Source organism: Platalea leucorodia (genome assembly GCF_965183815.1).
Source record: "Platalea leucorodia genome assembly, chromosome: 6".
In the NCBI taxonomy this organism is placed as follows: Eukaryota; Metazoa; Chordata; class Aves; order Pelecaniformes; family Threskiornithidae; genus Platalea; species Platalea leucorodia.
In genome coordinates this window covers 58932784-59004669 of record NC_138828.1, presented here as the reverse complement: position 1 = coordinate 59004669, position 71886 = coordinate 58932784, and the positions used below count along the sequence as shown (strand labels likewise).

Sequence of the window (71886 nt, the reverse complement as noted above, 5' to 3'; positions counted from 1 at the left end):
ACATGAACATCTCTGAAGCCCTGATCAGAAGCAGTTTTATTTCAACATCTTTTTCACAGGGTGGGCTGCCTGTGGACTTAAACGCTTGGAGGTATGAGAGGTAAAGATCTAGCAGTTATCTACATCAAATAGAGTGATCTTGCTGTTTTTAAGGCAGTAGGAGTATCTTTTAAGCAGTGAAAAATCCACTTGCCTTCCAGTATGCAAAAGCAGGATGAATATGCTCTTTTTATGTTATGCTGAAATAATCACAAACAAATTCTTCGATTTTTTTTTAATGTAGCACAAGTATTTTGTAAACTACAAAATCAGCCACTAGCATTAGGATGGTTCAATCATCATAAAGAATGATATTGTTCATGTAGTTAAATGATCAACTGATTGAAGCCAAAAGCAGGTTTCTCAATTTGTTTCCCACTGAAACAAGCTATTTAGCCTCTTCAAACTATTAAATTTATTACTAGATAGGCAAAAAGGATTATTATCAGTATTTATTAATGACAGATGTTCCAATATGTATGCAGGATAAACACAGAATGGAAAAAAATATTTGGAAATCTGACTGCAAAACCTATTGTTATGCTGTCATCTAGCGGTAGTAAAGTATATGCTATACATGCCACAAGGCTGAATGAATCCAAGGTGAATTCAAATAAGAAAATGTAGATTTGGGGGCCAGGGGCTGTTGGCTGAAGCTCGCACAGCCAGGCTTGGCAGCTCTGCTGCAGTTTCTCTAGTGACTGCCACTTGCCGGCAAAGAAAAGTATAGGCAACCCCAGGAACTATGCACATCGTCCATGGTTTTATTTTTACCTTCTAGCAAAGGAGGTTCCTCGCCAAATCCATCAGCGTAACTAAGATGAGAGAGAGTGTCGGGACTGTACGTTGGCTGCAAAATCTGACCTGTGTAACTCTGAGAGGACAGAAACATTTCCGACGGGACAAAAGCACTGGCTGGAGTTTGCTCTCCTGTCTGGCTCCTGGGACAAGAAGCAAATCACAGCAAAACAAGTAACTGCAATGAGCAACTTCACAACAGCTTAGAGCTGCTCACCATATACCATGGTTTAAATTTTCACCTATTTTCAATTTGGGGAACCTGGAAATTTTCTGGGCATAGTAGCTGCCATGCACAGTGAAGGCCGAGCTGCTGACCATGGCATTGCTTCCCTTCACTCCAACCCTCTCTGAAACCAGGCAGGGCCCCTTGCCAGCCTGCCAGCACATTGCAGCCCATCGCACTCACTTCTGCGCCCATCCAGCTCGCAATGGCACAACGCGGGCCCTCACACGGGGAGTGAGGGGAAAGGGAATTTAGGAGCTGTGAGGGTGCCCACAAGCAGCCTGGTGACATTCCTTAAATATGTCCATACTGCTAATAACATGAAGCTCAATTGCTCCAATTAGGTAAACAGCCTGTAACATCTGTACGTATAAAAGTAGCATGAAACCCAATCCTTTGTAAAGAAAGGTTCAATTATAAGTAATTCTGCCTTGGGGAAAGTCTAAATGATCTCTGGAAGCTCTTTCCTGCTCCTGCAAGCCCCAAAGCCAGCCGGATCCACCAGCTGCTGAACAGGGAACCTGCAGCAACACCCAGCCTCCTACCACAGTCATATCGAAATCTCCTTATGGGGAAACTCTCAGAACTTCTTTCCCTCAGTGTCTCTCTTCCATGGGCAGAAGTTACCAATAGGTTTAAAAAAAAAAAAAAAAAAAAAAAAAAAAGAAATAATAAGTTTCTTCCTGTCTTTCTATGGCTATGGCTTGTATTTCTCCACTAAACTTCCACTGTATTGATTATGCAATCCTTTTTTTGGCAATTGCATGCTCGTTTTTGTCATTAATTTCATTTGGGCTTCAAGATATATCGTCATTTTACTTCTTTTTTTTTTTTTTTTTTTTTGTAGCATACTTACTTTCTGCTTCCACAGAGGTTTTCCTTAGACCCATAACTGTTGTAAGCTTCTTCCTGGTCATCTATGGTATAATTGGACTGGTAAAAGTCGAACTGAAACTGCTCAAAATTTGACATTCTGGTTGAAAAAATGATTGCAAATATCAATGAAATAGCCTTTGGAACAAGCCAATATCTATGCATTTAACTGTTCTAAACTGAAATGAAAATGGTAAACCTCAAAAGCCACACACTCAAGAGAATCTTTCTGTAGAAACTCATGATAATTTGGAAGTGACAAGAATGGACTCTTTACTTTCTTCTGTTATAACAAGAGAAACTAATCTTCTGCTACAATTAATTACTGTATATTAATTTACAAGCCGTATACAAGACTTCCTGTCATTTTAGTGTTACCAAAAATGTAAGTAATTTTGCAAGAAGATAAAGATCAAGTAAACTATTGTTTTAAACAATTCATTTTCCTACTTTGGAAAAAAATTGTGGCCATGAGTGAATGTTTACAAGTTAATGGTTTTAAGAAGTATTTTGGGTTTCAAAAACAATTACTATTTTCAGCTATTTGTTTTGCAATGTTATATATGACTATCATAAAACAATAGAAAAATGCAAGTATATTCACAGAATTTGTGATATATGTTTAAGAACACTGCAGCTGGCATATTAGGAATACCAGATAAAGATTCTCACTGGTTAGCTACAGGACTTTGAAGAGGACAGCATACTGAATGACTGGAGAGTAACAAAAACACGTTAAAACACGTCTTTCATTCCTGCTGACTGATAGTTCAGCTCTGGAGCTGCGGACTGATTAGACTAAGAAAGGAACAACTTGTCTGTTTTCCCTTCCACATCGTGACTAGCTTAGGATGGGGTCGTTTCTGTTTCTGTAACTATTTGTATTTTGCACACACTGGGCCCATTTCACTTATCCTGTGTGTAGGCAGGACTGGTTGTCTGGGTCATATATAAGCAGCATAAGAAACGAAGCACATCTGTTCTGTAAAACATCATGTGCCTTTTGGCATTATAGAGTGTTTGAAATTGCAAAGATATTTTATTAATTCTTGGATTTGGTCTAGGTGCTTCTTATGTTATTAACACAGCTAATTATAAATCCACAGAACAGCTTCAAAATTGCCGGGTCTACCAAGACAAGTAATTCCATGCCTTGAGTAAGAGTATCCACAAGATTAAGGACCAACCCTGTTTCACCTCAGTGTTACCTTTATGCTAAGCCACAGCTGGCAAAGACGTTACACCTGCTCGGATCAGTGCATTGGTTCAGGGAGTCCCCAGACAACCAAACTGGAGGCTGGAGGGTGCCTCTGGGGACTGTCGGGTCCAACCCCCTGCCCAAAGCAGGGTCACTCACAGCAGGCTGCTCAGGGCCGTGTCCAACTGGGTTTTGAAAAGTCTGGCTCTGTCATCTTTACTCCTTCCCATCAGGTGGTTATAGTCATTGAGGAGATACCCCTGAGCTCCCTCTCCTGCCAGCTAAAGTTCTTCAGTAATTTAGGCAAAGGTTTGAGCAGGATTTGCCTGTAAATGCATAGATGTATGCATGTGTTTCACCACTTGGCTAGCATTTATGTAGTTAAACTCTTAAAATGCACAGAGAAGTTATATAACCTGACTGATAACCATAGCCATAGCCAATTTACTTAGATTTTCATGTAAGATATTAATCTCTCCTAATATTTCCCATTTTCTTCACTTTTGCCCTCTTTTCCAACTTTCCAAATGCCATTGGCAAAAATATGCTTTTCCTCTCACAGTTACTCTCACAGTTATCTCTATAATTATCAAGCACACACTGCTTATGGAAAAGATCTTTGCAAATCTTTTTGTAAGGTAAAAGTTATAAAGATCAGTATTTCATCAGGGACCTTGAAATGCTGCATATTAAAGTTTCTAAATTGTATTCCATAACCAGACTAATCTGTGGGGACCCAATTCCTTCATTTACCTAGAGCATTCAAAGTAGAAGTTATTCTTATATTATTTTCTTAACTGCTGACCAGTCGTGCAGGCTTTCCAAATCTAGAAGATAAATATTTTTTACATTGTAAATATGAATTAATACAAATTAATTGTACTAAGCTATTTACTGTGGTTTTATTTGGAATTGCACACCAGTTATGCATTTGTTCAACAAAGATTTTACATGGAATATGTTTTAAAAAACTTTAGTTGGTACCTCTACCCCAATAGTTCAATTCCAGTAAGTATTTAATGTTCTTTGCTGTCACTAGAAGGAATGAAATAATTACTTAACCAGGTATGCTCCAGTCTGTATAACAGAGTTCAGAAAAGATAAATTTGTTTTCCAAAAGAATTTGGAGTTAAGGTTACTTACTTTTTAAGATATTTGATGAGAACTCCAGTCTGTTGAATTCACATGTTGGAGAACACCTAAAATATCCTCTTGCTTCAACCGGGATGAGCTTAGTGCTATTTATAAGATTCTAAATTTGATCTTTGAACAGATGCATATGAAGGAAAAAACCCCCACAACCTGTCAATATGACAGCCAGCATTTAACAAGAGCTAACAACAATAAGCAGAAGAGGATAGGAATCTTCAAGGAAAGCAGAACAAAATGAACAAATGCTGTTCTATATATTTCAACCCAATAATCTAGATTGTAGTTTAGAACTTCTTTCTTAAGTAGGTATTTATAAAGGTCCTGGTGGAGCTCTCTTGAGCTGAGCTGTTAGATATTAAAAAGTTTTAACAACATGTAATAATACCTGTTAAATGAGTAGGGTAAATACATTTACTTGGGAGTACATTTCTAGCAGATATTTCTGCAGCATGGACTACAGGCCACATGCAGCCTTAGAGCCGTTCCTTGTGGCTGGGAGAGGGAGCTTTCAGTCGTGTGCCTCTTGGGGAGAACGTGATGCTCCCTGGGACCGCAACAGCACAGGGAGAGAAGGCGAAGGCACTGTGGGGCCAGGTCCATCCGCTGGTCCAAGGCCAGGGCCCCGTTCTCCAGGCACATCCCCCTGCCCCATCACTTCTCCAGGAGCTCTTGTCCAGCTGCAAAGTAGTCTCTTGCAGTGCAGCACCCACCAAACGAGGATCAGGGCAAGTCTCTACTTAAAAGACAGGGAACCCTGCTCTGTGCTTTGAGGGCCTTTATTGAATGTGCAGACATCAGATTCACAGTTAATTTTTTTCACGCAATGCTCAGAGTGATAGCCCTTTTGTTACCTGACCTGTTATAAATAAATCAGGAACCTCTGCTCCACAGTCCTGGCTGCTAGAAAACTTGTAGCACAGTATGGATTTTGAAATAGTGTTTAAACTTCAAAACCAGCTTTTCTATTTACAAATGCTTTGGTATCTGGTACTTAACCAGTCATAATAGGTGCTGCCTTTTTCACTTATTTATTGGATAGATTCCCAATGAGCGCTTGGGCTGGTTAATTTAAGGAACGGGACATTAAATGGGATGTATTACCAGGCCATTAATCTATGCCCCAGGTGCATATTAAATTCTGTGAGGTTGAAGGTCAAATGACTTCCATTTCATTAGGAGAATAATCATGACCTGATAGTACATGACCTACAATGCTATGAAAGAATTATAATATAGGTGCACTTTTAAATAAGAAAAAAAGAAGTATACCAAGTTTTCATTCAGTATATATGTCCGAAAAAGAGCGCAGAACTGAAGGATGGTGAGAAGTAGAAAAATATAACATCTGGTTTCGCTACTTAAGGGTAATCTAACTATGGTTTTTATTACAGTTATTGTTAAACCTTCCTCATGCTGTTAAAATTCTCTCCTGCCATTTCCAGAATAACAATTCATGTTGCTACAGCCACCAAGGTGAATTTCCGTTTCAGTTCTTAGCAAACTGCTAAATTCTATAATGTCTAATAATCTCAGTTTAGATAATATGGTTTGATCTTTTTTATACCAAATCAGTGGGGGGAATGATATAGGCTTAACTTCCGTCCTTCAGGAAGGTAGCTAAAAAAATTTTTTTAGGCATAGAGAAATCCTAATTTGGTAGGTTTATGCCAGTTTATTTTAGTTACAAAATTGGCTTGGTTACTTTTGCTATTTTCAATTAGAAAAAGCTGTATACATATATATATAAAATGCATACAAATATATATACATATATGCATACTGGCTGCCAGATAAGAACTGGGAATAATTATCAGACAAGGCACTTCAGAGAAGGAATTTAAATAGAAAAAAATACAATCACTAGTGATGGGGAATGGGTGAAGAATATTTTAATAGCTGATAAATGTATCACAGTTAGAAAAGAAAGCCACCTGAAAATTAAAAATAAAAAATAAGGAATGAAATAATTAAAATTGAAACAGATCTATATTTCTCTCCATATATAAAATTAAAATATAATATACTTTATTATACATATTGCACATGAATTATACATATATACTATGTTAATATCCCTGTGTATATAGGCATATAAATGGACATCTAAAATATAAAAATGGAAAATAATATTAGTTAGAAATGATGATGCAGACAATTGATTAAAAAATAAAAAGAAGATAAGATTAAGTAGTTGATAGCAAAGTGACCAACAGAAACAAGGACTGTCCAAGCGTATTAGAAGCAGACAGAATCACACCACTACTGACATTCTCCTCAGATGAAAAAGTAAAGAGATCAATAAAACAAAAAGACAGAAACATTTAATTAGAAATGTTCAAATCAACATTTTAAAATTCTGCATCTAAAAGTTTTAGAAGAACTGGTCAAAAGCTTTCTACACTGTTGAGTCGCAAAACAACAGGAAAGTTTGGGAAGATTAAAACTAAGTACATACGCCATTTTGTAAAAGGCTAAATGAGATGCTCTGAGTAATTATTGGCCCATTACCATGAGATTAATCCTAGCACATTATGGGCTCAAATAATAAATAACTGAATCAATGAATCCAATCAACATGGGCTTTTGGAAACTAGCTCATTTCAAACTAATTTATTTTCTAACAAGATTTGTAGTTGGGAAAGGTAACCACTGATGACCTACATTTATACAAGGCATTTTACCTGATTTTGCTTCAATATATATAGAACCATCACTGCTTAATTGGACAACCATTATACTGATTAAATAAGTGCTATCTGATGTGTCTCAAATGTAATTGTAAAACAGGGGAGGATTTCTAATGGTGCCTTACAGGACAGAAGCTTTATAAACCTTATCTAGCAGACACTTTGAAGCAAAATCTACCAACTGGAGCCAGTCACAGGATAATTTGACCAGAATCTGTTAGCACAAAACAGACAGCAAATAATAAAAAGATCCTTGAAGCTCTTAGTCAACAGCAAAATAAATCTCAGACAAGAAGATCTTGAAAATTTTCACAGTGACAGCAGCAGTTGACCACAAGAACAGTTTCCCAACACTGCTAGCAAGTTTCCTGTAATAGGACATCTGATGATCAGATGAGATATTATATTTTAGTTCAGGTAGGGAATTAATTCAGTAATGCTCCATAACCCTTGTTTATCCAAGACTACAAACTAGATAGCATAGGTTCTTTCTAGTCTTAAAGTCTACAAATAATAAATTACTTTACTCAGGGGCAGGCTTGAAAACTAAACAAACCACTCTGAGGTGAAAAAAATTATAGGGCTGAAAAGGATCAGAGAGGGGCTAGGAAAAACGGATGTGTCCCTGATCACAATAGCTATAGCAAATATTAATTGTTGAAGTTTGGTGTGGAAGGAGCACACAGTCAATATTTACTGGTACAAGTCAGTAGACTGAGCAAAGGCATGCCTGAGCTGAGCATTTCTTCAGGTACCTGATGTTCAGTCCATCATTGACACACCACATTAGAGAAGGCTGTTCACCCATGCATTAAAATAAGGAAAAAATAAATTGTTGCACCTCAAGGCTTTAGAACAGAGTGTAACCTCACTTTCTTTGACTGACAGGTACACAGGATGTTAATAATCTACGGAAAAAATCATTTGAATGAGGTCTAATCCCAAAAAATGAAAATGAGACTTGAAGCTGATGAGTATAAAAAAGATGAACAGAGTTGATGAAAAATGTGAGAATCTCTATAAGCAATTAAAAACTTTTTTCTAAACTAAACTGTTAGGGTTCCTTTTACCAACTTTTTCCATATTTCCTGAAAATGAAAATAGACAAAGCAGGAAAAAAAAGAAATATCATCAGTTTTTATAAGCTTACATTTTCATTTTCAGCTTTTTTGACAAAATGTGGTCATTAAAATATTTGTAATAAACCTTTTTAAAAAAAAAAAGATACCACAAGATTAAATAAGATAAAAAAGACTATAGAATTCTGTCTATAGAATAAGCTATATAACCCTATATTTATTACTGAAAGTTAACTGATGAGTGCGACAAATCCATTATAGCAATTCGTCAATTATTCTAAATTTTTTTTCAAATGTAAAAATTAATCACATTAAGGATTAATTCAGTAAGCCTTAAGCTTAATTACTTACATTTACAGGCCCCATTAATAATTTTATAAGTGGGACATTATTAAAATATGTTACTAAAGAAGAGAAGAAAATTTAATTGTAAAGAAATATACCATTTACTACTGCTATGAAATAATTTTTTACCAAATTAATTATTTACATTATATAAAGTGTCTACTAAATGAATTTTATGCATACAAGCCTCAGACACATCTACTGTAACACCCTAATTCTTTCCCATGCCGGGTCTTCATAGGTTGGGTAAGAGGCCAAAAAAAAAGTGAAATCCAAAGCTATCAGTGTTTTCCTTTTTTAGGCTGAACAAGTTTGTTAGACATGAACAAACAAGGGAGAAGTTATGGGTTTCTGCATGAATAGTTTTACTTATCAATACCCACTAGCAGTCAAAAACATGATTCCGCTGTTAGAAATTATCAGGAAAGGAGAAGACAATAAAACAGACATCATCATTATACCACTGTATAAATCTGTGATTCACTGACAGCTTGAATACTCTGAGCAGTTCTAGCTCCCCTACCTCAGAAAGTGTTTAGCAGAATGGTGATGTGCTGAGAGAAGGGCAGGGGACGTGTGTATGTAGTGGGCTCCAAGTGAAGAACAACCAGGTCAGCAAGGAGTCCTTGGTCTGGGAGAGCAACAATTAGTAGTGGTTTAGAAAATCATGAGTGGCAGGGACTGGTGGGTAGGGATAAACTGTTGATTCTTTCTTTTGAAAGAAGAAGAAAACCCACAAAGTGTTGGTATTAGGTTCAAAGCAAAGAGACAAAAGGTTCATGGGTGACAGACCTGTGGAACTCCTCACCAAAGGAAGTTATGTGTGTTGAATATTTATATGGATCTGAAACGAGTCCATGAAAGATAAATCCACCAAGAATTCTAAATGCATAGGAATGGTACACAGCTCAAGAAGTCCATAAACTAGTAATAGTAGAAGACTAGGAAAATATTCTGGGGAGGCATTCATATTCTTCCCCGTGCATTCAATCCCTGTCATTGCTGAAGAGACGACTTTCTGTTTTGACTTATATGGCCATTTATATTCTTTATGTTTGTGAAGGAGGAAAATAACCCAAAATAATATAGAGTCAAATCTAAGAAAAGGGCAGAAACACACTGTATGAGACCATAACATCCTTAATTCTATGTGGGAGGGGTTTGTTGACTTCCAACAGTTACCAAAACTACTGCTTTGTATGGCTTCAACTATACCTCTCCTTCCACACAGCTTTTTACTTCAGATTGGAGTCCTCGTTGTCATGTCTCTGTTCTAAGTTAGCTACCTTTCAGCTTCTGACTCATAATACATATCTTCTCCATGCAGCTTTTTTTTCTGCTGGAAGCAGCGGAAAAAAAATCTAGAATTGGGTTAACTGACCTGCTCAGATTAATGACTTCCAAAAAAGTGAAAGGAACTTTCCTTGATTTTTCCAGTTTCTCAACTTAAACTATCTCTTTCCTGTATAGCACTTCTGTACTAGGATTGCTGGGAAAAACCCCAAAGCTTCTGTGCTTCTTTGCCTTATGTACAAAATATCTTGAAGAGTTCAGTTTCTGTTCCTTGGAGACACTGCCTGGATATGGATATGCCAAAGAAGCATTACAAGTCTGCTTATGCTGTTGATGTTTCTTATGAGAGGAAAGATAATTTTGAGAGAAACCTTAGTTCTAGGGTACCAGAACTAACAGAGCCTGATTGACAATAGATTAATATCTTGTGGTTGAATTCTTTAATATCTAATACTGACCTAGTCAGAAACTGCAGTTAAAGCTTTTTTTTAATGGCTGAATCACACATAATAGCTTGTTCTCAGGTTGATCCTTTGGTGTCCAACAAGCCTGAGATATGTTTTACTCTGTTTCTCAGTGGAGGTATTAACAAGATTTCTTACCTCTTAGTAGTTGCCTATTCTCATCAAATGTGTAGAAACTTAATTAGCATTAAGAGCTCTGCCTTTCTGTTCAACATATTCAAAATTAGCCAACAGATTCAAAAGTTGTGGAGAATGCCAAAACAGGTAGACAAGCAGCATGGTGCAGCAGTCTTTTATCTATAGGAAATAAAGAATTTTATGTAATAGAAAGACAGTAACATCTTACTTTTATTTTTATTTTTTGCTGTATCCTTTCTGTTGTGTCAGTCTAGTGCAGTTTCTTTCAAATCGTCTTCTTGTGGAGAGATCAAAATATAGAGGCATGTAAAGTACAATATGTATTTACACTCCAGGAGGGCTTAATGTGAAATAAAAATAAATCATGATAAAGAAAACTTGTTTCTTGAGGTATACTTCTTTGAAGTGTAGTTACGTAATTATATTGGCTTATCCTTGCATTAAATTAATATCACATAATCTCCAGGAATACTGAAACAATCGTTAACATATAGAAGATACAATCATTTTTTACTGTTTTGTAGGGTGTTTTCTCAATAGATTGTGAAGTGTTTTATGCAGAAAGTCAGTATTGTTGCTGTTATACAATTGAAGAGAGAGTTTAGGCAACCTTTTTAAACTCATTCTGCCAGCAATATAGCCGGGAATGGAATTTTACACTTCTGAGACATAGGACAGAATTTTTTCTACTGTTCATAGAAATGCTGGTTCTGTGGCAAGCCTTATATAAGACTACGGACAAGCTTTAAAATAAAATATAACATTATTTAAACAAACACAATGAAGATATTCAACATTTGAGAAGTGTGTTGCATAATACCTACTTTTCACAGAGCTCTTAGATGAAGAACAAAACTGCAACACTGCATCCCGTGTAATCATGATTATTCTGAAATTGGACGGGGAACAGGAGAGGTGGTAACATTTCAGCAAAAAAGTTTCTTCTGTGTGGAGGTCACAAAGCTCCTAAGGACAAACTGTAATTATTTCTTTAGAATAAGTGCACACAGGCTCTGTAATCTATAAAGGTTTCAAAAGAGCAGCTACAGCATTTTGTGTCAATAATCTATGGATCACAAGTTGCCTAAAGGGAATGTTAACTCCAGAAAGTGAGTTTTACATTTTGGAAAAACACATAGATGAATTTGGCATCCTTAAAGGGCTTCTCAGGCAAAATTTCAGCTTCCTTTCTGTGTCCAGAGTAATTACGTACAGAGGAGCATAGCCAGGCTTGGAGCCAGATAAGAGCAGAGAAAAGGTGTTGGTGATTTGTAAAACATGCAATAGACCTCTGGAGATATATGCTGCTTTGCTCGTATTATTTTACATATACAGGCGTCGCATAGGACAGAAAATGTTAAACTAAGAGAAAAACATATGGTAAAAGTCTTTGTTGGTTGTCATTATTTTGCTCCCACAGGAGGAGAGGAAAGGGAAGAGGAAATAAATCCAAATCTTGGAAATAAACCTAAATCACCAGAGAAAGCCTTTACTAACAATTAATCTGGGCCTCCTAATGAATTTCTATTTAGCTGAGTACATCCTGACCTCGCCAAAAGTCAGACAGATGCCACATGCATCCTGCAAGTTACTATCAGGAAGAAAGAGGGTAGCGGCACAGGGTCTATTCCCTTCTGCAGCAAAATCTGCCATCGCAAACGAGCCCTTCCTGGGCCCAGCCCAATTTGAAATGGAAAAAGATATACGAGCCACATTTGTCCAGAAGCAAATTCCACACACTGACACAACACTGGATGCCAAAATGGAGTGACAGGGATCTGTGAATTCAGGATTCATCCCAGCCGAGGTCATCCAGGGTACAAGCTTGTCGTGACACACAGCATACACTCAGTCATAATCCAAGCAACGGATTAGTGCCATAGCCCACACTGTAATTAAAGACCTTATATAAAGACCTTGTTGCTTATAAATTTGTAAAATCTTAAGTATTTGGGCTTAGACTCTCCATGCCTTTTATTTTCAAGGTGAAGAAAATTCAGTGAAAAAAATGCTTGCTGTTTTCTGGGAATCACTTTAGAGAAAAAAAGATACAGTTTATGAAAGAAAAAGTATTTGATCAATTATGAAAACGAATGAGCAGAATTAATTCAAATCATATTTGTAAAGAGAATCTCACTCCCAATGCTTTCAAACTTTTCAGACTTCATAGTTAACATTTGCTTAGCCCAGGTTTTGTGTGTTGTTACTCTATATCACAGTAGCCATTATAAGAGTTGGATATAGAAACAAGATAAAATTTATTTGCTAAAAGCCAACAGCAGACATTCGTCAAATATGAAGCCAAGGTATTTTTTTCATCTGAACATAGAAAAGATCCATGGCAGAATAAATAAATAACAAATAAACACTACAACTATAGGTGTACAAATAACAGAGCCAAAATTCTAACAGGTGAATTGCTTTTGGAAGCACTAAAATCCTCACTGTTCACTATTACCTTTATTTTAGCATTAAGCTATGGAGAAAAAAAAAATTAAAACAGTTTTGCTAGGATAACTAAGAAAGGAAAAAATGTAAAAGTTTTATGGCAAGGTTTACTAGAGTGCTCACTGTATATCAGTTTATTCCTTTTAAAAAACCTTTCTGAAAGACAAAAAAGAAAAGCCTGTCATGAATTGTATTATTAAGCAGTTCTTATTTATTGCTACAGATTGAAGAAGTACCCAGAAATATATCATGGAATTTTCAGAGGCATTCATTTATCTGGCTGGACAAGTCTTACAACATAGATATTGCTAGCTCATGGGAAACATATACAGACCAAAAAATTAAGCACAATGGTACAGAAGGGATGTATCCTTCTGTTGTCATTGAAAAGAAAAAGTAGGGATACAACTGTCATTGACAAGATACTGTGTTTTAAAAATCAAATCCTCAAAGCTGTCCTTTTGGAACACCTTTAATACTTATGGCTAATATGAGCAATCCTTTCTCTTCTGCTCAGAAACATTTTCTTTATTTGCAACTCTTCTTAGGCAATAACCATCAAAAAGATTTTAATTGTCCCTTCTCCACAGCTGGATGGGTCTAGCTTTCTAATACAGACACCTTAATGAGATCAAAAAGCAATTAAAATTGGGATTAAAGGCCTTGGTCTGATCTACGTCTGGAGGGAATTGAATAGAAATAGCAAGGAACATGGATTTTGTTTCTCCAGATATGGTTCATATGCCCTGCTGAATTACTGTTGTCATCCTCAGGACTGTCCCATATATTGGGACCTCATGTTTAAACAACTATAAAGTGCTAAATCATCTTTTTTGCTTCCAGAAAATAAGAAGTTAAGAAGAGATGGTGAGACATTAGAGTTAAAGGATGCAACAAATGGCAAGAAAAATGATGAAAGGAATGGGGGCTAGGATTATTCTCGCTGGAGAGAAGGCAAAGGGGGACATGACCAAGGGGAATGCACTCGAGGCTTTGTCCAAGCCTGCATGCTCCCAATAAATAGTACCTCCTGCTACTGCTGCTGAAGGAAAGATACCGGGCTGGGCAAACCATTCATCTCACCCAATAAGGTGTTTCTTATGTTCTTACTGCCTTCAGCTACTGTGGTAAGTTACCTTAAAGTATACATTTAATCAATGGAAAGATAGGGGTGAGTTAGGCCTATCGAGTTATGTAAGGTTTTGTTCTATTAGATGTATGTGGAAATTAAAGTGAGGCCATTTTTTGTGGATAATGAAATTAGCTATATAAATCCATATATATGTCCTCTTTGATTTTCTTGACTTTAAGAAACGCTAGAGTTCCCATCAGTCTCCAGCTTCCTGCTACCACTGCATGCTGTATTTACAAAGTATGCATTAGGCTGCAAGATTTGACAGATGCTTTTTTGAGAGAAAAAGCTAGCAGCTCCCTGTTCACTAAAGTGTTGAGAGGTTGTGAGGGCGGCCGAGCTGGCGGGAAGGCAATGATAAAACTTAAGATTTGCACTACAGAAACCCATCAGATGTGTTCTGCATGGGCAACTGTATTGCCAAGTGCACAGACCATGCAATCACAGGCTGGCTAGCTTTTCCTTTTCTAGAAGAATCTAAACTCATTCTTTTACCATTTTGGCAAAGTCATTTTCTAAACTTCTTAGTATTATTGTTCCTGTCCTCTGGAGTTCCTACATTTGGTCAGAAACCTTTTGAAGCTGTGCTGCTCCAAACTGAACATTACTTTGAAAAAATGTTATTTCTTTGCTAGGCCTGTCATGGGAAAGTAATGAGTCCTTGAGACATCCATATTGAGGGAAGCAGAACAACTGCAGTATTGCATTTCTACAATATTCCCCGTTAACGCAATTGTGACTCTGACTGTTATTTTATAACTACCAAATACGGAGGAAGGATTCATCTCAGATAGCAGTTGGGCAGCAGAATGGAATGGATCCAACCATAGAAGACAAAAGACCTTGGGGTGGGGAGAAACGGGGAGGTGACAATATGCCACAGCATGCCACACTACACGTGGCATGCAGAGATTTTGTTCCTACAGCACACAGTCAAGGAATCCCTGAAATGGGGACAGATAGTAGACGTGCATCTTGGAAGGAAGCCTAATGATAGAGCAGCTGCAGCAGACAGTGACTGACTTATTTACAGCAACACGAAAGGAAATACCTATTTCCCTGGGGAGCTTAGTAACACAGGATTTGCTCAGACTTCAGATGCGAATCAGGCCAAAGGGCCAATGCCTTAGAGAAACTGAAAAGACACCAAACGCTTGATAGGCTGAAGTAGCTCACAAATCGTCTTTTGAAGGTGGAGATGGACCAGGAGCGCTTCACAGGATGGCTGTCAATATTAACTATAAATATACAGGCTCATGGAAACCGGGGAAGCAAGTTCCCCACCTGCCTTCAAACCTGAACTTGGGAATTGCTGATTTTGACAATGTAGCTGTAGCTTCCTGTAAGAAGCTGGGATTGTCAAAAACCCTGCTGAAATTGAAAGTGAGTTGCATCCTTTGATTTCCCCTCCGTATTCAACAGGCCAAGCAGCCTGTGAAAAGATAGCTGACTTGATAGAATTTTCTCCATGAATTCATCCCATCTGTTTTTTAAATTTTTTTATGGACATTACAAATTGAATAACACTAATGCTTTTCTGGGTACCATAGTGAGTGATTATCAGGTTGTCCTCTGCTTCCATTTAGGTCTGTCCTTCTCTAATGAGACCTGTCTGTCTTCCACGACATCTCAAAGACAAAAAATAATGCAAATGAACTATCTCCTCTGTAGACTCTCACCCTTCATAACCTAATTCTTTTAGTGCCATGGAAAAGGTGCCTTAGGAATTGGTAAAAGAGACTGATCAATGCATCCCTTAGCAGACCTCTGGCATCCTGAAAATGCATCTCCAGGCCTTGCATATTACAGACAGAGCATACAGCATAATATGGTTTAGCAGCAATGTTTAGTCTCACTAAAGCAGAGGTAATTAAAATCACCACATGTATAGAGGCACTTGCAGTTTTATATCAAAGGCAAGCTTGGGAAAAAAACCCAGGTTTAGTACAAAATAAGACAAAAAATGTGGAATTTATTATCACTTTGATGTTGCAGGTTCTGTACTGTTCAAAACATCTCTAACTAGTAGGTACTCATTCTCACGTACTGCTGGTAGCTGAAAAGTATTGCTGCTTCAGTGACTTATCCACTCTTTGCCTGACTGAGCTAATATTTTAAAATAAAACTATTTATTTAATTGATCTTTCCATACATACAGCATTGATTTTTTAAAAATAATTTGCGCTCTCTTTTTTGCTGCTTTCTATTAACAATTGAACCACCTGTTTTCCAGACAACTATTGTGATGATATAGATGTAAAATAACATGGTGGTTTCATACAAAGAACTGAGTTTTGTCCTGAAAGTCAGTTCACACTGACTTATGTTGGCTGAATGCCCCTAGGAAAAAGCAGAATCAGAGCCACTAATTTGGAAAAAAGCAGGTCAACCTGTAAGTAGTCTACAAAAGCCATATACTTTCTCCACCTTGGTGGAAGATAAGGAAAATATGTGCAGTATGAAAAAGATAAGAGAGCATTTTTTTTTATGTTTATGAGGCCCCATCCTTAAAAGAGGTTATTATTTTTAAAACATTTCGGCAACACATTTATTAAACAGTTAAAATAAGTGGTTGTGACAGACAAAGGCTCATACCTAATTACAGAATATCTCTTCCAGTATTCCAGTTGAATATTAACTCAGAAAAATAATCACTGAATTACAGAAAGAGAAAACATCAGCTGAAACAGAACAGCTTTGACAAAGGGAAAGAGAGCAAAAATGGTTTCTGTACTAAACAAGCTATAATATTTTGGTCCATACAATATAAATGGAAGAAAATACAAGGTAAGTAATATTCCATTTATTGATTTGTCATTTATCTAGTCAGGGCCTCCTAAAATGTAACAATTCTACAATCATTCATCAGCCTGCTAGGCTTTTTAACTAGTTTTCTTTCGCCATATCTACAGGCAACGTAACTCATGACCTTACAACTACTAATGGCTTTTTAAAAACAAAACAAGGTGTAGAGACAAGACACTACTTTTGTGAGACATTTTAAGAGGTTCTTGAAAAGTACTTTGCTGTCCTTCATCTCTTTACACTAAGAGAAGCCGGAACTACAAAATTAATCAGACTATATCTTCTTCACTATGACCCGATTACTAGTGGCCGGCATGGTGAATCTGGGCTCTCAAATTCTGTCAGTGCCACTTACTTTTCCCCGGAGGAGACAGAAAATGGCTTTTTGGGAAATGAACAGTCTTTTTATACCTTTTTTGAATCGATGGGGAAGGGAAAAAATGCAGGGTGGCATCTAAAACCAGGATTCCTTGGAGAATCGCGAAGGCTGGGCTGCTTTGATATGGCAATTTCATAGACTTGATTAGCTTTTGAAAGAATATTACTCTAAATATTTTAAAACAAAGTAACTTGTAAGGAACTATGACTTTAATATCCATTAACAACAACAGGAAAAAAAAAAAATGGCCTAGGATACAGAGCTCTGACTGCAATCCAGAACACCAACAAACATCTTGCCAGCTGCCCAAAGAGCCACAGGGAAGTCAATGAAGACAGAGCCCATGCTGGTTAAACAAACCATTCGTCTTAGAAGGGAAGAGAAGGTCTAAGAAAAAAATAATCCAGAAATGAATAAAAATGCAAGTTGATAATAATTACAGTAAACACGGACATAAGAAGTATAGATACTTCTTAAGTATAGAAGTATAGATACTTCTTAAGAGAGTTGTATAGCAGAGTTAAAGATGATGAATGCCGACTCTTTAATGTTTTTGGGGAATGAAATCCATTACTCAGGAGAAAAAACCTCCAATCCTATTGATCCATTAGGTTATTACATGAAAAATAATATATATTATACAGAACAGTTAATTTCTGTCAAAATACAAACCAGAAATATTTATACATGTATGTCACATGATATTCTTTACATTCTAATAGCAATACCAGAAAATGATGTGGACTTAAATTTTAAAATCACTGTCTCCAGATAATTTGCATACAAAACTTTCAAAAGTGCTGCCTGACAAGCTCTGCGTACCATTAACATTGCTTTCCAGTAACTCTTGAAACACTCTGTCAGTTCCAGAACATTTGTAGAGAGCAAATGTGTTTCAGCTTTTAAAGAAGGCAATTATAGACCTGTCAGCTTGATGTCAATCATATGCAAAATAATGGAATGGATGCTACAGGACTATAATTAAGAATTAAAGGAGGATAACATAATTAATGCCAATCAACCTGGATCTGTGAAAAAATATATCCCATCAAAGTAACTTGATTTCTTATTTAAGATGTGGTTACAAGTTAGGTTGACAGAGGTGGTAGATAACACTCTCAATATAAAATACGTAGATTTCTATATGTTATGTGACTTTGGTAACATGCAATATTTGATTAAGAAATTGCAACAAAACAATGTTTACACTGCACATCAAATGGATTAGTCTACTTGTTAGATCTCAAACGTATGGTAAGAGGAAATGATCATCAAGTACTTGTGTTTCTAGCAGAAGTCTACCAGAGTTTTTCCTTGGCTGTATACTTTTTTACATTTCTGTCTAGTACCACCGGGAAACAAAGTCATTTCTAATATACTTAAAAATACGGCAAAGACTGAGGATTGTTTAGGTAATGAGAAGGACAAGTCACTGATGCAAAGCAATCTGAATTGTATTTTGTAAGGTGGGCATAATAAAACCAGGTATTTATGATGTAGCCAAAGGTAAAGTTACACATTTAGGGACAAAGAAAGTGGTCTCTGCTTACATGGTGGCAGCATCAGCTTCAGAAACTTTGTGGGAAAACAATTATCCTTGAACACATGACTAGGTCAATAATGAGAAAGGGAAGGCTATGCTACTAGCCTTTTCTCATTAAAAAATCATTTGTAGAGAATGATGAAAATATGATAGGAAAATCAATTAATAGGGAAGTAAAGAAAGAAAAACAACAAAAGAAATGTAATTCCTTCCATCAAAAACTCAGGGAACTTAGTCTGGCTTACAAAGAAGAGATTAAGGGAGGCCTACTGATCAGGTAAGAACTTATATGGGAGAGAACCTTCATGATGGTCTTTTCAGTCTTGGCAACAGGCAGCTGATAACAAAGTAATTCAGAATGAGAATAAATCCACTTTTTTAAAGATTTAAAACTAGGCAGCTGTTAGAGTAATCGTCTCATGTGGAAAAAGATTCTGCATCACTGACAGCCTTCTAAATCAAGACACCTTGCTTTTTATTAATAACCTTTTTCTAATGCAAAGAAGAATTACATTCAGAAAGTCTTAGAAACTTTATTATGCACAGGCGAATCATAGAGGACATCTTCCCTTTTTTGGTCTTTTTATCCAGATACATATGACACTTTTTTAGTATTTTGAAATGTCTAGACTGAACTTTAGTTCAGGATCATGTCTCCTGTAAAACAATTCACTTTATTAAATATATGCTTTATCTATTCAGCATGCTATAATATATCACTTACAAAGTATCCTCTAAGATTTAGAACATTCCTGTAAAACTGACTGGATAACACAAGGCTGAAAACACACTTTAAAATGCCACATTTGTATGCAGAAAATATTTCATTAGAAATAAAACTCCTCCCATCAGTAATCTTTACTGTTCAAGCATTTTTCTCAATATGCAGTTTGTTAAAGTAATGCAACCTATTAAAAATGTTTGAACTATTTTGTAAACACAAATCAAGCTAACAAGAATCCACCTAATATTCATTAAGCCTTCTTAAAAAAATCTTAAAATAGGCAATTTTCTATTAGACTGGTAAACTCTTGCAAAGCTGCTCATCAGTCTGTATACTGAGAACTTAATACGCGGGAGAGAAAGGGGAAGAAATATTCTTGTTCACTGCTCATTAAAATACATTGGAATTATGAACCCAGGAAAGTAAACAGAATATAATTCTGAAATAGTCTTTCTAGCAAGTAGAATACAGAAGATGAATGTCTTAAATCTTTGCCCTACTTTTATGTCTATTAGAAATGACTTTGTTTCCCAGTGGTACTAGATAGAAATGTTAAAAAGTATATAGCCAAGGAAAAACTCAGGTAGCCTTCCACTAGAAACACAAGTACTTGACGATCATTTCCTCTCACCATAGCAATTATTCTGTTGTTATGTATTTCACTGTATACCCTTTTTCCTCTGTAGGCTATGGCTTAGAAGCATGTAATGTGGCATCACTTACAGAAAAAAGGAAACATTCTGGTTTTTATTTTTATTAGACAGACTATAATAATCTCAGGTGTTTTCTTTCACAGACTAAATCACTGCTGTTTCACATGGTTTCTGCTGTGACTTTTGAAGATTAGACAGGAAGACTCTAACGACCTTTTCTGCTTTATTTTTAAGGCAAGAAATACATATGTTTTGGTTGACAGCCGCCTGAACATGAGCCAGCAGTGTGCCCAGGTGGCCAAGAGGGCCAATGGCATCCTGGCTTCTATCAGGAATAGTGTGGCCAGCAGGACCAGGGAGGTGATAGTGCCCCTGTGCTCGGCACTGGTGAGGCCGCACCTCGAGTACTGGGTTCAGTTTTGGGCCCCTCACTACAAGAAGGACATCGAGGTGCTGGAGCGTGTCCAGAGGAGGGCAACGAAGCTGGTGAAGGGTCTAGAGCACAAGTCTTATGAGGAGCGGCTGAGAGAACTGGGGTTGTTTAGCCTGGAGAAGAGGAGGCTGAGGGGAGACCTTATTGCTCTCTACAACTACCTGAAAGGAGGTTGTAGCGAGGTGGGGGTCGGTCTCTTCTCCCTAGTAACGAGTGATAGAACGAGAGGAAACGGCCTCAAGCTACGCCAGGGGAGGTTTAGGTTGGATATTAGGAAAAACTTCTTCACTGAGAGGGTGGTCAAGCATTGGAACAGGCTGCCCAGGAAAGTAGTTGAGTCTCCATCCCTGGAGGTATTTAAAGAACAGATAGATACGGTGCTCGAAGACATGGTATAGATGGACTTGGCAGTGCTAGGTTAACGGTTAGACTCGATGATCTTAAGGGTCTTTTCCAACCTTGACGATTCTATGATTCTATGATTCTATGTGTCTTCTACTTTTGTGAGCTGGGCTACAACAGAAACGTTTGGCCATTATCACCACAAAGTGCCAAAAAATAATAGTTTAAGCTGCCTTTTCAAGCACAGTTGGAGAAGAACTCGACATGTTGCAGTAACTTGACAAGTCAATGTCAAGGAAAGGCTCCAAAACAGAAATTCACCATCAGCCTGAAGCAAAATACTAACTCCAGCCACTGCTGTCCCTTTGTACTATTCTGCCTTCGTCATAACTTTGGCTAAGAAAGGTCTATAGCAGACACAATGGCAAGTACAATGGGGACATTGCACTTGGTATTTTTTGATTGCAAAAGGAAAAAAGGAAAAATGGGAAAAATGGGAAAAAAGGGAAAAAGGAAGAAAGGAAGAAAGGAAGAAAGGAAAAGCATTTGCTAGTTTCTGTTCTCCCAAGAACAATAAGGGCCTGTCAAACTCAAAGAGATAACCCAAGGAAAATTTGGTGAATCATCTTCTGGTTAAGAAACTGGCAGACCAGGTAAGTTAATTCAGGTGTCTGTTCAGACACCTCACTCTGCCATGTAGACATATATTTAGAAGTCAAGTGTTAATGACCTGCCCTGTAACATATTTAGTTTAGGAGTTCCAAGGCTGAAATTCATTAACCTTGGTTTTGCTTGCTTGTTTGTCTAGTGGTTTTTTTCAGGGTAAATTTTGTCCTTTTAGTTCAGTTCATTACCGTGCAATGTAAAGCCTGTGAATTTGGCTTAGGAGAGCACATTTTACAGACAGGGGAAATTTCTGCTAATGTTATCTTTAAGGAAGTCATTCCCTTTTAGCATCTGCTGGCAGCAGCGCTTCCCAGTGACAGGAAAGGTTTCTGTCACGGCTCTTCCATTTGCACAGTAACTGCATGTGGAGAATAGAAATCTGTGATATCGTTTACCCAGCTTCTGTTACAGAAATCCTCACAAATGAAATAAAGAAATACTCCCTCCCCCTGCCCCTTTTTTTTTTCACTACCGCCATGGAATCTTGTTGTGTTTTTATTTCTACACTTCCAGAGTCTCACAGTGCTACCAAAGAGTGCTTCCAAACGAGGTGCGTTGCTGATTGAGTAGCAAGCGGAACGCTCGCTGCTGTGTTTCATAGATACCATTGATTACCGATCTGCTTGGCCTTGTGCATGCATATATCTATATTACGCTAAGAAATCTTAGCTGCATTTTATCAGCTCATATTTTACTATTGGGGAAATGCTTCTTTACCTTTTATATTATTCACTGCATTATGGTATGCTATTCCATTCTCTGTGACTGTCACACTTATGGAAGTGTAGCAGATGACTCAGATCACTGTGTAAATGCTTACTTCTGCAATTTTGTCAGTTTATGGGAAAACACGCAACTCCTGTTAAAACTCAGGCTATGACACCACGTCAGTTAGGGAACATATTTGTTTCCATTGAACACAACTGCCAGGAAATAACACATAACACTTACTGATATGAAATTATGACAGAATTACATTAAGTCTTCAACTGAAATAATTATTGATAGGACATTCAATGCTGCATTCTTGTGTAGCTACGATAAGATACTTGGGAATCAGACAAGAAATTCATGCTTCTATTTTGTTTTCAGGTTTTCAGTCATGAATCTGTAAATATTTGAATTTACCGTTTTATGTGGTTGGCCTCAGCGTTACTCAATATAGCTAACGATAGGTACACTTAATTTATCCTCACTATAACTAATGGCTTTTGAAGTACAGGAAATGTTAATTGTGTACATACAGCCATCACATTTTGACATGTAAATGGATCACTTGAAATTTCATGTTTATGCTACTGATTTGCTGTCCTGTCAATACTTTAACGTTTATTATTCTGCTGAACTGGACATCTTTCCATAATTGTTCTAGTAAGTGTGTTCCATTGCATATGGAGCTCAAGGCAAATTGATGAAAAATCTGAATATTTGCTTCATATATTTATCAAAGCTGAAAAGTGAAGGCAAAGACAGATGAGACTGTCTATCATTTTTAACGTGCTCTATCCTGGCTCACTGATGGACCACTGATCTGAACTTATAGTTAATATATTGTGTTCACATGACTAGGAGTCCTACTTGAAAAGCAGCTCCATTCCTGCTTTTCTTCATCTATTTCAGAATTCTAAAATACATGGACCTGCCGATAGCTTAACCTTAGGGACTGCTGTCTCCCTGCATGGACCAGCACTCGCTCCGTAGGTGTTCACTCCATGCCAACAGGACAAGAACAAGTTCAGCATGAAGATGCAGTGCGTAAGCTCATTCAGTAACTCCTCTAGCACACCTCCTCGACTCCCGGCTGTATCCAGCCAGCTTAGTGTGCAGGTGGTGCAAACACAAGTCTTGGTTCTCTAAGGAGTAGATATGGAGCGCAAGTGCAACCTTCAGTCACACTATTTGGTTTGTAATAACTTTTGCTTTTGTAGGTGTTTTTGTGACTACATGATTTTGTGCATGTCACATAATGAACAATGTGTGTTGCTAGTGCAAATGTGCGATTTAGCTACCTCTGCAGTTGCTTTTTTGGAATTGCTCAAATGTGCTACCTATATACATTGCTCTGTGGTGGTGATATTTGAAGATATTCTGTAAAGGGTATTAGTTTAATTCCTGCTAATAGAGCACCTTAGATTTGTTGGTATTCTTGTCTCTTGGGACAGTGAAGACAATATCGCCTTAGCAATTACTATAGGATTGCTATGTATTGTATTTATTTATGTTCTCTGTTATTGCACACAGGTAAGCCAGTATCTATAGTGCATCAAACTTAATCTGTGTATGGCAGGAACAATGTTTTCCTCCAAAAACGGCTGTTATATGTACGCTCTGGATCACGTCTTTGGATTCACGGCTGCTGTCATGCTCATTCTCCATTGAAGGACACGCTTCTCTTTCCCTATGTATTTTCATGAATTTGCTGAAGGACTCTCTTTGCCCGTTACTACCCAAATTCAATGTGATCAGCACAGCACAGTAAACTATGCTAGCAAATTCACTACCGCACACTCCCAGGCAGAACTCTTGTGCCCTCTGCACTACCTATCAGACACTTCTACGCAGCCTTTTGAAACCAAATCATTGTAACTTAAAATGGAGTATGAATTTTATACTGATACCTTGAAATTAAATCTCCTTTAAATAGTTTTACCCTCAAAAAATACTCTCTCTTGCTTTATTTGGCACATCTCTAGATTGTGAATCTGACAAAAATATTTGCAGTTTTCTTAGCTAAGTGGTCTGCTGGCATTTCTGAAATATTTTATATAGCTACAGCTGAAATCCTGATTAGATTTGAGCGAATCAGAAAGATAAAGCCAATGCATGTAAACTGAGCAGCGACTCTAGGCCTGCATGTTTTCCCAGGTCTGTGAAACCTTACTGCAAAATCTTCAAGTAAGAAAAAAACGGAGGAATACACAGGCAGTAATAAAAGCTAAACTAGGAAAAATATAAGCTGGAAAAATATAAGCTAGAAAAATATCTGGAAAATACAATGTTAACCCATGAAGCCTTTGATAAGAGTAATACACGGAAAACATATCTGAAAATACGACAACCTTCTGCTTCTAGAATTTTATAAAGCACAACTGTGAAGGCCAGAACAGCCATAAGCTGGCAAAGCAGCAGACATACAAGGCAACAAATTCCTCTGTAATGCCAGTAACAATTTCAAGACAACAGCATTCTATGCTTTGCAGCAGTACTGAGATGTTGCAATCATAAACCAAGCTGTTCTTGTGAGCAATTTCATACAAAAACAACCCCCAAAGTTCCAAAAACTTGTAAAAATACAGTTTGTGCTCTCTGTAAATAATTAATGGCACCTAGAAAAAAAAATACAGGCAAGATGTCCCAGCAGCTGTTGTTGCTAGGACACCAGATAACAACAACTGGACCAAACTGCTGGTTTTTTGTTGTTGTTTTTTGGGGTTTTTGTTAGCTTTTTTTTTTTTTTTTCCACTAGACAGCCACGGGGAAGGCCCTGTGGAGGCTCTCCTGAGATTTCTGCGCTTCTGAAGCAGTACTACGGGGCCACTGCAGGTGACTCTGCAGGCACAGCTCGGTCCCAGGCAGGCACCCCGCCCGGCTGGATCCTCAGCCAGGCCCGCCCCGGCGGGGAGCCGACACCGAAGGTGCGGGCAGCAGCCACACACCTACAGGCGAAGGCGCGGCTCAGCAGGCCGCAGGCCCCGAACAGCCACAGCGGGCAGCCCAGGGACCCACAGCCTATCGAGACGAGACTAGAACCAACTCCCGAAGCACTCCAGCAGCGGAAGGGTTATGAGCCGCCGGCCAGAGGCGAGGCGGGGCGGGACCGGACGGCGGGGCGGGGCGGGGCGGGGCGGGACGGGACGGGACACCACGACCGCCCCCGCGGCCGCCTCAGGACCGCCCCCGCGGGACGGAGGAGGCGGAGCTCTGACCACTTCCGCCGCCGCCGGGGAGCGCTTCCGGTGCGTGCGGCGCCGCGTTCCGCGGGGGCACGGGTGGTGTTCGCCCGGTGCAGTGGCGTCGCCGCTCTGCGGCGATGGGGGCCGAGGCTGCCCCGCGCCCCTCCGCGCTGTGAGGGCGTGAGCCCAGCCCCGAGCGCGATGGCTCTGGCCGGCAGGACGGCGATGTGGTTGGCCCGGCTGCGGAGCCGCTGCCCCGCTGCCGGCCGGCTCTGCCTTCCGCCCTGGCTGCCCGCGCGGCCCGTGGCCTGCGAGCGGCCGTACAGCTCCCGCGGCGAGGTGAGTCTGCCCGGGCGGGGCGGGTGCGGGGAAGTTGGCCTGCAGCGAGTCCCCGGAGGCGGCGGCGGTCCTGCCAGTTGGAGGTGGCCTTTCCGTGTCGTCCTGGAGCAGCCGCCTCCCGCGGCAGGGGCCTTTGCGCCCCCTCGGCAGCAGGGGGACTTGCCGCGCCAAGCCGAGGCCTGCTGCGGGGGACGCGGCAGAGAGCGCTGCCGAATGCTGTGTGCTGATGTTGGCAGAGAACTCCGAGCTTGCTTTCTTCTCTGCCTGGCCCGGAGCTGCCATGCATAGCCTGCGCAAGAGATGAGCTTTGTGTATCTCTAAAATAGGCGACTAGTGTTTTTCAGTGAAGTGTTACTGATTGCTGTTAGGGGTCTCCTGGTTCCTCATGCTGAAAGCTTTGAAAAGCAAAGAAGCCACCTTTCTTCAAAATATTGTATTACTTGGAATGAGCAGGAATAACACAAAGAACAGTTTTTTAGTGTTGGACCTTTCTGTGTGTGAACCAAGGAAGTCAGGCTGGTTTTCTGCATTTTTTTGATTTAGCCAAGATAAGTGTTACCTGTAGCTTCCTCTTCCACAAAGCCTGCTTGCTCCTTACGATAGGGTCACTGCTACCTGACCTGTTAGGTAACATTGCTGTATTCTTATTGTGCTTGTGAAGAATGATGTCCTTCATGGTCCCCTGAATCCAGTTTTCTTAATCCTTAAGTTTAGTAGTTTAACAAACTTGAAACTGTTTTAAGTTTTCCAACTACCTATATTCATAGGAACATAGTACCTTTCACAACACTTTGCAGGATACTTACTGATTCTTCAGAGTAATAAATAAACGTATATGTACATATGACTAAAATGAAATGCTAGAAATTTAAACACTGATGACAATTTAAGTTTTTGTATCTCTATCCAACCTATGCCTCTTCTAGAGAAAAGAGTTAGTTCTTGTTAAAGGCCAGGTCATATTGTATGTAGAGACTATAACCATGGTTTATGAAAATAAATTTCTATTTTTCAGGAAAAATTAGATATGTCGACGTATCCTGTTGAAAGCATTAGAAACTTCAGTATTATAGCTCACGTAGATCATGGCAAAAGTACGCTAGCAGACAGATTGTTGGAAATTACTGGTAAGTGTTCTCATTTTATACTACCTTTTCTTGACATGTAAGATGACATGTAAGTTTCTGTATCTTTGGTTATTTCTAAAATTTCTAATATCTTTGCTCTTCTAGTGGGAAGTTACTTGTGCTTTTAGGCTACTAGTTGTGTAGCGTTACAGATGTGATTATGATGGACTTTCTTTCTGGTTGAGATCTGTCTACAAGTAGGGATAAGGAAGTGTGCAATTCACTCAAGGAAGTATGTCTTTTAGAAGAGACTGAAAAGGAGTGTACTTCCTTGAACAAGATGCTACTCCTGTCATTCTTGACCAATTGTCCATTAGACCAGTACACAGCAAGTTTATGATGTTTACTGCCAGTGTCTGGGGTGGACAGAAGGGGACTGTCATGACCTAGGAATTTTGGACAGAGTAGTGTTATTGATGTGTTATTGAAACAGAGAGGAACTTGAGCTGCTTGTACTTAGATGAAAGTAATGATATGTCCTCTTGTGAGCAAACTATAAACAGCTGCCTTTCACGGTGGTGAAGCTCACTAGTGAAGCCAATATGATTCACTGGTGAAGCTGATATGATTCTGCGTAGTAAGTTTTAGAAACGTACAGCCCTGTGTTGATTTAGACTTAGTGTGTAGAATAACTGCTAGTAATTAAGTGTAAATTCCATAGATTCTCAGCTGCTATATAGCCTTGCTTTTTCCTTCACTCTAAGTATTGATGTTGTTGTGGTACTTCCATCTTCAGAGGTTTTTATTTTGTCCTCATCGGAGTGCTTCTTGGACTTAAGTGTTTTTATTTTTGTGTGGTTGAGGATAAGGAAAACTACCCCCTTTAAACTGGAGGTGAGAAACAGAAGTGCTAAGGGATCTTCATAACTATAAGTGACTCTGAAACTAGGCTTTCCTTGGAAGAGAGAGACAGAGGTTGTCTTAGAGGGTTCTCTAAGATAAGCTGTAAAGTAATTGCTGTATCTCCCAAGAGGAGACTAATTTCAGAGCAGAGCTTAAATTAGCTACTCAGAAATACCCTTTGGAAGAGTCTTTCTTTTCTCATTTAAGGGGTGAGCAAAACAAAACATGGGAGAGAAGCTTTTGGTCAAAGTTACTCTTTATTATTACCTCCTATGTGTCACTATGGGCAATTTTACCTGATGCCTGTGATAGAATGGAGTTTTGAATTCAGGTCTGTCAAGCTCTATGATAATGCTCTTCGCAATTGAGATTGGCACTGGTTGGAGCCATGGGCCATGGAACTGCTCTCCAGTGATAGGAGGTGAAGTTTCTTTAAACATATAAATAATTTAGCACTGAGTGGAATTTTTGCTGCGTCTTAATCTCTAATTTAGATTTACATGATGTTTTGTATCCTGCTTATTCAGGGAAGTATTTTATATAACTTCATATGTAAAAATTTATTTAACAAATGTTAAGAGTTGAAGCATACATTTATTTCTAAATGAAAATCTAAGTTTAGCTTAATCAGATGGAAAAGCTTCATTTGCAGCTGCAAGTCCCATGTTCTCCTGGTTAATGGCATTTTCAGTAATTATTTATTTTTGACAGCTAATGTATTAAATGAGGTAATAAAACTTTTTTTATCTTAGGAACAATTGCTAAAACTGGCCGTAATAAACAAGTGCTGGATAAACTGCAAGTGGAACGCGAGAGAGGAATTACAGTTAAAGCACAATCTGCATCTCTCTTTTACAGTCATGAAGGAGTAAACTACCTGTTAAATCTTATTGACACGCCAGTAAGTTAAGTATAAATAGTGTTTAAATCACACAAAGCTAAATGTCTTTATATTTAAAAGTAGGAGATTTCTAGCTTCTTGTGTTTATTCACTTTCTTTTTTTTGTGAGAATTGTGTTTTGGATGAACATATATACAAATGAAAACATCATAATATAGAAATCTTTGCAAAGGACTGTAGAAATACCTGAAATTGTAAACATTTATTTTCTCCACAGGGCCACGTAGATTTCAGCTATGAAGTATCTCGGTCACTGTCTGCCTGTCAAGGTGTCATACTTGTAGTGGATGCAAATGAGGTGGGGTTCTTAATTCTTGTTTTCTGCTTAGAATTTCAGCAATTTCTTTAACTAAGCTAGAGAGAAGATTAGGTTTTTTTTAATTTTTCCATCAGTGTGTTTGCCCCTGGTCTGTCTCCATAAAAGTATTACATTGCAGAAGACAACTAGTGCAAGTTTTTAAAAAAAAATCTGGAGACAAGTACTTGTGTGTTGCTAGATACTGCAGTTCTATGACATAGAAATAAAAGCACAGGATTAGTGAAGAATCAGATCCTACTTTGTACAGAGTATGAACTTTGCAAATGGCAGTTTGGGGAACTTTTAGGTGTTGTACTAATACCCGTTTGAATACCTTCAGTTTATTGTTGGAAAGCTTGATCATTCGTTCAACCAACCACACTGTTAGTTGCAACTAATTGCTGTTGTGTATTTGATTGTCAATAATACAAACCAATACTGGCAACGTGAAAGCTAAAGGACACTATAAGCTGCATGTGAATAAACTTATTCTGAAAACTTGAGAAGTTTTATATCCACTAGATTAATATGTCCTTGACTGATCTTTCAGGAGAAGCGGGAGAGTGAGTAAAGTGTTTGTAAGGTGATATGCTCATAAATTTACAGACAAAGTCTATACTAGCAGGGAAGTAAAATTAGGGATCTTAGTTGTACTTTTATTTGTACAATGCTAGGAACATTTTGAAAATTAGTTAACAGGCTAGAATATGAGGATTATGGGAATGTGATTCTAAATATGGACACGTTCTCATGAAGTATTTTGATGATAATTTTCTCTGTGGCGTATTTATGATTGGATTGTACAGGGGTCAAATGAATGCTACCTTTTTTGCTTTCAATGATTATGAACACTTGTTCCTTCCTAGATTGGTGGCCAAGTGGACTTCTTAAGTAAGCTTCAGTGATAAATATGTTTTCTAAATGTGCTGATGCTTTTATATTGAATGTGTATATATTTCTTTTACATCATATTTAAATATTATGTGATTATTTGTTATTTTGTATTTGCCTTTTAGTCAGAATACTCACAAACTCAAATTTCTCATTGTAATTGCTAATGTTTCTCCTGCCAGCTTGAGTTCTAGAGGTAATTTTTCAGATTTAGGTCTTGCATACTTTTTTTTTCCCTTGTTTTTTTAATAACTTTTTTTTGCCGCTTCTTTATGGTGCCTAAAAAGTTAGGCCCATATATCCATAGTGAATATCCCCATATAAGTAATTTTCTGCTGGAGCTGTTGTAAACAAAGGGGAAGACAGGAAGTAGCTTCTGTTTTTCCCTCTTGTCCTCCCACCCCCTTCTGCCCTCTCTGGTCCAGTTGTCACATTAGGCCCTCTCCCTCTCCCTCTCCCTCTCCCTCTCCCTCTCCCTCTCCCTCTCCCTCTCCCTCTCCCTCTCCCTCTCCCTCTCCCTCTCCCTCTCCCTCTCCCTCTCCCTCTCCCTCTCCCTCTCCCTCTCCCTCTCCCTCTCCCTCTCCCTCTCCCTCTCCCTCTCCCTCTCCCTCTCCCTCTCCCTCTCCCTCTCCCTCTCCCTCTCCCTCTCCCTCTCCCTCTCCCTCTCCCTCTCCCTCTCCCTCTCCCTCTCCCTCTCCCTCTCCCTCTCCCTCTCCCTCTCCCTCCTTGTCTGGATTTGGAAGGTAATCTTCCTTTTTCTTCTAATCAGAGCTGTTCTTTTGCCATCCTTTTGAAAGAAATGTGAGGTACAAACCTTATAATTTGTTTTCTTTTTTGAAAATAACTGTAAGGTAAGTTGAAGCTATGTTCCCGCCCTCTGGAGTAACTACAGTCTTATTACCATGATAAACATCCCTTTTTCTTTGTCTTAGTCCATTTGTGAACAGTTTGTTGTGGACAAAGAATCTGTTTTTTGAGGTACCTGTTATGATCTTCGTTATTTAGAAATAAATAACATATAGTAAAATAGGTACTTAGTGCATAATGTATGCATAATACTGTGTTATCTGTAAGTAATTGCACGTATGTGGTCACATACAGAGCATTATTAGTTTGTCTACTTATTTTCAGATTAGGAGAAATGATACTTAGGAATGTTCTTTTCTTTCTCAGCAATGTATATAATCAATAACTTATTTTCAATCCCCAAACAAAGGAGTGGATAGAATAGCAAAGTAATCTTATGTTGTATAGTAGGCCTTACAAAAAAAAGAAAAAAAAAAAGCCCCAACAAAAAAACCCAACAAAAAGCCAGAGATTGCATGTTAAACTCTTAATGTTTATTTTCTAGGGTATTCAGGCTCAGACAGTGGCGAACTTCTATCTTGCTTTTGAAGCACAGCTTGCAATAATTCCTGTCATAAATAAGGTAATAAAGGTTTTAGAGTTTCATATTAAATGGTTGGGTTGTCTAAATATATAGAAGATTTATAAGAAATGTATCCTCAAATAGAAATATATAATGAAAAAATAGCTAGAGTATAATAAGAACTTTGTGTTTTACTCATAAAGACATAAAGGTTCCTTGGCTGGTATATTTGGAAATTATGGTGCTGGATCATATGGAAGACATGATTGCCTGTATATTTAGCAATTTGTTGTTTTTCAGATTGACTTGAAGAATGCAGACCCTGAAAGAGTTGAAAAACAAATTGAGAAGCTGTTTGATATCCCTATAGATGAATGTGTAAGGGTAAGATCTCTTGAAGTTTTAGACCATGGCTGATTGTATATCTGTATCTACTTTGTAGCTAATGAAAGATGTGTAGGCATAGTAAATCAACAGGGTGTCATCTGTCTGCCTGTCTTTGTCTGACATACATGGATTTCTTTAAAGATTGTCTCCTGGAAAACAAGAGTGGAGAACATACTTCTCTGTTAAAAATTCTAGTATGTCTTCATGAATGGCATCAAATAGATTTTAAATTATTTCTCATTGTGGGTCTGTAGATTGTTTTCACTTTTACTATAACAAGAAGTGCCATTCAGTAGAGAAAAAAAATGTTACAGAATAATTTATAATCAAATAAGCATTTTGTAGGAATAGCGTTCTGAAGTGTGCTTCAGAGTGCTTTTACGGGTAGTATTATCTGTGGCCACGAAAACTGTCTAAGTAAATGTGACACTGTTTCATAGATACTGAATAGCGTAAGACACGTCTTATAAAATTGTTGTTGCACTTGTTTTAGATTTCTGCTAAACAAGGAACAAATGTTGAAAAAGTTCTTCAAAAGGTCATTGAGAAGATTCCACCGTAAGTTCTGTATTTAGTCATGAAACCTTGTAAGGTTAATTAGGAAACCATGAGTTGAATTTATATGGTATAAAGGCACTAGTTTTGCACTTAATATTCACCTGGTTTAAAGTCAATACTTTATAAAGAGATGTGGGAGAAATCTAATGTCTGAGCTGGTTAAGTCAGTTTCAAATTGCAAATCAGAAAAAATGACACTTCAGATTTGAGAGGCCTAAAAGGCCTTTTAAAAAAAAAATATGTATGAATATCAGCAGAGAAGACTTCTTTATTCTTAAGAAGTGGGAGAGGAAAATGAATTCAATATGAAATGAAAGATGAGAGGTGAGCCACTAAAGGTGATACTTCTTTGCATCTTTATATAGCTTCCGTGAAACTTTGTGTTTGAGAATCTAGGTGTGCTGTTACTCCTTTGAACGTTGCATTGTTAAAATGATAAAGGTAATTGACATCTGCTGCGTTTAGAGTTTCATAATCTGAACCCAGACTTTAAAATAGACTTTTATCTAGGAACTTCATGACACAGCTGCTGAATTACAGTTCAGTTTCAATCAGCATATTCCTTTTCAATCTTTTTTCCTACTATTAGCTAATAATTGTAGTCCTCATATTAGTTAATAATTATAGTTAAAAGAAACCACAATGAAAATCCAAGATTAGGTTTCCGTGAAAGGTGGCAAAACCAAAATATTAGTGGACTTTCTTTTTTAAAACTCAGCAGTTGGAATGTAACTGTTGCCTTTTTGTTTTCCATGTAATACAGTATTCTAAGCATCAGTTTCCTGTTATGAAATGGGTATGATGAATATGTATTTGGTATTGTTCTATTTGTGCTGCTATTGCACATGGGAGAAAAAAATGTGAAGATTTGCTGCATAATAGTGAAACACTGAAATGATGCCTGGTGTGTGTTTGTTTACTGAAAATTACTCAGTAGTTTTATCTATTTTAATATGGAAGTTTTTGGGGTGGGGGTGCTTGCTCATTGGATGTTGAATGAAAAACCCAATGCTTAATATATTGTTTTAAATTTTTTGTGACAGACCCCACTGTAATACTGCTGATCCATTGAAAGCCTTAGTATTTGACTCCACCTTTGACCACTACCGAGGCGTCATAGCTAACATTGCACTCTTTGGTGGGGAGATTCAGAAAGGGTATAAAATTGTGTCTGCGCACACAAAGAAACGATATGAAGTTAATGAAGTTGGAATTCTGACTCCAAATGAGCAGCCAACGCATAAACTGTAAGTAAAAATTTCTTTCAATGCAACAAATAGTAAATTGGTATAACATACGAAATCCTGCATTTCTGTTTCATTTTTGCTTTGAGTGGTAAAGGCTGGGAGATGTCTGGGGTTTTTGTTCTTGTTCTTTGGTGGTGGGGCTTTTTAATGATTATTATCTGTAATTTAATGCTTAATGTCAGTGTTTTTCATTTTGGGCATGCTGAGGCAGAAACTTTTGGGGACTGCTTTTTGGGCACTGCTAGGGGGAGGAAGCCATTCTATCATCTATAGTACATGGAACATCTGGACAGCTAGTTTTCTTTTTTAAGACTAGCATTTGATATTCTTATTCAGCTGTCCAATTTATTTCTAGGAACTACCTTGTTTGAGAGTGGAAGGGAATGGGGCTTCATCTTAGTTATTGCTGCAGCATATTTTGAGGGTGGAAAACTTAAAATCCATGAATGCAACAGCTTCCAGAAACTGGCTCCTCATGGCAGCAGTGGGAAGAAAATCAGGTATTTAGAATTAGTGGAGAAGCTTTATCAGTTTGCATCCCAGTATGTGTTAATGACTTTCTTGGGAGATTCTCAGTGAGACTATGTTACTGTGTGTGGTGGGTTGAAGCCAGCCAGCAACTAAGCACCAATCCCCAGCAGGGTGGGGGAGAGAGCTGGAAGAGCAAAAGTGAGGAGAGACTCGTGGGTTGAGATAAAGACAAACAAAGAAGTGAAGAAAAAGAAAAGGGGGGGGGGGGGGGGGGGAGTGATGCAAAGACAATCGGTTACTCACCACCTCCCCCAAGCAGGCTGACCACTAGCAGACAAGCTAGTGTACAAGCAACAGCCACCTTGGAAAGACTACACTGCTTGTTTTTTATTGCTGAGCATGATGTTCTATGGCATGGAATATCCCTTTGGTCAGTTTGGGTCTGCTGTCCTGGCTGTGTCACCTCCCAACCTCTCACCCTCTATTTGCTGGGGGGGACAAAGTGAGAAAGAGAGAAAGCCTTCATGTTGTGCAACGGCTATTCAGCAATAGCTAAAACACGGGTGTGTTGTCAACACCATTTTATTCACAAATCCAAAGCACAGCACCATGTGGGGCTGCTATGAAGAAAGTTAACTCCATCTCAGCCAAAACCGGTACACTGTATTTTACTCTTTATCTACCATGGGTTCTTCTCTTAAACAGCATTATGTGCTGATGGAAGGCATTTGTCTTTTGTTGTTTCTGTCACTTAGTATATGAAAGTTGCTGTGGTGGCAGCTGGGAGCGGTTCTGGTTCTTTTTCTTAGATTCTTGAGAAGTTCCTTCTAGCTCCAGCTTTCAAGCTGGGAGTAGCACAGAATTCAAAATCCAGAACTATAAATGTACTGTAACAGAAACAGAGCTACTTGAGTCAACAGATAGTTTGTCCCTTGAGATAAAGTTCACAGCTCAGAGGAGAAACAACTTACACAGTCCAAAAGCCAGATTTGTGGGCTTTTAGCGGGGAGATTTATTTGAATTTCTGACTGGGCTAAGTCAAGTGGGGAAAATACTGATAATGCCAAGAAGCATGTCCATATAATGCCAATTTTATTTAGATATGCTGGACAGGTGGGCTACCTGATTGCTGGAATGAAAGAAGTAACAGAAGCCCAAATAGGAGACACACTGTTTTTGTATAAACAGCCAGTGGAGCCTTTGCCTGGCTTTAAGTCAGCGAAGCCAATGGTTTTTGCAGGTGAGGAGTAAATAGATATAAAGTGGAATTACTTTTTTTCCAGTAACAAGAGTAAGAGAGCTATTAGAGCTTCTAAAATAATGTATGTGTATATTAAGAGTTGTGATGATTAGAATTTTAGCGAAGTTAAGCTACAGAGGCATATCATTTATGTAGCTTTGTGTAATTTTCCCTGTGACTCAATAGACAAGATTCATAATAGTTGCAGACTGGTTTTAGATGAATAAAAGACTAACATGTATTTTTAGCCACAATAATTGCTTCTAATACCAGTAAATTCTTGATAGCTGGAAAAGGGTTGAGACTTAAAAAACCAAAGTCCATTATTGTAATTCCTCATCTTGATAACCAAATTTCCATAATTATTGTGAAATCTTTTTTCTTTTAAAAACTAGCAACTGTTTAATTTTTGTTAAATATGGTAACCTACCAAAGCTAATATTCAGAATGATCCTGTAAAATATTTGACTTTTTAAGCTTGAATAGATCTGTTGAGCAGTTGCCACTCGCTTCAGTAACTACTACAAATGCTATGGAAGATGGCTTTAGAAAGAAATAAATTCTGTAAATCATTTTCTAGACTTGTTGTGATGGAATGTGTAACACTCACTTGAACTGTCTCATGGAGATTATGCTGTCTGTCAGTGAATGTAGAAAAGTGTATTCCTGTAACTTTTTTTTATATGCATTTGTGTTGCTTCTTGGCATAGAGCAATCTACATTTTCTGAAAACATGGTGATGTGAAAAGTGGTACAGTAGAGCCTATTTCAGGCAGTAATTATACAGACAGCTGCTTTTTATCACTTTCAAAAAATTATAGAAACATTCACAACTTCCTTTGATACAGCGAATTTTTTTTTTGCCGTTCACTCTTACCTTTGAAGGAACATCTCAGTGAAGTTTGTCTGCTTATCAGTTCATGCTTAAATTACATGTTTACACTGCAGCCCTGCAAAACAATGGTTATACTCAATTGTGCATCTTCCACAACTGTGAAGGATTACATAAGTACAGTATCCCTACCATTAAGGTTTGAATGTTAATTCCTGGGTTTTTTTGAGGTAATCCAAAACTTCATTACATTTAAACTATTTTTTTGGTGAAAAAAATTCCTTGTATTGTTCTTCACATTTCAAAAATTTGGAACAGAAAGTAAGCTATTTCTGATATCATTACTGTGTTCACTGTAAAAGGTGTATTTGAAAGCTGAGTATACACTAGATAAAGCTCTGTCACATCACTTCTATCTAATATGTTTTGACAGGAATGTATCCTGTTGATCAAACAGAATATAATAATCTCAAAAGTGCTTTGGAAAGGCTGACATTGAATGACTCCAGTGTAACTGTTCATCGTGACAGTAGCCTTGCCTTAGGAGCTGGATGGAGGTGAGGCTTTTATACTGCTTTCATTTTTGGAACTGTTTGTAAATTGGGAATGCAGGTTTAAGTCAAATGAAGGTTGAATTAAAATGGATTCAAGATTAGGAATTTTAATTCAAATTAATGGTAGGTAAAGATCAAAAGCATTTGATTTTCTTACATTCTGTATTTGCACAGAGTATGCAATTTGTTGTGATTGATAGTTTTTGTTCTCAAAGACTCGTACTATTCAACTGTAGGATCATTTTGGTTTTTTGGAGATTGTTTGCTGTGCCTGATATTGCCAGACTAGCAGTGTGAACATGCTGGAGGGGAAAAAGTCCACTGTAAAATTCCAGGGGATATACAGATATTTTACCAACAGGATATTTTTTTTTCCAGGTTGGGTTTCCTTGGTCTTTTACATATGGAAGTTTTTAATCAACGTTTGGAGCAAGAGTACAACATGTCTGTAATTTTAACTGTACCTACGGTTCCTTATAAAGCTATTCTTTCCTCAGCAAAGTTGATAAAGGTATGTTAAATTTGTTACAGCTGCATGTAAATAGCAGCTTAAAAGCCTCCTATCATAACCATCTACACTTTTTTAATGTAGTCTAGTACTTTATTTTATGATAAACATTAGAAACACCAGTATTTAACTTAAAACTTTTTTTAATGCATTTTTTTAAGAATGTTAGCTTTCCTTCCCACTTCTACTTCAAGCACTCTCTTTTTATGTCTTACACCTGTCCTTGAAAATGAGAATAAAGGACGCATTTCTTGTGGTATTCTTTTAAGTGCATACTGACTGAATTGAATTTCAAGCAGGTGAAATAATCTTCCAGGCTTTAGCAGTCAGAAAACATAAACATTTTTAGGAATAGCTTGTACTGTACTGTAGATTGGCAGGGGCTGGTGAAGACAAGTGAGTTTTTGATCGTGGTGAGACAGGCATGTGCAAACTTCGTTGAACTGGGTGCAAAGAAAATTACTGTGAGTTTAGAGAGTTGGAGTTACGAGCACCTCCTGACAGAGGAGGCTGCAAATAGCTTGGCTCCTTACTATCCAATATGTACCTCTAAACACTACAGAAAACCTGTAAATTCCAAACAGCTGTACTTGCAAAATGTAAGGCATAGACCCTTTTTCCCTCCAGTTATTTTGATTTCTTGCTTAGGCAGTGTAGCAGCTATGAATGAAGTAGTTGAAACAATGCTGGAAGTTGGGTCATTGTTCAAGAACACTGCCTTGTCAGTAGAAAGTGATATAATCACTTGCTTTGGTGTGTGGGGTGTTTGTGTGTACATGATAAGAAACATGACCTTCCTTTTGTTCTTACTGAGAAGGATAAGTCCAGTCCCTATCAGGATGTTGGACTAGGAAAAAAATAGGTCATGAAGCACTTGCACAGGAATAAAAAACTTAATTTCTAAACACACTTCAGCCTGTAAGGGAGCCTGAACCCAAAGTTCTATTTAGAGAAGAATGTCCCCATCACCAAACTCCAGAATACTTGGAGCAGGTCTTTTGTTGAAGGTGTGCCTTGTACCTTATAGGATCAGCATGGAGTAAGATCCTTGCTCTACAGGCAAGAGAGAGAAATGGAAAGATGGACAGAAAGGCTTTTATATTTCTGTGGATAACTCTGGGATGTAGTCCTAGTTCTAAGCACTTCTTATGTTTAAACTTCACAGGATAAAGTTGTTAAAAACGTTTTCCTAGTGAAAAGTAACTTCTGTAATCTATCTATATAATAATATTTAAAGATATGTTGATCAGGGACTTCTGTAGGTGATGTAGAAATCTTAAAATTGTGCTTGGTATGAATTTGGGTTGCATAATGTACAAGTGTTTCTAAGCAATTGAAACATTTTTTAGCAGTTTTTTCAATGCTATATTTGTCTCCTTTGCTATTCAGTCTACTTATTTGTAAAATTACAGTATCTGTTTTGTTTGTTTGTTTTCAGGAGCATGGTAAAGCAGAGATTACTATTATCAACCCTGCTCAGTTTCCTGATAAACTTTCAGTATCTGAATATTTGGAGCCAACTGTTCTTGGTACTATTGTAACACCTCATGAATATATTGGGAAAATAATTGCTTTGTGTCAGGTTGGTATATAGTTTTAGTTTTGTCATTTGCATTTTTAAGCTCCTCATGTCATACTTAAAGTGAAGATACTAGATAGTAAGATACTAGATACTGTTGAAGAGTATCTTTGACAGTAATTATTAAATATTTTTGAAAGAAAGTACTTTAAAATTTTTATGTGTAAAATTACTTCTGAACTACAAAATCCTTATGCTGAAAGTCAGTGATGAAGCTCAGTGACAATAAGTACCTGGTCAAGCATCCTGTACTAGACAAATTCATAGCTAGTTCTGTTTTCCTGAAAGAAGCAGGGGAATAAGATCTACTGTTTTTTCAGACACATACACATGGAAATACAACTTCTGTTAACCCGTAATGAGGCTTCATATGTTTTCAGTACTTCACTGGAGTACATTTGTGATAGTGATGGCCAAACACGTTTCCCCAAGTGTATTTGAAGTAGTTTTAACTAAAAATGTTTTAACTGCCATGCATATTGTTTATGTAATTCCTTCACAATATTTTTCTTAGCCTTTAACATTTCAAAGTACGTAATACAAAAGAGTATAGTACTTGTATGTCAGTACAGTGAAGTGTAAGAGCTATTAAAAAGATTTCCTAAAATAACTTTAAGAACACCCTTCTGGCAGAAAAGAAGACGAGCCTTTGAGTCCTACTGTGTAGGACTCCAATGTATGTGAAAATATAATTTCAGTGAGATTTTATGATCAAATAATTATACATTTAAAAGGCAGCAGTAAGCAGAAGCAGTTAAGGATTTCAGATTAGAGAGGCTAGACTTTAACCATTTGTCCAGTTAAGTTACAACCACTTCATTTATTATGGTGCTGCAATTTGTTCTGGGACTTTAGCAAACTACCAATAAGTGAGATACTTTGGGGCTTGAAGTACAGGAGTCTGGATAGCCATTTATTTTAATTTGCTTTGTATTTATTTGTAGAAAACTTTTGTCAAGAGGAACTGAAACTGTTTTTATTTGTCTAGGATTGTAGGGCGATACAGAAAGATATGTTGTACATTGATGAACGCAGGGTTATGCTAAAATACCTCTTTCCGCTGAATGAAATTGTGGTGGATTTTTATGATGCTCTTAAGTCTCTGTCTTCTGGTTATGCAAGGTAACTACCTCCTCTGTTCCCCCTCACCCCACCCTTGACCCTGAGAGGTGAACAAAAAAAGATCTGAGAAGAAGACACAGAAGGGCACAAGTGAAGAATATTCTTTTATGATGGTGCTGCAAATTGAGTCTGACTTCACTTTTAATGAATTAGGTTCACTGTGAAAATGGATGGAAATAAATCTGAAAAACACTGAAAGTGCATCACAACCTAATCATCATTTCTTTGGTGATGCATGTGTTTTTCAAATGTGACCTATAGAGTGGCACTCGCTCATCTAGATGAGTAAGATCTAGATGGTTCTTACTTGTCTGAAGTGACAATAGGCATTTTCTATCAAAGAAATCACTGAAAATGTACTTCCTACTGTATTGTCTCTTGGTGGAAAAGGGAAAATAACCAAATATTGACTCTTTAAAGCTAGTAAAAACAATCAACAAACTATATTTAAAACAAACAACGCTTACTTTACTTACATGCTTTAGTAATGGAAATAAAGTAAATCATTTCTATTTTGAGACAAAATGTTCTGCTGTGGGTGGATTCTATAAATTCAGAGGCTAGAATAATGCTCAGCTGTCTGTGAAGAGCCTTTGTGAGTTTAATGGAAGGGAAAATGTTTCATGGCAGATGGGCTTATGCCACTGGAGACTGAATAGTTCTTACAAACCTGGTATGTAGACATGTTGTTAGTAAGATATGTTACAATTTAACAGGAACTGGTATACCTAATTACATTATTTATTTTATAAGCATAAAAATGAATTTTATTGAAGGACTGAATTTGGTTTGAGTTTGTTGTTTTCTTAAATATACCTTATAAAGATAAGGTAAAATATGTTTTGCCCGGGTTTGTGTGTATTTGAAGTGGAAGCATAAGCAAAAGTGGCAGCGCGAGAAGGACAGGTAGAAGAAACAGTGGGATGAAGATTTTGAATTGTCTCTCAGGGTCTAGCTCTCCAACTAGATAAAAAACAATCTTTTTCAAGAAGCTATCTCATTCGCAGAATTGTGATGGATTTCCTTTGATTCAGGTGTGATTGCAAACAATGTTGCATTGTCTTATTTCTTGATTTTTATTTCCTAATTGACTCCCTGATGTTGCTTGTGTATTTAATGCTCTCAATCATACTTCTATTATATAACTCTATTCACACAACTATGGTTTATCTAAGCCAATTAAGATAGAAGTACTTTCAAATACTCTCAAAGGATTTTTTTTTTTTCCCTCTGTCCTGATATTTCAGATCTGACCAGATTAGTGGTATTGGCATTCACCAGAGAGAGAGAGAGATTACATATGCATATCTCTGCATCTCCTCCATTTTAAGAATTTTTGCAAACTGACACACAGACAGCAAGGCCCATACCTACCAAAGGAGAAATATGGTTTGGAAATGAAGAGGAAAACTTTGTTGTTGGAGACAGTGATAATAGGGGTCATGTAAAAAGTCTGTCAAATAAGAGGATAAACAAAAACAATCCAGTGTTAGTGTTTGATTTGTGTGACATCAAGAATGTTTACTGTTGAAAAGCTGTGTTGAAGGGTTCTGTTGCCTGGAGCTGTAAGGAACTTCCAGCTGATAGAGAAGAAGTGTTTGAATAAACTCTTTAAGAGATTGCAGTAAGAATGTAGATTTTTTGATTGATTTACCTTGCTCAGTAGCTGGAAGGCAGGCTGATGTCTTCTGCTGCCTTAGAGATGAGATTTATCTGTGGTAAATTTCTAGTCCAGCCTTGCATAAGGGAGACATACTGAGAGACTATTAAAAACTTTGCTCCTATTTTATTAAAAAGTTTGAGTGTTTTATTAAGAAATGTGTCTAAAACTTAAAATTTATGGAACAAAGAATGCAGAATATACTTTTTACAAAATCATCACTAACTTTTAAACTGCTTTTGTTTAGTTTTGATTATGAAGATGCAGGATACCAGGCAGCAGACCTTATCAAAATGGATATTCTTCTAAATGGAAATCCAGTTGAAGAACTGGCAACTATCACACACAAGTAGGTTGACTGGATTCTCTAAACCAAAGAAATAAGACTTCCTATTAATATACAATGAAAACATATTTGTCATATATTAGTAATACATGTATATGTATGAAAACAGCATTGAGGATTTTGCCACATCACCACTTTTAGAGGTGATCTGAAAGAGGTATTTAAGTGCTAGATATAATATTTTTGTAGTAGGGCAGGGAGGAGAAGGAAATGCAAAATGCCAGCCTTTTAAGGGGTTGGAAAAACTAATACAGACCAATCTAGGAGATGCCAGATAAATTGTTTATGGCACTTATTTACTACGGAATAGAAGTTTGTTGTTATCTTGTTTCCAGCCAGAGTACTGGATGTAATTACCTCAGAAATTTTTTTGCTAAAATGATTCCGTTTCTATAAGTTTATCAGGAATTACTGGTTTGCTGGTGAGAATAATGCCTTCCTGTTTCCAGTCTCTCCCTGCTTCCTTTTCAGAAAGTCTTTATAAGGCTCCCTTCTGTAACTTTGGCATCCCTTTCCAGTAATTCTGAGATCGACTGGTTTGGGGTTTTTTTTTTTGTCCTCCTTAAAATGCTGACTTGTAGTTGTTAAATATTTGTATATTTTCATATTTTTACATAACTGCAAATCCTGAAATCCTTGGAATTCCTTAACTTCAGAAGGTTGATGTAGGAAAATGAAACCCTTACTTTGTTCAGAAAGATCATGGGACTGGAGTGGAGTAACTCTCTCGTATACATTTTCTACTTAATGTGTTTTTCATAAATAAGCAGTGTTTAGCAATCTGCCTGCATCTCTTTACTTTGAAAAGATGCAAAATGGAGTGGCCAACCTTGCAAAAGCTAGGTATTGCTTTAACATGTGTTTCTTGATCACTTTAGCTTGCACCCCTGAATTGTTTCGCTCTCTAAAACTAATGATAGGCATTCTTTTAGCTTTAGCTTTTAGCTTTAGATTACAAATAAATTTTTTAATTTGTAGACAGCATTCATTCTGCTCCTGCTTCAGTTATTCTCAGAGTCCTCTCACTGTAAATAGACTATATCTGTCCATATAAAAAGAATTATGCTGAATTACATTTATACAGAAAGAATTACTGAGATTACTGTAAGCTCAGTATTAAGTTAGCCATTGTTATTTGTCCTAATTATACAAATAAATATCTGTATCTTCTAAAACTGTAATGCTTAATGAACATTACTTAAGTACTTCATGCTTAAACTGTTGCTTTAGACAAGTAGCAGGGAGTCACATTATTGCTTCATGAAAGCATGTAAAACTATTTTCAGCTGTATGTTGCTAAAAAATGTTCACTAAATATGGATGTTTTCAGAGATAAGATACCCTTTTTATTTTCAATGGCTTATGAACGTATCTGTTTAGTAGTTTCTTTAGACCTTTTGTCATTTTCTCTTTCCAAAATACGAAGCATATGCAGATGCTGAATATAGTTAGATATTTTTTATTAGCAAATGACAAGGGTACATTAAAATGTTTTTGGTTTGTTGTGTTGTTTTTTTTTCTTGTTAGGTGAAAACAGATGTTTTAAAAATATTTCTGTAATATGTAGATCTTTTGACATGTCGGGCCTACAATCAATGAAAATCTTCCTTGACCTTCTAGTTTAAAATTGCATTTGAAGCTGTGACAGTATTCAAAATGGCTTTAGTGTGATAGATAATCAGGGTGTTATAATAAATATTTTAAATTTATTTGAAGACCTGTTAATACAATCTTATCACCTGTTTATATGAAACAGGTGACATAGAGAGACCACTCATTAGATGTAAAATTATGATCTGATCAGCTTATCTTTTGAGTTAAAAAGAGAACCTTTACTAAAATCCTTTTATCAAACAGTTTGGTCTATGGATATATTTTGGGGGTTGTATTACTCTTTCTGAAAACACTGGTGACTTTCTTTTTCAGTGATAAGGCATATGCTACTGGTAAATTCCTGTGTGAACGTTTAAAAGATGCTATACCTAGGCAGTTGTTTGAAATAGCCATCCAGGCTGCTATTGGCAAGAAAATCATTGCAAGAGAAACGTAAGTGAAGCCCTTCTGATCCCCCCCGCCTCCTTATTTTAAGTTACTTAAAATACAGACTTTTAATTTCTTACCTAAATAGTTTTGTACATTACAGTACTTGGATTTTACTGTAAGGTCATATTTTTCTTGTATATGCTACCAGACCTCTTGTGGGGGCTGGCGGTGGGAGGATGACGACCAAAAACATTTGAGCTGTGACTATGAATACGGACTTTGTATAAATTTGATTGAAAAAAATGTATTTTTATTTTAAATTGCTTGTGGTCAGCATTGCACTTCGTGTGTAGAGTATAACTGGCAACACCCATGTGTCCACTTCCTCTTTGGCAGTGGAAAAAGTTTCTTACTAATGAAAAAAATTAGCTGGTTGTGGAATAGTTTAACCTCTGGGAGAATCAGCAAAAAAAAAAAAACCAAAACAAAACTGAACTGTGCTATTCCAAAGGAAATACGTTGCAAGCTGAACACACAACTATTTCGTAGCAGCACTCACTTCTTTTAGAGCAAACTGTTTCCTTGATGTTTTGTTTCTTGTCACATTTTTGCTGTTGCTGTTTGAATAGGATTTAAATTGTGGTAAAAGAATTAAAGGCAGGGATGCAAGCAGAGGTGCTGTAAGAATTTGTGTGTACGTTAACACTGTGAATCGTAGCAGAAATCCTAGATAAAAAGGCAAGATGATTGTCATTTTTATGTACATATTAAACACACTAAGGGATATTTCTAGAATTGAGAAATGTGAATTAAGTCTTCTGTTTAGAACTTTGTCTTCTGTATACAAAATGTGAAAATGTCATGATTCCAATGCATCTTACAAAACTAGTAGAAAAACAATGCTTAGTATTTTGACAACTCAGTATTTAGCTTCACGTATAGGAGATGTTCTAATGTGTTGAAATATATATGTTATTTTTATATTACAGGCTGAAAGCTTACAGAAAAAATGTTGTGGCAAAATGTGTAGGTATTTCTTTCATTTTTTGATGTTTCTGATGTGTGTAAACCTAAGAGTCTTGCTAATGTGATAGGCCTATGTTTTCCTAGAAACCCAGCAAGGACACATTCTGCTTATGCTCTTAAGTGTCAATGGAGTATTAATAGATACTTTTAAGCTTTTATTTTAAAATTCAACTCATGTAACCTCTAGTTGCAGCTTGCAGTAAGAGTGGATCAGAAAGAGTAATGGCTTTTTCAAAATTACACACTTAGAGTGAACTCAACAGAATGTATCTGTTCAGTCTCCTCACCGTTTTCTAATAGTTGTAGACATATAGTAAATGTATGTGTGTGTGTGTAGACACACGTGTAACTTCACGTATTTCTTAAATTGTTTTTTTCCAGGTGATTTAAGAAACTATAGAAGTGCTTCTTTAGAGACTGATTGTGATTAGACTTTTACTTGGGTTTTCAGTAATACATCATGACAAGTCCTTACATATGCAATAGTTGACTATCAACAAGATGGACAAAGCTATAGGAAAAATGTCATGCCTCTTACTTGCCTTTAGCTCTCTGAAGTGAACATGTTGGGGAAAAAAAATTAAACAAGTGTCCCTTTCTCACAACTATTACAGAATTCTTCTGCTAGGTACATATGGGGGATGGTGTTTGTTCAACACTGTATAAGGGTTTGGGTGACTAATCTGGACATAAGCATCTCGTGCTAGTAAAGATGCCCCAGTGTATCTGAGCTGGCATCCTACTGCTGTTCCAAGGGGATTTGGATATCCTATAGGTTGTGGCTAATGTCAGCCATGCTTATGTGAGTGTATATATTTAGGTAACTGAATTCAACCCTCAATGAACATGCATACTTGCTCCCTTGTTCTTTTTAACTAGTGGCCTTTTGGGATAATAATTTGGAGTATAAAATAATCTTGTGCCATAATATAACTAGCCTTTCTGCCTATTTTTAAGCCCTTGAGTTTAGTGGTTCTGAAATGTACTGTAGTTGCATTTAAGCTTACTAAAATACTTTTCCTTTTCCTAGTATGGTGGAGACATTACAAGAAGAATGAAGCTGTTAAAGAGGCAGGCAGAAGGGAAGAAGTTGATGAGAAAAATTGGCAATGTGGAAGTACCAAGAGATGCCTTTATACGTGTTTTAAAGAGACAACCTGACAAATAGACATCAGTGACATGCAGCTGATTATTCTGTCAACTTGTTGTAGACAGTAGCATGATGAGCTAATGTATAATTTATCACTGTGCGAGGGAACATATTTTACTTTAAATGGTGTAAATGAAATATATGTGGGAACATAAATTGAAAGGACTATGTACTTAAAATGTACAGATACTTGTAGATTATTATGAAATTAAAGTTATTTCATTTGACTTAACTGAATTTAAAAGTTGCCATTGTATTGTTTTTCATTGCATTTCATTGTTTTCATACTTGTAACACTTAAAATTTAAAACAATTGTGTTTTATTTTTGCATTGGAAGTCTTTGTATGAGAGAACAGGAACAATGTGGCAAAAAGTTTATAAAAAATAATTGAAAGGTGTGTATAGACAAACAATGCTGGGGGGTTTTTTGGTTTTTTTTTTGTTTTTTTTTTTTTAAAAAGTTTGAACTGTTGCCACACAAATATCAAGCTACTTCCTGTTTTACTGTCTAAAGTTGCTGTTGTCAGGAGATCATGATATTGGGAAATCAACTCAGGAAAAACTAACCATGACTTTTCTCATGTAGCACACTATTTATTTTAAACTTGTTAAAGTGTGTCAGTTTACCATGACTACAGCGTAGGTAGGCTAATCTCCAAAGAAATCATAAGTTTTAATACAAGATATGTAACTACTCCACCAATAAGATCAATTCAAGCCTTGAAGAATTCCTTTGGCATGAAGGTTTGGTTAGAACAAGTCTTAGTGTAGTTGTTGAAGTTTTACTTATATTGTTCACATACTAAAGTTTGTCAGTGAGTTCTTACTTGAAAGCTGTAGTTAAGTGTGCTTAATATAAGTGTAAACAAAGTAATCATTAGCACAAGTTAATGATGATGCTATATACTGTGTTCACAACTGCATGCCCACCTCCAAAAGCTGTTAAGCTGCTTTTATTTTTTAGATCTTGGGGGACTAATTTGGGTCTTCATAGATCTTCACTTCTTGTTGCTAGATATATTTTAGAGAACAAATTTCTAGTAATACCTACTAAAGTACTCAGTCACCAGGGCAGGCTGCTCTTAAATTCGGGGTTGAAACTACAATTTGAGATTGATTAATCATAAGCTAGTTCTTTTATTTCAACCTGAGTACAAGGATGAATTGGGAAAATCCTTGGGAGGGATGGAGTTGAACTGGACACCTTCAGAGGTCCCTTTCAACATATATTACTCTAGGAGTCTATAGACAAAGGAGGGAGGGAATTTTGATACTGTTGTGGTTTCGTTTTTTTGTTGTTGGTTTTGGTTGGGGTTTTTTTGTTGTGTGTTTTTGGTGTTTTGTTTTGCGTTTTTTTTTTTTTTTTTTTTTTAATTTGAAGCTGTTCCAGATGTATTGAAAAACCAAAGATCTGGATGTGAACAAGGTATCCTATATCTCTGATAAAGGTACATAAGCTGCTGCTACTGCGACTGATCCTGAAGATAGGAAAGATGCTGTGGACAAAGGCTCTCTATGATTAACATAATTATTATTCCTCCCCTAAAAAAGCTAGCAGGGATGCTATCTTAAAAGACAGCATTTAAGGAAGTACAGGCATATCTTTGGAAAGTACAGAGATATCTTTAAGAAAGTGCACATATAGTAATATGTGCTAAGAGCAAAGGAACTAAAGCAATTTTTTTTTTCCCCCTTTAAATAGACCTAAAAGAGAGAAAGTACTGGCTTTGTACTCAGGAATAAGGCAAAAGCTAAAGGTAAGCTAGAGATTATCCAAGTAGTAAATCTTTCATAAAGTTGCTGAGTATGACACTTCAAATATATGTTACTTAATTAAATGAAAGTTACATGCACAGATAAAGCTGCCTTGGGAATGAGATTAGAACAACTCAGTCTTTCAGCCTTACTGTAGGCATCTGAAGCAGAAAAAATATAGATTTGTAGTCCAATTCTGAGAAGACTTGTACATGGTGTCAGTTTTGAGAGCAAGGACTTTAAATGAACTCAGTAGTAGTTACTGATAAACAGTAAATGAAGTATTAGTTTTTCACACAAAATTACATGATTCTATCTAGTCACATACTCTTTTTCCTCCCCCCCCTCCCCCCTGAAGCATACTTTAAAATCTCACTGAGAAAAAGGAGAATAAAATGCTAAAGTAGATGTGCCATTTACTCATTTACCCAAGAACCCATAACTTAAGACTTACTGAACTTGAAAAGGCTTGCTTTGCCATTTAGATTTTAACAATGGACTGCAGGGTAACAGGTAAAGCTTAGTGTAACTTATAGGGTTGACTTATTTTTAGTAGTTGATGAGTTTGGAAGGTACTGTCATTGAATAATTGGTATTTAATAAGAAAGTAATTGGAAGTATCTTGACTGAAATGATAGAAACTGTAGTAGGATTAAAAAAAAAAAAAGGAATGAATTTACTGGTCCTAGAGTAGAATTCTACAGCCAGTAGAATTCATAACTTCTTAGAAAAAAGTTTAACAACAGAAGCTAAGTGGAGAACAACTGAAGACTATTCATGAAAAGAGGCAGAAACAGTCTCAGCCCTACTCAGACAAGTATGGGTACTGCTGTACCGCTATTGAAAGTGGCCTGTGTTTCACAGAAGTTGTAATGGTTATGAATGGTCTCACATGTCCTGAGAGCACACACAAAAAAGAGCTTTAGTTGGTGAGGTTGGGAAGAGAGGTAGAAGACTGAAAGGTGCTCTGGAATAAAGAACAAAAATAAGGGGTTGCAAGGAAGAAAAGATTTTAGAAGTAGAGGGATAGAAAAGCTATGGATTTCCACTCATGCTTGAACCTAAATTTTATTGTTTCAACAGAATTCCCAATTTTGCCACAAGATGGGTCATGATCATGAACATAAACATGCTTGAATTCCTTTAACAGTAACCTAAATTCAAGATTATTTTTAGTCTGATACTTTTTGTAATACAAGTGTTAGCTAAATAAAGACTTTATTTTATAAAGCAGTAAAGACTAAGAATAGCAAGCCTAACAATGTGTTTTGTGGGTCATATGCTACATGTAAGAGCCATCTCCCAAAGCACAGTCTTTTACACTTTTTTCCCCCAATGTTGCATTACACTTCAAAAAGGCAAGTGCAAAAGTTGAGTCTTAAACCTGAAAACCTGTTTCAAATCTGTGCTTGTTCAATCTACTGTTAGGAACTGAAACACTAGGCCTGGCTTCCTAACACTGCTTGAGACACTCTTCCATCCTTTTATAATTTTGTAGAATTACAGAACAGTCCAGGTTTGAAGGGACCTTGAAAGACCATCTGGTCCACCCTTTATGGGAAAGGGAGCCTAGATGAGATTATCTACCACCCTGTCCAATTGCATCTTCAAAACCTGCAGCAGTGGGGATTCCACCACATCCCTGGGGAGGTTGCTCTGGTGAATGATTGTTCTTGCTATGAAAAAATTATTTCTTGTGTTGCAATGAAACCTTTCCCAGTGCCACCTGTACCTGTTGCCCCTTGCTTTCTCCATGTGGCTTCCTGTGAAAAGAGAGCCTCTGTTCCCTTTAAATACTGGAACACTCTACAGAGGTTCCCCTGAGCCTTCTCCAGGGAGAAAAGACCTAACTCCTCACACAGCAGGTTCTCCAGCTCTTTGATCATCTTTGCAGCCCTCCTTTGGAGCCTCTCCAGTCTGTCCATATCTTTCTTGAATTGTGGGGACCAGAACTGGACACAGTACTCCAGGTGCAGCCTGACGAGCACCCAGTAGAGTGGGATGATCACATCTCTCTCTCTGCTAACAATGCCCCTGTGGATGCAGCCCCGGATCTGATCTGCCTTTGTTGCCGCAGCAGCACACTGCTGTTCACCAAGTCTCTTTTAGCAAGGTTGCATCCCAGGTGTACAGCCTGGGTTCTTCCATTATTCCATCCCAGGGATTTAGGCCAAATTCCTGTTAGTGCAGCCAGTGAGCCTATTGGGCCAGTATTTTCAACTGTAAACCAAGATTAATGTGGTTTATAATAAAGGCTACCTGCCTATTATCTATCTAGGTGAAAAGTTAAATTGTTGAAGTTATGCTTTGTTGCACTTCCTCCCAGTGTACTTTCTCTCCCTTCCCCCAAAAGTCTAAATCAATAAACTCTTAACTTCCTCCTTAGGTAGAAGGTAGCACAAAATTCCTAACCTTTCCTTGGAACCCTGAAGTATTTATCCATGTCAGAATTTATATTAGAAACAAAACAATTTTGAAATTATAGATTTATATTTAAGTTTTACTTATATTCAAAGTAGGAAATAACATTCCTTGTAACAGCTCAATGTTTATAAGGATACAATGAGAGGTAACTATTGCAAAGTGATTAACAGTTGACTTTAAATGATCATGTATTAAACTTGCAGACATATTCCTGTAAATGAACCTCTTTTCAGGCATTTAATAGTAACATCAATGATACAGTTAAACAGGTACCTCCGGAAAGGAACATTAAGATTTTTCTTTGTGTATAAAGCTCAATTACCAAAAATATAAAAATCCTAAAGTAATTTGAAATACATGAGAGGAAAAAGTGCTATGGCAGAAGTTTAATATTTTTATCTGTGGAGTGAGTTACAATTTTCAAGAATTTGGTGCATTTTTAGGCACTGTTTCTGTATTTTTATTTGCCTGAACTGTACAGCAGGACTTGAGATGCCCAAAAACTGTTTAAGATAAATTTAAGGCAACCAAGTGCAAAAGCTCAGTGTACATTAGATATATGTAAACAGAACATTTCATAGTAGAAATTGTACAACTATTACAAGTCCATAGTATTGACAAAGGCCAAAACCATTCTGCCTAGAGACACAAATGCAAAATGTAGTTATACTAATCAAGCCAAAAATTACAAATTCCTGGAAATAAAATACCTTTTTCTCTAACACAAGGCAGATGCATTACATTGCTGTGCTAGAATAAGTGCTCTGCTTTCCCCCCCCCCCACATAACATGCAGTCTCCCACAGGTTTGTTCTGTTCCATTTAGTTATGTACCAGCCAATAACAGAGCTCCAAATGTTAAAGCAAAATGCACAACACAGCAAACAGAGATGGAATGTGAATGTACAGATATTGGACCTTTTAAAAAATACAGTACCTAGGATTCCCCATTTTAAACAGTTTTCAGCATATTGCATAGCAGTGAACTCATCTGCTACGTAAAACTGTTGCTGTTGACCCACATGGAGTTCCTCTTCAATTCTTCTTTCAGTTTTCTTTCATACTGTACAGTGGGTCCACAAGCTTATTGTGCACATGCATTAAACCTTGGGGGGAAAGCAACAATGCCAGCTTTACATTAGTTATACTTTTTCAACACATCTTTCTAGCCACATTTTTAATTGGAGTTTGCCTCAAAGTATACATTAAATAGTTCACTGAAGATAATAACAATGGCCATTTAAAGTAGTTTAAAATCAGAAGTTAAAAGACAGCATATATATTCTTGTATCACTTGAATACTATTTACATCTTTAGTATAAAGTGAGCATGGATGAGACAGCTCTCTGATAAAAGACCCATCAAAAAGTAGATCTGGAATACTTCCAAATGAATGGAATACATGAGATCCACCCATCCTTCCTTTGTATTAAAAACTGCATAACAGCAACATAAAACTCCCTCATACCACAATTTGTCATAAAAATCAGATGTACATGTACTGATACTTTTACTTACAGCTTGAATTGCAATGTTCTAGCATTGTGGTATTACTGTCTTTGTAACTCATAGCGTACTTGTGGTCCTAAACAGGCAAAACCAAAGTATCCAGACTGTTAATTCTAGATTCAGAACTTCAGTAGTTTTAACTGTTTTCTATTCTAGCTGGGCTTTTTTTGGTCATATACAAGTCACCCATAGCTATGATTAGGGGAGGGTTCCCCTCCCACCCCCCCATTCAGACACTTTAATTTTGGAAAGTGCTGAAAAGAGCAATAAAAAAAAAAAGTGCTGCTTTCTGTATTTTACTACAACTTAGTAAAAATGTTACCTACATCTAGGTATGTATGACATTCAGTCACTGGTATCTTTTTAACCTTGTTTCACCTTAAGGACTAATAATAGTAACTGATCAGTGTTCACAATCTGCAAAGTAAAAGTCCATTTTAGCACCAAGCTAAAGATTAACTTCTAAAATCACAAATTTAAGTAATAGGCAACCTTAAAAGTAGAGAACTTTTCCTAAAAAACATTAAAGAAGTCTGACAGTAGTGCACATTTTAGTGATTATCTATGGCAAAGAATATTCAAATACCTTTGCTACATGATGCATCTGGTAGCAAACAGCGTCACTGCAGCAACATGAAATTTGAATAACTATACAATCTGAGGTCATTACTGTAGGTGACCACAACAAAAAGCATTTTATGTAGCATCTCTTTCTACCCAGTGTCTGATTCTCTAATATAAAATGCAGCCTTCTCCAATTAGTTACACATTCAGCCATACTAAACAGCCAACACAACTATAACTGACTCATGAATCCAGCTCATTTTGTCTCTAGAGGTAATGACCTAGCTTCAGATATTTGTGCAAAAAAAACCCAAAAAACAACCCACCTTAGAAGGCAACATACCTAAACAAAACAGTTTCTAAGATTTCATGAAGGATAACTATTGGGATGATGTACATGTACAAGATCAAGTCAGCAATATCTTTCAGGAGTTTAACAGTAAGCGAGAAAATATTAAGTATATATTTGATACAAAACCATTTGTACTGGAAGAGTAACAGCTGCACACACTACTCAAACTAGAATCATGTTTTGAACTTCAAAGCATTCCACTTCCTACCAGTGTTTTTCTCTTCTAAAAAAGGGAAATGAAAAGGAGATAATTACCCACTTCCTAGAGGCATGAAAAATGCTTACAAAGTATTGCCTCTGCCACATTTCATGGAGGGTATTTAAATCCTGTGTAATTGTTTCAGGAAAAACAGTTGGAAACAAAAGCTTTTTTTAAAAATATGCAGAGTCCTTACTTGATAGATGCCAAAACAATTATTTCAAGGGAAGTCTCACTGTATATTCAAGTATGTTTTGAATAAACAGATTTCTGCATGCAGTTTTAAGAAGAGCATGCACCAGTATGGAAAAGCTATCCTGAATTAGCTTATCTGCAGACTAATTAGTAAATTCAAAATTCATTTTCTGCTTCATTCCGCAAGAAAGTTACCTTTCTCATTTCCAATAAGAACATTTAAGTACACTTGATAATTTTAGCCTCTAATTGATTTTCAGAAAGTTAGAAAAAAAGTGGAGTAAGAGTTATTCTAGTTACCAGCCAGTGTGGTACTTTATTATCAAAAAGATTTGAGGTTTGATATAGTACCTTGAGATTTTTTAAATGGTGAAAAATCGCAGTAAATAGCTGCCATAATTAGCAGTCATTAAGAACTACCTAGCTTCCTAAGATGACTAATCTGAAGATCAAGATTCAGAAATAATTCCAAGTTTGACCCACATTGATTTCTCCTCCATGTTAAAAGGGGAAAATCTCGCCGATTTGAGAATAGGTAAAATTAAGCAATTTTAAAGTGAACTATCTTCTTAAGAATTCTATTGCTTTGTATTACAGGGTAATTAAATACAGTGTGATACAATAGCACACATTCATATACTGTAGCCCTTGATTTTTTAAAGCAATGTTCAGTGTCATTCATACCTAGTAATTCTACATTAGGTTTATATCTTTCCCAAGCAAAGCTTTTGTTTATATTAAGTACAGGATAATGCTTAAAATTTATCCAAGCAGTTAAAGAAGTTTGTCTTTGAAAACAACAGTAAGTACTATCTAGCAGTGTGATACAGGTAAAGACTAACACACACACAATACATAGCAGTGAACAGCATACTGGAAAAAATCTAAAATTAACACGTTTGCCACAAATTATATCAGGATAAAAATCACATTAATGCCAGAATTGCAATCTAATACATATATGGACACTGGTGATATAATGCTCTAAAAAATAATTTTGTAAATTACAATCTTGCTCTCAGATACCTCAACTACTACAAGTATCCATGTTAGTGAGAAAAATGAGCGATTTACACAATTGCGCTTGCTATGCTAATATAGTCAGGAGAAAACTACTTTTCTCAGCTTCTACAGTCTCAGAAAAAACAGAATTCACATCTAGAAACTTTCAATGACTATCAAAAATGCCAATTTTAAGCTTGCCTCAATATACTTACTATAAATATGAAAAGCAAAGTAAAAGGCTGCAATGTATTAAAAGTCAGTACAGATTGTTATGCTAATTACACTGTATGAAAAGTGTCCTCAGGTGGCTTCGAAGTCTGTATCACACATTTCAAGTTTACTAGACAGCACATTACAGCACATAGCAAAAGCAGCATGAAAATATATCAGGATTAATAAAGGTAGCAAGTTTTCTTTAAGTGAAACTTTCCAGTATATTTAAGACCAGTATTCTGGAACACCAGACTGATGCTGTTTTATGTACAGTTGAAGATTACTAAACTATAATTTCAAATTGGAAGCAAAGGAAATATTTTTCCAAAGTAGATTTGTCAGGAATCTAAAGGAGCACAAGTTATGCCTCCTATCACTTTTCCATTCACAAGAAATAAGTTAACATTTAGTATTTTGAATATATAACATTATACATTAGCTACTGTAAAGCATTGGAAGGCTCAGACTTAAATCAATATAATTTAATTTTTTTTAAAATACGTGTAACCTCTGATTCAGTGCTCACCTTTAAAGTACTTCACAGTTTTAACTCTTAATTCTAAAGTAGCATCTTCATCACACACGAAGATAGTACGAGGGTGTTGCTGGAAAGCCGAAACTGTCCACATGTGATTGACTCCTTCTTCAATTGCTTTGTACAATGCAAAAGCCTTATGTGCACCTGTTATAAGAATCATCACCTGCAAAACAAAGGTATCTTTACTTTCAATCCCAGCATCAACACCAACTAGTCTTGAAAACAGACACATGCAACTAGAACTAAATGAGTTCTTACTTCTCTAGCATCCATCACTGTACCCACACCAACTGTTAGCGCCATAGTTGGTACTTTAGATAAGTCTCCATCAAAGTATTTAGCATTTGCCAAAATGGTGTCCATTGCTAAAGTCTTTAATCTTGTTCTTGAAGACAAACTCGATCCGGGTTCATTGAATGCAATGTGGCCATCTGGACCAATGCCTTTTCAAAGTTAAAAAAAGTAAATCATTCCAGACCTGCGAGTCAACAAATATCCTCAAACATTGTAAATGAATACAGTTTTAGGACTCATTCTTTCCTTTTGGTTCCCCGTTTTCAATAAAAAGCATTCAAAACATACTTGAAATTAAGCCATTAGAAACTTGGACACCAGGCATTCCATTTTGGTGTTCATATTGATTCTTTGTTAGTCACAGAACTTACACCATAATTGAAAAAAGTGGGTTTAGCTAAGTTATGAAGATAGTGATTAGAGTCAGTGTAGTTGTTGGAATCATAGCTAACCATAGAGCATTTCCTCATACCTCCAACAAACAGATCAATCCCCCCTGCTTCTTCAATTTTCTTTTCAAATGCATCACATTCCGCCTGTAAGTCTGGAGCATTCCCATCAAGGATATGAGCATTATTTGGATCTATGTCAATATGTTTAAAGAAGTTATTCCACATGTAGGAATGATAGCTCTCTGGATGATTTCTGGGAAGCCCTGAAATCATTTAGAGTGAAATTAACATATTACAAGATTTAACCAAACAAACAGCCTTAATTCTAGTCTATGTGTAACCAATGTAGGGCATGCAAGACAAACCTAAGAAAGAGGTCAGATAAAGCAATATTTGAAATTATACTGAGAAGAAAGACTTCTTGTTGGCATGCACAAGGTAAATGGTTTACATCTCCTTCACATACATCCCATGCGAGTGTAAAGTCTTTAAGAAAAATGCAGTCGCAATACTACATGACAACGTATTTTCTACAGAAGTAAAGTAATTTACAAGCACTGAATTTACCCCAGGATCCACCTGGACTAGTTTATTATTTGCATTTTTGTGGATAAAGGTATAGAGAAAAATGCTTAAGATGACCCCACGTACACAAGTCTGACTTAGAAGTACAAACATATAGACTGATCTTGTGCTTTGTCAAGTATTTAACAGTTTTAATAAAAGAAAAAAGTTATCAGCATAGTGTGTTCTCAAACAGTGAGCACATCTTACCTACATATTCATCCATGTTGAAAGTCTTTACATATTTGAAAGAGAGATCTCCATTCCTGTGGTATTCTATCAGCTTTTTGTAGCATCCCAAAGGTGTACTTCCTGTTAAATAAATTTTTTCTACTGTTCTATGTATCTGCACAACATTTGCAGTGTATTTAAATCTCTTTATAGTCAGATTTTGCTACAATGCTTTCCAACATCAAAGAAATCTGTTCTCATTTAGTATTTCTCAGCTTCTCAAACTTTATCACAGCTTCTTACACAAATCAAATCCATATTTAAATAGAAATATGTTAGAGTATTACCAAAGATATTTGTGTTCTTTTCAATACTGTATCTGTTAGCAATGATACAAATATAGTTCTAGGTTTAGTCATTTAGGTATGCTTTGAATAAAACTTGCCTGTTGGTAGACCAAGCGTGAAATACCTTCCTTGACTTGGCTTGAATTGGATAATACGATTACAGATGTATTTTGCTGCCCATTCACTAGCCTGATCATAATCTTCAAGAATTACTAGCCTCATTATGGCCGCGAGGAACTTGTATGATAAAATAAACTTAAACCTGGAGAAAATGTCAAAGTTTTAAAAATAAGTGCAATGCAAATAGTTTTATAACTCTTAGATTACAGAAGAGATTAAAAAATGACCTTTTATATTGATGATGTATAGTGCTAAACAAAGTGTATTTTACTTGCATAAGCCTATTGCACTCTTGCAGTCCTAGTTCAAGCTGGACTGTTGGACAATCAAAAGAAACGCTACAGAATCCAAGTGATAGATTACAATCAAAATATTTATTAAAATTCACAGACTAATTTCAAGCAACTTGTAGGAAAAAGCTAAAACAAAATGAGAACAAGCCATTTTGAACTTCAATCTTTTAATTAGTTGTTACTGTTAGAAAAGAGAATACTCTGCTTGAAATAAAAGCAAACAAATAAGTAAACACTGAGATTAACTCCTGTTTCTTATGACCAGCTGAATGCCTAAAATTTCAGAAAGAAGGCCCAGAATAACCCCATGCTTCTATCTTCAAAATGGATATTAGAAGTAAACAATTAAAACAATTAATAATTAGAAGTAAACAATTAAAACAAGACAATTAAGCTTACTAATCTGCAAAAAAATGTGAAAGCATTAGAGATATTTGAAATCTTTACAATTCACAGGAAAAATACCTATGAAGTCTTCATTTTTCTTTTCAACATAGCTTTAAACAGAAGTCAATCAGTCATTCTTTATAGGCTCTGATTTTGAATACAACTAAATCAACCATTAAGACGAATATCTAGAAAACAAGCTTGGCTGTTAGAAGTACATGAGCAACTCTTGCATTTAAGTAAAACTGATTTTTCCATGAGTTTCTGCTTAACGGAGTCAGGTAATTATCAGGAAGACTAAGGCTCTTTAGCTAGTTTGCAATGTATTAGTCTTCCCAGGTCTCAGTGCGCTTGGCATTAGCCAGAAAACAACATAGCTGTCAGAAGCCTAAGGCCAACAAAGTGCCAAACCACCACTAGCACACACTACTCTTAGTTGACCCAAAATGAGAGGCCAGTTTTAGAAGAAATATGAATCGAAGTACAATGGTGCTTAGCAGGGCAACATCTATTCTTCACACTAAACGAGGGAGGAAGTGAACACCACCTTTTGCTGACTGTGCTGCTTTCTCTCCCCAGACACAACTCAAACTCACCTTTACAGAGGAAACACTACTCCACAGGTACGGAAAAGGTTAACACTCACATTGCTTCGAGGAGTACAGGAAAACAGGCCACCAGAAGGAGATCCCGCGGCTTTAGGGCGGCCTCACAAAGCCCTAAGGAATCTCCCCAGAGAACACGGTGATGCTCTCCAAGAGGAGCGACTCACGAACGGGCACCAGAACGACTGCGGATTTTCGGCTGGGGGGACTTTTTAGGGAAGGTAGTGCGTCTATACTGTTAGAGACAGAGACCTACTGCCGGACCGCCCCCAGCCCGCCAGCACAGCTCCCACCCCCGGCGGACCCGGGCCCCGCGGCCCACCCCTACCCACCACCCGGGGGCCTGCGGGCACCACTACACCCCGCACGGCCGGCAGCGGGGCCCAGCCTCACCCCACCGACATACACGACCCTCCCCGCCCCCGCTCACCCCAGGAGAGCCGGCAGCGGTCACAAGCAGAACGAGGGCGGCGCAGAGGGGCACCGGGAGGGAGGACGGGGACCCCCAGCCGCCGGAGGGAGCGCCCCGCAGCACCTGCCCCACCACCGCCGACGGAAGCCGCCGCACAACCCGGAAGCACCTGGCGCGGACCGGAAATAGCTTCGCGGGTGGGCGGTGCCGCGCATGCGCGGGGGCAGCGGCCTCCTTCAGGCGGGTTTTTGGGGCCACCACAGCTGTGCCCCGGGAGGGCGGCGGGGTCCCCTTCTCTCTTGGTGCCCGTTGCGGGGGTAGGGTATGAATGAAGGAGGTGCTCCCTCTGAGTGGAGGGTCTAGGAAGCCCTCTGTGGGTTGGGGTGGGTAAAGGCTGCTGCAAAAGTACTGACCTGCTTTGTAGACTAAACCGGGTTAGGGCCTTTGCATGAGGCTTCTTCTTGGAGCTGCTGTTCTGGGGGAAGCAGGTAGCACACTGAGATCTTAATGAGAAAAGCTCCCCTTTAACTTAAGTGTTCACCTTGAAGCAGCTATGAAAAAGGCTGTTTATAGTTATTCTGAAAACAATAGGAAGGGCATCAGTCTCTTTTGCTTTTTACTTTAAAAATGGTCAAGTAATTTTATAGATGTAGTTAGGCTATAATCTAAACAGCTGTGGTGTGATAGACCTTGCTGTTTGGGAAAGGGTTAATCTCTTAAGGGATGCTTCTGCAGAATTGAGCAGGGAAACTGGGGGCAGAGGGGGAAGTAAGAGAAGCAGCTGTGTGATTCTGAGTATATATGTATGCACATGGTGTAGGCTTCACTGAGATCCTACCACATTAAAAAAACAGGATAAATCTGTTTACTGGGCAGGGGTATAGCTGACTGAGGAAAAGCATAATGATTGAAGGCTAAAGGGCGGGAAGCTAATAAAAGGGGGAGGAGAGGAATAAAAAAAAAATAATCAGGAGTCATACTCACATGAACACAGTAATACATTTTCTGGTAATCTGACTTGAACTACTGCAACATAGTTTAGAAAGATTGAATAATGCTTTGCCAAGGGCATGAAACGTGCATTTGCAAACTCATGAGGAAAATAAATCTTGCTGGAGTCTCCAGGGCTTAGCAGACAACCAATAAAAATATCATTTGTTTCAAAGTCTGCCTTTTCTTGAATTTAACTTTCAAGTATCAGCAACTTAATTTAGCTCATGCCTGTTCCTCCTATAAAGTCTACCTCAGAAATTTTGCCAGGCCCTGAAGAATATTGTTTTCCCTTGCACTGTTTCTTGAGTCATGCTCTGAACCTCTGCTGCTCTCATTGTTTCAGACTATGCTGCAGATTTTCAGATCCTGTGTAACAACCTAAGTTTTGCCTCTTGATTTCTATTCTGTTTTTTCCTACCTACATGGACCATGTGCAATGCTTCAGTGGTGAACTACTGCATATAGCAGAGTCGTTAACGCACATCTTTGGTACTACTACACGCCTAGGTACCTATAGGCCTGAAATCACATCCCCAGAACTGCAGGGGAGATCCTTTTCTTCCCCTGGTGATCCCCATTCTCTGAAATGTAAGCTCAATGTAAGAGACTACTTCATTATTTTCTCATGGTCAAGTATCCATCTGTGCTGCTTTCTTCATCAGGTCCCTGCTGTCTTTCTAGGATTGTCTGTTCCCTTTCTCTGCACCCTTGGTGTTGCCAGCTTGTGCCCCTGAAGGCAGCAACAACGGGCTTCTCTTCTTCCCTAAAACCTTTACTGCTGCCTTAACAAGATACGCGTGAGGCATGCCCGGACGGGTGGTACAGCAAGAACAGCTGTTTGCTTTATCCCCGTTTCCCTTGGCAGAGCAGCGCCGTGCAGCTGTCTCTCAGGCTTCCCATCTCTGTGATCCCATTCCTAGCTCTGCCCTGTAGGTATGACCCCACCATATATTCCTTATCGTACCGTAGCCCGTTGGCTTTGTTCATCACTCTGCACGTGACGTTGCTATAGGAAACTGAGATCTTTCACACAGGTTCTGTGTGTTACCACAACTTGAAAATTCACTGTGTTTATCACTAATGAAAAACTCTTAAAATTCAGATAATAGGCTCCCCCGTGTTGCATATTCTCCAGGAGGTCAGAGAATCTGTGATGTACTGTTCTATGCTCAGTGGAACTTCTTGCACTTTTTCCTGCTGCCTCTAAATTCTGAGCAACCTTCTGTGTCTGTTGCCTTTTAGCAAACTTGGCAACATTATCTGAACTATTTTATTAGACATACTCTCAGACAAATTCCCTGTCTTTTGTGAGCATGTTCAATTCTGCCTCTCCTTGTTAGTATGCTAATGCATAGGGTACGATTTTTCCCAAGTCATTCTTCAGGTTTTCTTTTCTAATTAGTTGATGGAAAATGCTCTATATGCACTGAATGTTGTTGCTAGCAATTGGGCAAAGTCTTAATTCCTTATTAGATTTCATTGAGTAGCATGACTGGAGATTTCTTAAAATCTCACAGTCACAATATTTAAAATCCCAGTGTTTTTCTGTCGCTTTTCAAAACAGTATTTCTGTGATACATTCTTGCAATTTTTTCTTAATGGCCCCTTCTGTTAAGTATTGAATCATTTACTAGTCATGGTGATCTGATTTTTATATGTCTGCTACGATCAGGTGATTTTTGTGTTGCTTTTTTTAAACCTGCAAATCTTTAGGTGTCTAATATCTCTTTCTAAGTGACGAGGAATTTAAACTGGATGTACTTCAATAGTAACCAAGCTGCATCGAGTTTTACCTGAGGAGGGCCACCTGAACTTAAAAGGCTGAATCCCATCCTTTAACAAAGTAGTTATCCCTTCAGATTCCCTCCGTTTTAGTTTGAAGAACAAAGGATACTGCTCAAAGTTGGGTCCTATGAAGGAAAAATTACTCAAATGGATGTTGACATGCAGGAAGGACGCTGAGAAGCCCAAAAGGTTGCAGTGAAGATATTTGCCAAGTAAGACCTTAAATGTAAAGTTGAGAAACAGATAACAGAAGAAAAGGCTTAAAAGAAACCCACACACCAAAAAACCAAGGAAACAAACAAACAAACAAAAAAACACAAAAGAAAGACTACCTCTTTTCCCTTTGCTGAATTAAACTCTGCTGTGTACTGGAAGTGCAAATCAAGAATAAGGATACAAAATAACAGCAACTGAAACCTTTTAGAGGGTCATGACTGTATGGGGAGAAGGAAGAAAACTACAGTGGAGAGAAGTTTCTGTTTTTTTAATTTTCAGAGCTCTGAAATAATATGAAGAGAGTGGTAGTTACCCGAGGACTCCATTTAATGCCACAGGGTCAACAGCCTTCTGTTTTCCTGTGACTAAAGCTGCATTTCTGGTAACTTCATTTGTCTTCTGGACATAAGCCTGCAGGGACTGCATGCACTTGGCAGCTTTGCTTACTGCTCTCAAAGACTGAAGATGGTTTCACATGCTCATGCACCCCTCCCTGTACTTGTCACAGCTTTCTTCAGAGCTTCCTTGGTTAGATCTCACCACGTTTCTACAAGCTGGGGAGTACATGGCATGTGATGTCTTTTGGTTTTCTGTAACAATCCCGTTGGAACTGTTTTCCAGTAAAATAGGACACATAAGATTCTGTGATGCCAGGAACAGCATCTAGCTAGTATTTAGCACCATCTTAATTATCATAGGCAAGGCTTTGAGTCAGTTGATGAAACCATACACAGTAACAGATAAGCACCCTGTGCTTTTGTTTTCCATTCTGTTCTTACTTGCCACGTGTTGGTGCTTCCTACATGGATTCTGGTAGAATCTGTACCAAAACAGACAGTTGCCCAGTACCAGCTGGTTCTGAACCTAAGAGTCGATCACCACAGAGTAACCATTAAAGGTGATGAGGGGAGAGGCTTGTGACTTAAGTATTGTGTCATCAGCCTATTACCTTATTGCTGGTGAACTCTTCAGTTCTTCAAAGCAGAGGTTCAGTGCTGGAGTTTGCTACTCAGTACTACTTCATTTTGTCATGTAGAGAGAGCTGATGCTGATCATTTCCCTGTGCGTGTCTAGAGTGCCAGGATATTTCTCCACAAGCATCTCCTTCAAGCATCTCTGCCTGAACCAGGCAGAGCTGCCTGCTGCATTCTCTCCAGATCAGTCTTTCCCTTGTTACTGATGCGAATGTCAGCTGCCTCATAGTAGGTATGAGCGTGTATATCGATGACTGGCTGTGCCCCTGCAGTGGGCAACATTCTTCATGTACGCAGGGATGTTGTTGAGAGAAATTTCTGACAGTGCTCTCAGCTGTTGTTCAAGCCTGTTCCTTTCAGAGTGCACAGTTTATATGTCCACCATTTCTGTCCTTTCTTATCTCTCCCCCCTCTCCTAATCTGGTCCTCCCCTGGGCTGAACGAGTGAGCCTTTCCAGCCCTTCCAGGAACATGACTGGGCTGAAATGCGTGCAACAGGTAGTCCGCTTGACTTGTCTGGTGTCTTTTGTGAACTGAAGCTTTTCTAAAGGTAGAAATAAGGTACTGAGCACAGTAGAAATAAGGTACCAAGCACAGGGTCCTTTGCAGGCTTAAGACAAAAGTTGTGTCCCTACTTCAAGCTCTATGTGATGGGGAGCCAACTTTTTTTTTTCTCTACAGGGAATCCCTGTTTGGTCTAGTGCTTCATGGAAGTTTTATAAGTGAAGATGATCAATTGTTTGTGAGGTCTTTTTGCAAGGGGTACTGTGATAGCTGTTAAGGAGCAAGCGCGAATGACAAGGGAATTGCATATGGGTGTTTGCTCAGCGTGCTGACTCTTGTCTGCCCAGTTAGGCAGCCTGATGAAAGCGTGGGTGGGCTGATTCACACCATCTGCAGGACCATTGCCAGAATGTGATCTGCTGAGTGATAAGGGGAATAAGACATCTGTCCTGGGTGGTTGAATTCTAGCTAATCTTAAGCATCTCCTTCAGAAAAATGTGAATAGCTTGAATATGGAGGTTTATACAGAGTAAAAGTGGAGTGAGTATACGGATATGGAGTCAGATGAATTGCAGCCCAGGTGGCAGTGTTTGAAAATTTAGCTAGCATTGGTCATTTCAGATTCTTACATGAATAGACTTTCCGTTTTAACTGCACGCATGATGGGAAAATCAATATTCTGATTATCTTTTCTCAGGAAGTCACAACACAGGCACACAGTATGTCTGGAGTCCTGTGTCACAATATACTGCCAGGCAAATAGACAGCTGCTTGCACTTCTCTGCCTCCTCTACCATCATGTTTTGAGAGGGTAGGGAGGTCATGGGAAAGTGCAGAGGAACAGCAGGGATGGACTCTGATATTGACTGCTCCATCTAGAATGCCATATTGCCATCTGCTGCACAAAGCCGGTGAGAAAGCAGCAGAGGTAGTACGTGTTTCTGTAGAGATATTCATGAGAACGGGCACAAAAATATACAGGATACGTTTAATATTCCATCCTATTCCAGCTACGCACAAGGGAAATAAGTTCCCTGTTTTTGCAGCCAGCAAACTTTTTACTAGCTTATACACAGGCCATCCTGTCACAGTCAGCTCAGTGCTTGGGAGTGTTTCTAGGTGTATGTAATTTATATGTATTGAGAAACTCTGTGAGTCCCTAGTGCTCATGAAAATGCTCTCCTTTGACGGTGTTTGTGCAAAACTAAACCAGGATTTAAAGTTTCATGCTAGGCTTTCAAAGATGATGAGAGATAACCAGAAAAATCATGCTCAGTGTTTTTTATTAGTATTTGTAAGGAGAATAATGTTGCATCCCATTTAATATTGCTCCTTTTTTTGAAATCGACTTTGGCTGTTTTTTAGAAAAGCTTGCAAAGTCCGGAGTAGTAAAACAGCTTCAAGAAATGTAGTTTGGACTTATTATATCTCTCTGTATTGAATAAAATTTTCAAATACCATCCTTGGTATTTTTTTTCTTTAAGATTTTTTTTGTTCTGAAAATCTCATTATTCAACAGACTGAATGTGTGCGAAATGAACTGCCCTGCTCACCGGCCCTGGGGCTGGGGGCGCGGGGCGCTGCGCTGCGCGCCGCCACCGCCAGGTGGCAGCAGGGGGCCGCCCACCGGCCGCCGCCGGGCCGGGCCGGGCCGGGCCGAGCCGAGCCGAGCCGAGCCGAGCGGGGCTGGTTTGTCTGGTGTTCTCTCTCCAGATTGAGATGATAATAATCGACTTTATGCTCCTTTTAAAAAAAAAAAATCGTATTTATAAAAAATATAGACTCCAATGAAATGGAATTGATATATGATTTTTTCCAGGTAATTTCTTCCAATATATAGAACCTCATTTTTGGAAACCGATGGTATCCTTCGCTATGTTGGCCATTAGGTAAGGCTAGGCCGAGGTATGGCTTGAGCAGATCAGCAGTGTATTTGCACTCAGTTTGCAGAATGTGCAGCAAACTGCTGATGGATGTTTATCTGGATTGATTTGGTATTTATTGTGCTACCATTTTAACCAGAGGCTTTCTGAATCCGCTTAGCTGTAACAACCCTCTGTCAAGGAGAGCTTAGAAAATGGTTATCCTGCAGTTCAGTTGCTGAAGGTCCTGCCTAGGTCATTATTTCCTGAAAGGGAAGATAATGGTTCTTGCCCCGCCTGGGGATGTTACAAATGAACTGAGAGGACAGTGAAGGCTTGAGCAAGTTCTTCTCCTGGAAGAATTCTTTTTTAATCCCTACAAACAGGAGCGGCTGCCTGTCCCCAGAGGGTGGGCTGTTCTCTGCTGACTGTACCATTTGTGGTTGTGTATGTACCTGCTTCGTGCAGTTCCAGAGACAAAACAGCGGATCTCCGGGTGAGCCCTGAATGCGTAGCTGACTTTTTTTTTTGCAGGATTTTTGTTGTCCTATGAGGACCCAGGGATCTCCTATGGGAATGCAGGGGTGTCCCCATCCTGGGACCAGTCAAAACATCCCACAGACTGTGGCACTGTAAAGTGCTGATCATTCTCATCACCTTGTTAGTATAATTTTGAACTTTGAGAGATACAAATCGTTACAAACTTAAATATTATCTTTAGAAATTTATTTATGTGTCATAAAGCTACCTTAGTCTGTCTGGTTTGAGTGGGCATGTGATGAAACATGGGATGAGAGAGGATATTTGGACATGACAAAGCCTCCAGAAAGTATCTTTTATTGTACCAAAAAGAAATAGTCCATTATTTTATTTGACTCATCTGATTTCTATTGCCACCTCTCAAGCTAAGGGGGTGGTGATCAGCAGGCAGAGGAGTCGAAAGACCTGAGGCCAGAATTGTCCCTGACTCTCTAATACTGCATCCTTTATTTCTTTAACAAAATCCTTGCACAGCCAGGCTTTCCAAATACACACTCTTTTTTTAAGATCTAAAAATATATAGAATGCAACCCATTTACTTCTAAACCTATAAAATCTATTCGTATTCTTCAGGTGGGATAATACTGGCACAAAAGACAGAATATGAAAAAATGTGCATGTCTTAATTCGCTTCAAGGTTAATGCAGTTTGGGAAGGGAAATGAATTTGTGGTTGACATTACCTTTGGCTTTAAAAGTTTTTAGCTGGCACTCAGGGAAGCTTGAAACTATGCCAGGATCTGGCTTAGGTAGGCAGAGCAGGCAGAAAGGATCTACCACCCCAGCATCTCCTGCATCTTCTAGGAGCACAGGGAGGCAAATCACATAGTCACAAAGTAGGAAAGGCAGGAAAGCATGGGCAAATGCTTAAGATGGCTACTGTTTGCTGAGCTCGCGGCACCTGGACTTGTACCCACAGACGATTCAACAAAAAGAGTAACTTCTTTCCCTGCGGGCATGGATGTAAGGGTGGCGTAGGCATGGCCAAACGACTCACCCAAGCAGGGAGTTACAGTATGTCACTGGTCTTTGGTTAAGAGAGTTTGCATACAAGACGTTCTGTGAGTGTGCCTCTCCATGATCAGTGTGCCATCGTTAAAGATCATACTCATTCCACCTTCCTCTCATAGTCTTCCTCTGCTGAGGCTTTACCATGCTTGATGTCCTCCTCTAGCAGGAAGGATAAGGCCTCTCCTAGTCTTGCTTTGAACTATGTAGACAACTGCCAAAGACAGTTTTCAGCCAGTAATTTGTCTAGCTCCATATGAAACTAGTCCCAGGCTTCTGGAGCTGTCACACTGCTTGTTGGCATCAGGTTATTTTCATTCTGTTAGGCAATGTTTATGATGATAGTGCCTCATTTCAGTTAATTTGTGTTACCAGTGATATTGTGCTTTGTGCTGAACTCCTTTCAGAAGTTTCGGGTTGGCTGCTGCCTGTGTTTAGTGGGACAACAGCTAGTATGCGGGGAGACGTTTTCTTCAGGCTGCCCTGGCACTCCCCCAGGACGTTTAGATAATGCAGAAAACAGGGTGCACATTACCTCCTGTAGCTTTCTCTGGTGGGGCAAGGGGTACTTTGAGAGAGTACAGGACATACTCTGGGAGTTGGGATGACCTGCAGGTTTGTAAAATGCTTCAAGAATTTGTAGATCCCGGGCCTGACTTGTGCTGCATACAAAGCTGTGGCAAAGCTCACTCTGTTGTGTTGATCCTGTTCTCATCTTAGGATTTTTACCTTGGAAGGACTGGAGACTGTGCTTGTGGCAATAAGGTTGTGAATAGAAAACAAGGTGGGGCAGTCTCAGGCCAGATCTTAACATGACGTAGACCTGCCCGTATGGATTATTTGGATTAGCGTATTCAGCATTTTCAAAATATTTTCCTCTTTTCACCTGTGCAGAAACAGAGATGTGAATTAAAAAGGGTTCACATTTGTGAGAGAAGACAGCACAAAACTTCCAGAAACATTTCTTGCCATTTGCTTTAAAATTCAATAGATTAAAAAAATAATTTGCCAGTGTGATTCATCTCTAAATTTTATTAGCCGTATTCCTAGAATGACTGTCCTCCTCTAATAGGAATGACCCTGTGTTTCTAATTGCTTGTTGTCATATCTCCACCTCTCTGCTTTATGTACCTCTGGTAAGGTTGTAAAACCTTACCAAGAAATAAAAAAGTATTTTAATACTGTGATATGTATGTGATTCCACAGGGCAAATGAAAGTAGGGAGTGCTCTGAATGTGGATGATGGCTGTAAAGTGTGATTTTTAGCCATTGGTCTGATTTGTGGCCGGAGCTGTTGGAACTTACATGTGGCATGTCAGGCTGCTTGCACTCTGAAATTCAGTCTCATGCCTGTGTTGCTACAACTGACATCTGTTTCGGTAACCTGCAGCCAATGTTCCCCATGAGTTTCTGTAATTGCTGTTGGCAACTGACACAGCCAGATTATGTCTAGGAGTAGATGCTCCTGCTGATTTCAATTTAGCCAAGGCATGAATCCACAAACAAGAATCCACAAACGGTTGGAAGGAGTCAGCTCTTAACTGATTTGCTGATATATAGTAAGAGTGTACTGAGAAGCAATCACACGGACTTTTTTTGCATACAGATGACCACTCTTGCTTAATGAAGGCCTTCTCGGTTCATTCTGGGGATATGTCAAATGCTCTTTGACTAAGAATAAGGAACAGTCGCCTCCATCCTTACAGCTGCTTCCAATTCAAAAACAAATGACACCCACAATGCTAAATTCCTTTTCCCATCATAAAACCTCCTGCTGGGCTAAATGGACCTTTCATTTGACCCAGTACAGCTGTTCTTGTATTCTTATAAAAAAGAAGTTAAAATTTGCCAGCTTGCAAACTTACCTACAGATGGGGAACATTCCTGATGCAGCAGAAGCCAGCTGAGAAGAACATGCTGTTGGCCAATGCTGTCGAAAAACGGCATAAGCTAGAAATAGAAAGAAAACGTGGGAGACTCTAAGAGAAAAGTGAAGATGGGCTTGTGGGAGATAACCACTAGAGAAGAGGAGGTGATATGGAGAAGAAGAATGGTTGTACTGCCTCCAGAATGGAGAACCCATCATGTATGGGTTGGGTGTCATCTCTGTGCACAATGGTCCAAAAAGAAGTTTGTGTCAGTGTTTAAGTTCGATGGCGGCCTCTTACAGATTTTCAGTCATGCACGTGCATTTAATTTGCAAAACCTTTTACCTGTACAAGTTTCATTGTGCTTCTTGTATTAACCCACCTCATCTAGTGAACTTCCCCAAGAAAGATTGCCTAACCTCCTGTTTTTCCAGTTCACCCTTCTGTTTCCTCACCAAAGCCCAAACGTAGTGGTTTCCTTTTCTTCCCTAATTCCCAGTTCAAGTGTCTCCTAGCTCCACCTCTCCTCTGATTCATAGAGCAGCTGGTCTGCATGACCATATTGGTTTGTGGGGCAATGGATGTACACAAGCTACGTATGTCCCTCACTGCAGTGGGAGGGACTCTCGCCCAACCCATTACCTCTGAATCTGGTACTCCTCACTTGAATCCCAGCTGCTGACACCCTGGTAAAGCAGTGTATTTAGGGCAAGCAGCAACTAAACAGATACATATTTCACCACGTAGTCCCTGAGGTTGTTCTGAAAGGCATGGCACTTGCTTGAAGTGTACATCTTTCCTGCATGTCTCTCAAGTTGGGAAACCCCAAACTTTTGGCTTAGAAATTCCTCTGATGATCCTCCTGTGCAGAGGGTCACAAATAAATGTTTTGCCATGCTTTTTAAGTCTGAAAGTTTAATTTGGACAGTAATTATAAAGTAAAATTCTGATTCAAAGGAAGGCTTGTCAAATCGTTTGTAATCCACATTTCCTAGCCTACATTTTGAATTTATCCATGTTATTCATATGGAGATAAGCAGAAAAACTGAGAAATTTTTGTTGCTGGTTTTTTGCTTTTTTTTTTTTCCCCCATGGGCCTAATTATTGTTATCTGGAAAAAATGTGCATTTTTCTTTGTAGTGAATAATTTATAGAAATTGCCTGTGCATCTCATTTTTCTGATTTCCTAATTCTGGCAGTTGGTGACCTGAAAGATGTTCCAGGAAAGGCCATTTTGTCTCCTGTGGCCTCTTACAGTGGTTGGCTGCTGTTTCCTGGCAGTTGCATGAAAGGAACTTTTTGACAATTTCTCCTCAAAATCTGTCATTTTCTTTCACTTCCACTTACACCCTTTCCCTCTTCGTTTCTGTCTAGCTCTTCAGCTAGTAAGGTGCTATATCATGCAATATATATCATACCAAAAATGTTTTATTAACCATCTGAGGGTGCATGTATTTTTTACAACAACTGAGCCACCTCCGTCGTAGCTTTAGGAGTTTGAAGGCTTCACAGAGCACATGGCTTTGTGTACATGAGGAAAATGTTCTCTGGCATCAGATGTGCAACATACTACTCTGTCGAGAACTAGGATTAAAGAGTTTGCCCTGCCATCTGTCAGGCTGTCATTTTCAATGAATGCTATGTCACGGAGATGTTGTTATGGCACAGACATTGGCTGAAAGAGGGATGCACCCATCATCCAAGGAGGGTATTTCTGAAATGAAAAGAAAAAAAAAAAAAAGTGGTATTATAAAAAATAGAGAGGTTTGTTTTGTTTTGTTTTGTTTTTTCACAGCTGTGGGAGAGAAAAATGGCCAGACCCTGAGAACTTCAGTGGAAACCACATACTGGACAATAAGCAACTAAAACTCTCTTCTTGACCCAATTGCATATCATACACATGATACATGACAGTCATTCGAGACTATCAGCATATTGACACAAGCTTTGGCCTTTTGTCTGTGTTTACATGTGCTCCTAGCTGCAAAGGCCACAGTCCGGTGAAAACAGTCACATAATTGCACACCACCGTTCCTGCTGCTTTGCAGGTAGAAGGACAAAAGCGTTGCAGACACTCTTTTGCTGGAGGGTTGTTTCTATTGGGAACTTATTCAGACTCCTTGAAGCTACAGGCCAGTTTATACTGGTGTTTCTTGGCCATGTGTTGGAGGTGCAGCAGAAATTCCAAGAGAAGCTCTGACCTTTAATTGATAAAAATTATATCCCTGGAAAATGGCAACATCACTGCAAAGGAAATTACAGAAGCTGCTGTTCGTAGTTGCTCTCAAACTCATGTGGACATAAGTGGTCTGTGGAAGGCAGCTCAGGGTTTTCACCAAGATTTGACCTGCTGTGCCCAAATCCCTCCGTCTCCCAGTAATGCACATGTTCTGGGATGATCTGTCATTAATAATCTAGGCTCCTTTCTACAGTGGGGTGAAATTGTACCACCTTTATCACAGATAATCCCTTTTTGGTGAGTCTCAAAAATGGTCAGTTGGGCTTTTTCTGTGTGTGTTAATGCTGATCAAGAGTCCATCAGCAATGCAAGTGCACAGACAGATACGTGCCCAGCAAACTGGACACTTAGGAGATTTAGCTTCTGAAGGCTGCCTTTCTGGTTTGCAAACAACTCCAGCGAGAAAATGAACACCAAGACATTAGAAGGCTGTGCTCTGTGGTTCTCAAGAACCAAAGCAAGAATGGCAGAGTTTTTATGTGTTGTTCTTTTGAACGTAGGTGTCTGTGTTCTCCCTAAATGCTTTTTCCACCTACAAATTTTGCATGAACTTTTTGTGCAAACTCAGTGCTGGGTTACGTAACTTGCAGTATGACAAGGATCCCTTCAGACAACAGCAACCCAACTGTGAAATCAAGATCTTTTGATCATGTTTCAAGGAAGCACTTGTTTTTCTTCTTTTGCCATTGTATTATGCTGTCCTTTCTCTTCTGGTGTCATTGAAGCTATGCAGTCAATAAGTACAATTGCACAATATATGAGATAAAACACTCGCATAGTTATTAATAAAATGGCTAAATTGTTGACCATTCTGCTGCTGTCTCTGTCACTTACCTCATGTTCCATACCAGGAACAAATTTGGACCACTTGGGGCTAAACGAGACATTCTGGAAAATGTGGTGGTACGTCTTTGTGCCAAAAAATGCAGTGGACTGTGTAGCACACTGCAGGTGCTGTAGGTGAGCAACAGGAGGAAAGGTACTTGCCGGTACCTCCAGGTACAAAACACAGATCAAGGTTTCCCACTTGTGTTTTTGATCAGGAGGAAAAATTACAGTACGTATTGGTTTTTCATAGAATACAGATTAAATAATTCTGGGTGTTTAGTTTTACTTCCAGGAAATAATCCAGGGCATGAATAGGCCATAAGTCTATGTGGAACCACAAAGTCTTTAAAAAGTACTGGACTGAGAGGGACATTAAGAGACCATTTAATCCATTACTCAGCTTCAGGTGTAGCCATGTCTTTCCAGAATGTTTCTTGTCTAGCCTGTTTTTTAAAACTTTCTCTGATGGATATTTCACAGTCTCCTCCAGTGCTCAATTATCCTTGCTATTGTAACGTCTGTTCTGATGTCTAACCTAAATTTCCACTTCATGTAATTTGATACAATTACATTTGTTCCTTATGCAAAGGTCGTGGCATCAAGAATTCCTTTTGTCACTGCAGAAGCCTTTCTTCTGTTTGAAGACCACTGTGATGTTTCCTCTCAGTTCTTCCATCCGCAGACAAAACAGCCCTCAGTCTTTCAGTCTTGGTGATAAGATTTTTTCTCCTTGCTTCTGTGTAAGAGAAGAAAAAAGAGCTTTCTTTTCCCATTTCTCTGGCTAGCTGCATGTTGAGAATATTAAGCACATTTCACCTTTTCTGTTCAATAACCATTTGGCATAACTTTCTGAATAGGCCCGAGACTCATCTAACAAAGATGGGATAGAAGCAGAAACTGCTCCAAAATCATAGTAAAAGAAAGTAGGACATACAAGCTTTGAATGTAGAGTTTAGTTTAATGCCTAAGAAGGAGTTGTGTGTGAAGTGA

The 71886-nt window shown here is 38.2% G+C and overlaps 3 protein-coding genes across 12 annotated transcripts in view; 1 reads left to right on the top strand and 2 right to left on the bottom strand.

Annotated features, from left to right (window-relative positions):
• YIPF7 (Yip1 domain family member 7) overlaps window positions 1-2035 on the bottom strand; it is a gene marked incomplete at its 5' end in the record, with an annotated part of 12153 nt that extends 10118 nt beyond the window's left edge. The window contains 2 exons of the mRNA XM_082316489.1: window positions 814-980; window positions 1920-2035. Coding sequence (XP_082172615.1) covers window positions 814-980; window positions 1920-2035 — 283 coding nt within the window. The remainder of the gene's footprint in view (window positions 1-813; window positions 981-1919) is intronic.
• Window positions 2036-25389: 23354 nt separating this feature from the next.
• Window positions 25390-45978, top strand: GUF1 (GTP binding elongation factor GUF1). Of its 8 annotated transcripts, none has more exons than XR_014228580.1 (17): window positions 25390-25649; window positions 26665-26776; window positions 28372-28520; window positions 28738-28818; window positions 31061-31138; window positions 31379-31462; window positions 31959-32023; window positions 33067-33270; window positions 34842-34981; window positions 36247-36370; window positions 36746-36878; window positions 38314-38457; window positions 39443-39576; window positions 41484-41585; window positions 43509-43628; window positions 44555-45219; window positions 45622-45723. XR_014228580.1 is itself a non-coding variant. In XM_082315840.1 (17 exons), the coding sequence occupies exons 1-17, from the start codon at window positions 25512-25514 to the stop codon at window positions 45757-45759; spliced, it is 1983 nt and encodes a 660-aa protein (XP_082171966.1). In that variant the 5' UTR covers window positions 25390-25511; the 3' UTR covers window positions 45760-45978. The 8 variants fall into 8 exon arrangements, 7 of the variants coding, with proteins under 7 accessions (XP_082171966.1, XP_082171969.1, XP_082171967.1 ...); XM_082315840.1 differs by having other exon boundaries at window positions 44555-44591; window positions 45622-45978; XM_082315843.1 differs by having other exon boundaries at window positions 44555-44591; window positions 44973-45760.
• On the bottom strand, window positions 35876-58088 carry GNPDA2 (glucosamine-6-phosphate deaminase 2). Of its 3 annotated transcripts, none has more exons than XM_082315849.1 (6): window positions 56358-58088; window positions 55956-56053; window positions 55262-55444; window positions 54754-54938; window positions 54484-54658; window positions 35876-35931 (listed from the first exon to the last, which is right to left on the bottom strand). In XM_082315849.1, exons 1-6 carry the CDS (start codon window positions 56483-56485, stop codon window positions 35906-35908), a joined length of 795 nt encoding a protein of 264 aa, XP_082171975.1. In that variant the 5' UTR covers window positions 56486-58088; the 3' UTR covers window positions 35876-35905. The 3 variants fall into 3 exon arrangements, with proteins under 3 accessions (XP_082171975.1, XP_082171974.1, XP_082171976.1); XM_082315848.1 differs by lacking the exon at window positions 35876-35931 and adding an exon at window positions 50140-51026; XM_082315850.1 differs by lacking the exons at window positions 35876-35931; window positions 56358-58088 and adding an exon at window positions 50140-51026 and having other exon boundaries at window positions 55956-56351.
• Window positions 58089-71886: the final 13798 nt, after the last annotated feature.

Bases quoted from the DNA above. Each gene is read 5' to 3' on its own strand.
- GUF1 (XM_082315840.1), top strand. From the start codon at position 25,512: ATGGCTCTGGCCGGCAGGACGGCGATGTGGTTGGCCCGGCTGCGGAGC. The intron at 41,586-43,508 runs GTAGGTTGACTG...TTTCTTTTTCAG, and splicing joins CTGGCAACTATCACACACAA to TGATAAGGCATATGCTACTG. The intron at 44,592-45,621 runs GTAGGTATTTCT...TCCTTTTCCTAG, and splicing joins AAAATGTTGTGGCAAAATGT to TATGGTGGAGACATTACAAG.
- GNPDA2 (XM_082315848.1), bottom strand. From the start codon at position 56,485: ATGAGGCTAGTAATTCTTGAAGATTATGATCAGGCTAGTGAATGGGCA. The intron at 54,939-55,261 runs GTATGAGGAAAT...AACTTTGAAAAG, and splicing joins GATTGATCTGTTTGTTGGAG to GCATTGGTCCAGATGGCCAC. The intron at 51,027-54,483 runs GTGAGCACTGAA...TTTCCCCCCAAG, and splicing joins AACTGTGAAGTACTTTAAAG to GTTTAATGCATGTGCACAAT.